At 41.7% G+C, this 72089-nt stretch overlaps 2 protein-coding genes across 2 annotated transcripts; both read right to left on the reverse strand.

Annotated features, from left to right (window-relative positions):
* Nucleotides 1–11752: 11752 nt before the first annotated feature.
* LOC106598527 (chitin synthase chs-2) lies at nt 11753–20448 on the reverse strand. Its single transcript, XM_045694669.1, has 16 exons — nt 19593–20448; nt 19403–19498; nt 19144–19302; nt 18231–18405; nt 17944–18045; nt 17696–17837; nt 17085–17285; nt 16704–16988; nt 16376–16555; nt 15799–16201; nt 15395–15432; nt 14952–15016; nt 14666–14776; nt 12983–13197; nt 12720–12801; nt 11753–12567 (listed from the first exon to the last, which is right to left on the reverse strand). The coding sequence occupies exons 1-16, from the start codon at nt 20369–20371 to the stop codon at nt 12457–12459; spliced, it is 3144 nt and encodes a 1047-aa protein (XP_045550625.1). The 5' UTR covers nt 20372–20448; the 3' UTR covers nt 11753–12456.
* On the reverse strand, nt 20376–51769 carry LOC123726588 (uncharacterized). The gene is made up of 5 exons (XM_045693689.1): nt 51552–51769; nt 49724–49807; nt 27409–27535; nt 26274–26462; nt 20376–20630 (listed from the first exon to the last, which is right to left on the reverse strand). Exons 2-5 carry the CDS (start codon nt 49789–49791, stop codon nt 20376–20378), a joined length of 639 nt encoding a protein of 212 aa, XP_045549645.1. The 5' UTR covers nt 49792–49807; nt 51552–51769.
* Nucleotides 51770–72089: the final 20320 nt, after the last annotated feature.

The raw sequence follows: 72089 nt of genomic DNA on the forward strand, positions 1-72089 counted from the left end.
AGAGCTTTTTCCTGCACATTTCCTTTAATATGAAGCAATCTGCCATTCCACGTTATGCAATTAGTCTTAGTTGAATTCATTCAAATCCACTATTGGAATGTTTACATAGTGTCGTTCCTTTTGCAACCACTGTCTGTAATTGTGGAAGCTGGAAGCATTTGCCTTTGAGGAGAGTTTACTCTGTAGTCAAAATACACTGAGTGTACAAAATATTCCTAATATTGAGTTGCACTCCCTTTTGCCCTCAGAACAGCCCCAATTCGTCAGGGCATGGACTCTACAAGGTGTTGAAAGCGTTCCACAGGGATGCTGGCCCATTTTGACTCATGCTTCCCACAGTTCTGTCAAGTTGACTGGATGTCCTTTGGGTGGTGGACCATTCATGATATACACGGGAAACTGTTGATAGTGAAAAACCCAGCAGCGTTGCAGTTCTTGACACAAACCGATGGACCTGGCACCTACCCCATTCAAAGGCACTTCAATATTTTGTCTTGCCCAGTCACCCTCTAAATGACACACATACACAATCCATGTCTCAATTGTCTCAAGGCTTAACAATCCTTCTTTAACCTGTCTCCTCCCCTTTATCTACACTGAAGTGGATTTAGCAGGTGACATCAATAAAGGATCATGTCTGGGAAAGAGAATGTTTTGTACACTCAGTGTGTTTTTGCTGTTTTAAGAACATTCAGAATTTCTATTCGACGATGGGATCAAGATCTATTGTTTGATATTCCAATTTAGACTTTACTCAATATTTTGGTCTGCCCTGCAATTAAATTTACTGTAGAATCAAAGCGGAGGTTTTTTGCTTGTCACACCATGGATTGTTACAGAGATATATTTGCTGTCACCTACGTTTTAACATATGAATTATATAATATTCTTAGTTTAATCTTTTTCCCATTTTTGTGTTTTCAAAAAAGCAATACTTCATCGAGAAATTAACATCCTCCTAGCTGATTTAGAAGACCCTGAGTGTGCAAATCCTGTTGTGCGCGGTGCATCACACAGTTGGAGTGTGAGGAAGGAACTCTCACAGGATAGGTGGAGGGAGTCCAGGCCTGAGATTGTAGATTCTCTGCTGGGTGCAGAGCATGCTTCTCAGAAGATCTGTCAGTCATGCAATGTGAAAAGGGCTATTCTGCGATGCTGAGACTGTCTGCAGAAACAGCTTTACTATTGCGATGTCTCTACACATGCAAAGTTCCCCCTGCACAACAGAGAGTCCATGACGGAGGGATTCTACACGCCCCTTCCTCCAACTACAGCCATATCTCTCCACAGTGATGTAAAATATGCACTTCATGAACAGGGTGTGTTTTTTATGAATTTTTTGCGGCTGAATGTATTATATCAAAGTTCAAATGTATTCTTGTTTATTGTTGTATATAAATATTGTCCCTAGATTGTTTCTTACTATTGAACGTACCAGAGGTGATATGTGGTTGCCTGACTAGCACCATCCATGTTGGCCCTGGGAAACATATCATCCTCGTAAGAATAAATGGTATGTGCAATATCTACAAGAACCAAACAGTGATGTAGCAATGCAATGTAAAACAACATTAATTCAGACTACATTTTTTTCCCTCAAGGTCGCTACAATGTCACAGTGCCTGTGCTGACCTGCACAACCAGTCTTAGCACCTAGACAGCAAACTTGGCAGATCTGATAAAGAATGGGTACTGGCCTGATACTGTCAACTGTGACACCATATACCAGGTAGATCTATTCAGCTCTTTTGAGGAGCTGATAGTGTCAGCCCCAGGAATGTCCCATCTGGCGTTTATGCAGATTTTTTAGCAGTGAACTGACTTCTTTGGCAGGGTAACAATAAATTATACTCAGCTTTACCAATGTATGACTTCAGGCTAACTATGTTACATTTTGTTACAACACTTTGTGTAACATAACTTTATTTCCAGTACTACAACTATGTTAAAACTTCTGGTCTCTTGTGTTAGCCTCTTGCACCACTGTCCTGCCATGCCCCTTATATGTGCCCCTCTTGCATCCAATATTTCCTGCTCTTTACAACATAAGTACTTGTCCTGCTTTGCATTGGCTTTCACCTGCTTTGCTGTCAACACTATGTACTGGCCCTGCTTTACTCAAATTCAGTCAGCCATAGTGAATTATAGTATGTTTTGTTTATACTATTGTTGTAAGTTATTTCATATGTTCTATATGTATTTTTCCCTTACCAGAACGGAATGATCTGTGGGGACACTTTTCAAAAAAGCTTCTTTGAGTGGACGTACTGCCGCTCTGAAATTGATCAGGTCTGTGATATTTGTTAGCTTTATAGTATGACTTTGCCTAAGATTGGTGAAAATCTTTATATTCTTGAATAGTATGGTCTCAGCCACTATTAGTGAAAATATTCAGATAGATAAAAAGCAGGTTTCAAGAGGTTCCATTTTGAAAAACATTTAACATCCAAAAGTGCCCATATTTGCAAAATCAACCATGAACAAAGACATTCACTGTGAAAGTTGATACAGTACATGTAGGCCATTCATTTTATAGCTTATGCGCACCACTTCGTTCAATTTATCCAGTCGGTTATTGTTTTTCTTGCTCAAACCATGAGCAACACCTGTCAAATTCAGACATTTCTCTCAAAACACAGGAATTTTGATTCTCACAGGACTAGTACTATCAGAGGACCTTGGAGTTCACCAAAAAACAGTAGGTTATTCTGGTTGGAATTGTTACTCAAATGCCATGTATAAATTACTGACATGGAAGATTCGGACGCGACTAAAATTACAGATGTGGTGTTTTGTGCACATAATTTCATTTACCGACCTCCCCAGAAAAACGAATCCCGTCTGAATATAGATGTGTGATCAATTGTTGTAGATTGTATTCTTCAAACCTACACGGATTTTGATACAATTTTAAAATCTATTCTAAATTGACTGGTTGCCAGTTCAGAAAAAGTAATATTGGTGTGATAGTTGTGAGGGAAATTTATTTTGTGAGGGAAACCTTACTGATGCTTATGTACTAAAAAATGTTTCCTTAAGCCTAGTTTCTTAGGCATTAAGGTTGGGATTGTTAAAGAAACTAGATCATATGAGATGGAATTGTGCGTGCATTAGTATAGGCCTGTTGTAACTGTTTTGTGTGTGTAGCATGAGAAGGATGTCCCATTATGTTCTTGGGACACAGCCAAGAGCTGACAGGTGAGACCAACGGTTTCCTGTTAGTCTGAAGGGAAAGAACTGGTTCTTCTTAATTAGGGTTGGGTAGGTCACTTTCTAAATGTAATCTGTTAGTTACTAGTTACCTGTCCAAATTGTAATCAGTAACAGAACTTTTGGATTACCAAAACTGAGTAACGTAATCTGATTACATTCAGTTACTTTTAGATTACTTTCCCCTTAAGAGGCATTTGAAGAAGACAACATGTACATCACCAATTGAACGACATCTACTGCAGGGTAAATCAATGTTAAAGCTTACATAGCTGGCCATATATGGAGGTAACATTTTACTTTATGGGTAGGTTATGTAGGCTTCTTCTAACCCATCGCTTTCTACTACATATAATAATAATAATAATCAGTTATATATTTACGTTAAAAACCAAAGTGTATCAGAATTCCAGTCATTCCAATAAATGTTTTACCCCTTGATCTTCAAGAATAGGACTTTGAAATATGGCAGTATAGATTATCCAAATTGTTTTACCTGAGCATAACCCCAAAACTAAGGATTTATTAGCCAGCCCTACTCTGTTGTTTATGATTTTGTTTTCATGGAGGACTGATTGGGCTCATTGATTCGAGTTGAAAAATAAATAATGCGCTCTTTGAGCACTACTGAAAGTGCTATTTACATGTGATAAAATGAATGCCATATGCTGCATTTTATATAGGCCTATTGTTGACCTTTTAGTTGGTGACACTTTGATATCTTGATAATATGCAGCTGTTTAAAGGGCAAATCCACAGATGAAACAATAACAAAACGGTCACCCTCCTCTGTTTTGGTAAAAAGCTGAGGGATGGGCCTGGATAAATGTAACCACTCTCAGATTAATAGACAGAGCTATGTGTAACAGTGTAGGTTCCGTCCCTCTCTTCGCCCCAACCCGGGCTCGAACCAGGGACCCTTGCACACATCAACAACTGACACCCACGAAGCATCGTTACCCATCGCGCCACAAAAGCCACGGCTCTTGCAACCCAGGGGAAACCCTACTTCAAGTCTCAAAGCGAGTGACGTCACTGATTGCAACGCTATTAGCGCGCACCACCGCTAACTAACTAGCCATTTCACATCGGTTACATATGGATGCAAGGACTGACCATCCATGATATCACAATAATTGTTTTAACCATGTTATGAAGCTATACAGTGTTTGTTTACATTTACAATGTTTAAGAACATTGGGGAAAAACAAGCTTGTATTTTGGGTTCTCACGGAGCGTCACAGTCGAACTTATATATATATATATATATATATTTATTTATTTATTTGGACTATATATATATATATATATATATATACTGCTCAAAAAAATAAAGGGAACACTTAAACAACACAATGTAACTCCAAGTCAATCACACTTCTGTGAAATCAAACTGTCCACTTAGGAAGCAACACTGATTGACAATACATTTCACATGCTGTTGTGCAAATGGAATAGACAACAGGTGGAAATTATAGGCAATTAGCAAGACACCCCCAATAAAGGAGTGGTTCTGCAGGTGGTAACCACAGACCACTTCTCAGTTCCTATGCTTCCTGGTTGATGTTTTGGTCACTTTTGAATGCTGGCGGTGCTTTCACTCTAGTGGTAGCATGAGACGGAGTCTACAACCCACACAAGTGGCTCAGGTAGTGCAGCTCATCCAGGATGGCACATCAATGCGAGCTGTGGACAGAAGGTTTGCTGTGTCTGTCAGTGTAGTGTCCAGAGCATGGAGGCGCTATCAGGAGACAGGCCAGTAGATCAGGAGACGTGGAGGAGACCGTAGGAGGTCAACAACCCAGCAGCAGGACCGCTACCTCTGCCTTTGTGCAAGGAGGAGCAGGAGGAGCACTGCAGAGCCCCTGCAAAATGACCTCCAGCAGGCCACAAATGTGCATGTGTCTGCTCAAACGGTCAGAAACAGAACTCCATGAGGGTGGTATGAGGGCTCGACGTCCACAGGTGTGGGTTGTGCTTACAGCCCAACACCGTGCAGGACGTTTGGCATTTACCAGAGAACACCAAGATTGGCAAATTCGCCACTGGCGCCCTGTGCTCTTCACAGATGAAAGCAGGTTCACACTGAGCACGTGACAGACGTGACAGAGTCTGGAGACGCCGTGGAGAACATTCTGCTGCCTGCAACATCCTCCAGCATGACCGGTTTAGCGGTGGGTCAGTCATGGTGTGGGGTGGCATTTCTTTGGGGGGCCGCACAGCCCTCCATGTGCTCGCCAGAGGTAGCCTGACTGCCATTAGGTACCGAGATGAGATCCTCAGACCCCTTGTGAGACCATATGCTGGTGCGGTTGGCCCTGGGTTCCTCCTAATGCAAGACAATGCTAGACCTCATGTGGCTGGAGTGTGTCAGCAGTTCCTGCAAGAGGAAGGCATTGATGCTACGGACTGGCCCGCCCGTTCCCCATACCTGAATCCAATTGAGCACATCATGTCTCGCTCCATCCACCAACGCCACGTTGCACCACAGACTGTCCAGGAGTTGGCGGATGCTTTAGTCCAGGTCTGGGAGGAGATCCCTCAGGAGACCATCCGCCACCTCATCAGGAGCATGCCCAGGCATTGTAGGGAGGTCATACAGGCACGTGGAGGCCACACACACTACTGAGCCTCATTTTGATGTAATGTCCTTAAAACAAGTCAAAGTTGGATCAGCCTGTAGTGTGGTTTTACACTTTAATTTTGAGTGTGACTCCAAATCCAGACCTCCATGGGTTGATAAATTGGATTTCCATTGATTTTTTTGTGTAATTTTGTTGTCAGCACATTCAACTATGTAAAGAAAAAAGTATTTAATAAGATTATTTCATTCATTCAGATCTAGGATGTGTTATTTTAGTGTTCCCTTTATTTTTTGAGCAGTATATATATATTTTTCAACTATATTTAACCAGGTAGGCTAATTGAGAACAAGTTCTCATTTGCAACTGCGACCTGGCCAAGATAAAGCATAGCAATTTGAGACATACAACACATTTACACATGGAATAAACAAAACATACAGTAGAAAAAAGAAAACAAAAAAGTCTATATACAGTGAGTGCAAATGAGGTAAGATAAGGGAGTTAAGGCAACAAATAGGCCATGATGGCGAAGTAATTACAATATAGCAATTAAACACTGGAATGGCAGATATGCAGAAGATGAATGTGCAAGTAGAGATACTGGGGTGCAAAGGAGCAAGATAAATAAATAAATACAGTATGGGGATGAGGTAGATAGATGGGCTGTTTACAGATGGGCTATGTACAGGTGCAGTGATCTGTGAGCTGCTCTGACAGCTGGTGCTTAAAGCTAGTGAGGGAGACATGAGTCTCCAGCTTCAGAGATTTTTGCAATTCATTCCAGTCATTGGCAGCAGGGAACTGGAAGGAAAGGTGACCAAAGGCGGAATTGGCTTTGGGGGTGACCAGTGAGATATACCTTCTGGAGTGTGTGCTACGAGTGGATGCTGCTATGGTGACCAGTGAGCTGAGATAAGGCAGGGCTTTACCTAGCAGAGACTTGTAGATAACCTGTAGCCAGTGGGTTTGGCGACGAGTATGAAGCGATGGCCAACCAACGAGAGCGTACAGGTCGCAGTGGTGGGAAGTGTATGGGGCTTTGGTGACAAAACGGATGGCACTGTGATAGACTGCATCCAATATGTTAAGTAGAGTGTTGGAGGCTTTTGTATAGATGACATCGCTGAAGTCGAGGATCGGTAGGATGGTCAGTTTTACGAGGGTATGTTTGGTAGCATGAGTGAAGGATGCTTTGTTGTGATATAGGAAGCCGATTCTAGATTTCATTTTGGATTGGAGATGCTTAATGTTAGTCTGGAAGGAGAGTTTACAGTCTAACCAGACACCAAGGTATTTGTAGTTGTCCACATGTTCTAAGTCAGAGCTGTCCAGAGTAGTGATGCTGAACGGGCGGGCAGGTGCGGGCAGTGATCGATTGAATAGCATGCATTTAGTTTTACTTGCATTTAAGAGCAGTTGGAGGCCACGCAAGGAGAGTTGTATGGCATTGAAGCTCGTCTGGAAGTTAGTTAACACAGTGTCCAAAGAGGGGCCAGAAGTATACAGAATGGTGTTGTCTGCGTAGAGGTGGATCAGAGAATCACCAGCAGCAAGAGCGACATCATTGATGTATACAGAGAAGAGAGTCAGCCCGAGAATTGAACCCTGTGGCACCCTCATTGAGACTTGCCAGAGGTCCGGATAACAGGCCCTCCGATTTGACACACTGAACTCTATCAGAGAAGTAGTTGGTAAACCAGGCGAGGTAATCATTTGAGAAACCAAGGCTGCCAGGGTCTGCCAATAAGAATGTGGTAATTGACAGAGTCGAAAGCCTTGGCCAGGTCGATGAATACGCCTGCACAGTAATGTCTCTTATCGATGGCGGTTATGATGTCGTTTAGGACCTTGAGCGTGGCTGAGGTGCACCCATGACCAGCTCTGAAACCAGACTGCATACCGGAGAAGGTACGGTGGGATTCGAAATGGTCGGTAATCTGTTTGTTAACTTGGCTTTCGAAGACCTTAAAAAGACAGGGTAGGATAGATATAGGTCTGTAGCAGTTTGGGTCTAGAGTGTCACCCCCTTTGAAGACGGGGATGACCGCGGCAGCTTTCAATCTATGGGAATCTCAGACGATACGAAAGAGAGGTTGAACAGGCTAGTAATAGGGGTTGCAACGATTTTAGCAGAACATTTTAGAAAGAGAGGGTCCAGATTGTCAAGCCCGGCTGATTTGTAGGGGTCCAGATTTTGCAGCTCTTTCAGAACATCAGCTATCTGGATTTGGGTGAAGGAGAAATGTTGGGGGTTTTGGCGGGTTGCTGTGGAGGCAGTTGACCGGGGTAGGGGTAGCCAGGTGGAAAGCATGGCCAGCCGTAGAGAAATGCTTATTGAAATTCTCAATTATAATGGATTTATCAGTGGTAACAGTGTTTCCTAGCATCAGAGCAGTGGGCAGCTGGGAGGAGGTGCTTTTATTCTCCATGGACTTTACAGTGTCCCAGGACTTTGAGTTTGTACTACAGGATGCACATTTCTGTTTGAAAAAGCTAGCCTTAGCTTTCCTAACTGCCTGTGTATATTTGTTCCTAACCTCCCTGAAAAGTTGCATATCACGGGGGCTATTCGATGCCAATGCAGAACGCCACAGGATGTTTTGTGCTGGTCAAGGGCAGACAGGTCTGGAGTGAACCAAGGACTATATCTATTCCTAGATCTTTTTTTTTAAACAGCAGAGGTGTATTTGGAGGGCGAGTTAGTTAGGATGATATCTATGAGGGTGCCCGTGTTTACGGATTTGGGGTTGTACCTGGTAGGTTCATTGATAATTTGTGTGAGATTGAGGGCATCAAACTTAGATTGTAGGATGGCCGGGGTGTTAAGCATGTCCCAGTTTAGGTCACCTAATAGCACAAGCTCAGAAGATAGATGGGGGCAATCAATTCACATATGGTGTCGAGGGCACAGCTGGGGCAGAGGGTGGTCTATAGCAAGCGGCAACAGTGAGAGACTTGTTTCTGGAAAGGTGAATTTTTAGAGGTAGAAGCTCGAATTGTTTGGGTACAGACCTGCATAGCAAGAAGGAACTCTGCAGGCTATCTTTGCAGTAGATTGCAACACCGCCCCCTTTGGCAGTTCTATCTTGGCAGAAAATGTTATAGTTAGGGATGGAGATTTCAGGGTTTTTGGTGGTTTTTCTAAGCCAGGATTCAGACACAGCTAAGACATCCGGGTTGGCAGAGTGTGCTAAAGCAGTGAGTAAAACAAACTTAGGGAGTAGGCTTCTAATGTTAACATGCATGAAACCAAGGCTTATACGGTTACAGAAGTCAACAAATGAGAGCACCTGGGGAGTGGGAGTAGAGCTAGGCACTGCAGGACCTGGATTAACCTCTACATCACCAGAGGAACAGAGGATAAGTAGGATAAGGAGCAGATTTCTGGGAACGATAGCATAGATTCAAGGCATAGTGTACAGACAAAGGTTAATGTAGGATTGTGAGTACATTGGAGGTAAACCTAGGCATTGAATAATGACGAGAGAGCTATAGTCTCTAGAGACGTTTAAACCAGGTGATGTCATCGCATATGTAGGAGGTGGAACAACATGGTTGGTTAAGGCATATTGAGCAGGGCTAGAGGCACTACAGTGAAATAAGACAGTAATCACTAACCAGGACAGTAATGGACAATGCATATTGATATTAGAGAGAGGCATGCGTAGCCAAGTGAACATATGGGTCCAGTGAGTGGTTGGGCTGGCTGGGGACACGGCGATTCAGACAGTTAGCAGGCCGGTGCTAACAAGCTAGCAGTTAGTAGGCCGGAGCTAACAAGCTAGCAGTTATCATACCGGGGCTTGCAAGTTAGCAGAAGGGCCTTTGGGGGAAGTCGCGATGGAGCTAAGTCTGTTTTTGCCTCTTCGTGCGGTGACGTCAATAGACCATTCATGGATTAGTAGGGTTCCAAGTAGTTTTAGGTAGCTAGCAGGCCGCGGTTAGCAGAATGGGCCTTCAGCGGACGTCACGCCTGAGGGGCCTGTTAGAATCCTCGGGCAGATTATGTCGGTATTCCAGTCGTAGAGGATCGGCGGGGTTCCGTGCCACGTACCGGCAGTAGAAGGGGTCCGGATATTGTAGCCCAGGAGTGGGCTTCGGTGGTAGCCCAGGAGCCCTAGCCGGGCTAGCTTCAGGCTAACTGGTGCTTGCTCCAGCATGGAAACGCTAAACCGGAGTAGTCACACGGGATTGCAGTTAGCTACTGGCGAAGATCCAGATGAGAATGTTCAGAGTTTGCAGTAGGAATCCAGGGATATGGAGAGAAAAAAGATAGGTCCGTTATGCTCTGGTTTGAGTCACGTTGTACGAACTGGCGAGAGCTTTCCGAGCTAAAGGTTAGCTGATGACCGCTAGCAGTGATTTGCTGACTGGTAGCTGGTAGGTAGTTAGCTGATAGCTGGTAGGTAGTCAGTTGAGGGATTCCAGATCCGAAGTAAATAGAAATACTTTAGGAAAAAAAACAGATCCACGCCACATTGGGTGAGGCGGGATGCAGGAATGCAGGAGAGTATTTAGAAGTTGAGGTTTAGGAAAATATTTGTAAAAGATATGCGAAGAAAAAGATATATACAAGGGACACGACAAGACAAAGACGTCTTACTGCTAAGCCATCTTGGATATTTTAGGGAGCAGGGTGTAAAATATTAATAATTTATTCTTAACTGACTTGCCTAGTTAAATAAAGGTTCAATAAAAAAATATAAAATAATGAATCGTGTACAGCCAAAATCTGACTATAGAAATGTATATCCATCTCTGTCACATTATAAAACCGCTCGCATCAGGTGCGCGTTTGAGAATGGTGTTCTCACGTAATAGCATTTTGGAATGTTCACGCATATGGCCGAGACGAGTGAACACATTGTCGAGCTAGGAATGGGAATTATTCATAGTTTATCAAGCTGAATGTTGTGATTTGTTTCATCAGCCTCATCTTTGTGTTTAAACATTTTAGTATGGAACCACTGTTGTATGCATTTGACATTTTTCTGGCCTATTGTCCCAAAGTCTGTTGTGAAGTGTCCCAGACATATTTTTGAACGTCCCCGGGACGATAGAAAATTTGAGCCCTGGTTGTATGTGATCCAGAATTTGATTCCACCAACATGCACAAGGTGAAGGTAAAATGGCCAAAATACACACACCTACAGTATGTATATGTGTATAGTTACTTAGCTAAGTTAGCAAACAGTAAAATTATTTGATTTCCCCCCACTGTAACACAGTAGTATGTTAGCCAGCAGTACACAATATGGGTTTCAGTAGATAAACTAAAGTTAGCTAGGTGGCTTGCACAAAAAATAACTTACTTAGCTAGGCACCGTATATGTCATCTGCCCTCTTGGTGCTGGCATCGGCTGTAGCTGAGCTACTAACGTTAGCTAAATCCAACTCTTTGTTTCGAATCCTCATCGCTATATTCCGGTTGAAACATGGATGTCACCATATAGCTAATAGATGTTCCATCGTCTAATTGGTGTTGATGAGAGGAATCACTTGAAGCCATTGCTTCTGGTCAGTTCTTTCAGTTGTGCCCAAAGGATTGTTATTAGTGTCCACCTCCTTTTCAAAAAAGCCCGCCTTGGGGGGACGGACGGGGGCCAGAGAACAAGGACCATCCCAAGTTGTAGTGTTTCAGGGACTGGAAAAAATGTGTCTGCTTGTATATTTAGCAATGAATCCAGTGATAGGAACATCGTTGAAATGGCTTTATCGAACAAGGACAACCATATCTACACCCGTAAAAACGTATAGTCCGATCAGTTAACATAGAGCCTTCACGAAATGCCACAAAGGACTACATGTATTTTTACATTTCTAAATTCCTCTTTAAGCGACCCTCTTACTCCCCAGCATGCATGCGATTCTATTCGCCCTCATCACAGGTGTTATCTGTCTTCAATCAAAACTTTGATATGTTGAATCAGACGTACACAGAAACTATGAGAGAAATACAGAATGTATATAGTTTTATTACGCATTGATTAGAATACAGATAGCAGAATGAAACAAAGCACAATTTGTTATCGGTGTAGAGGGCATATAAATTGTAAATAAGAATTTGTTCTTAACTGACTTAGCCTAGTTAAAAAAAGAAATGTATTTGTTCTATTCAGTTACATAATAAATACATAGCAAACATAACTCCACTAAAAGTTCATTAAATATCTCCATAAATCAGTGCAATAAACAGATAAAGTTCTTCATTCAAAAGGGAAAAGTATAACTGCTAACCTAAATACTAATCGGAAGTGATTCATAACAAAGCATTTGACAAAAAAGGGAAAGCAATATGATAACATTATATCACATTTCCCTGAGATTTAACTCACAGTCAATTGTTATACTCCGTTATGCTATAATACATGTTGTTGACCGCTGCAATTGTTTTTAATGTTTTGTCCCTGTCTTTGCTCTTGTATTGTATGTTCACACTGCCCTCGCAAAAGAGGTTCATCAAAGGTCTTTTCCTGGTTAAACAAAGGTTAACTATATCAAATAAATACTCTCTATAATCTCTACTACTTGGAACATTCTCCCTCAATACTACTATATCTAACTGTGCAACATCTAACACAAAACTGCAGTGCCCCTATCCGACTCTTACTCCTATTTTAGCTGCAACTGCTACCATTAAGAGACAGTCAGTAGTAAGACCTCACACTGGAGTTTCTTGGTTATGTTGCTGGATTGCTGCTGGATTCTCTATAGACAGAAATGTGTCAAAGAATTTGTCGTATTTGAGCTCTTTCTCCAGCATGTCAGGAATCTGTGAAGTTGGAGTCAGAAGGTACAGAAACACATCTTTAGTTATCCACCAACAGGAATGTCATTGATATGATATAAAATGAAAACAAAGTGTTGGTTCCTTTTGTGCCCTCGATGTTCCTCTTCATCGTCAACAAGATTATGTTAATTTACCTGCATGTCATCGCCTGGTTGTCTTCCCTCAGTCTTGGACTCCGTGTTCACAAATGCCACAAAATGGATCAGAGTGTAAATTCTAAAGGAACAAAATAATAATAATGTAATAGCAATAAAATGGGGACGATTTCATGGGTTAATTTATCATAATATAAAGGCAAACTAAATTACTTTAAGAAAATAGTATTTTGAAAATGTGGTTTAGAATTTGGTGATCCTGCCTATAAATAAATAAATACATAAATAATTGAAATAATCACCTGTGGTAGAACATGGCAAAGAATTGGATCAGCAGTAAGGATGCAAATCCCAAAAGGAACATCAGTCCTATTGGATCGATAAATAGATACTCCCTAGTCTGAGTCAGATTGAGATTGGATTTTGGGATTCTGATGGTGACTGAGGATCCAATGGCCTGAAGAGTGAACGTTGCCACCAGCCACATGGCATTGCAGATGAAAAAGATAAAAGTCACCTGTATGAAGAGGAGATGAGTTTCATTTAAAGGGATATGAACAAAACAGGCAAGCATGCACAAACAGTGGATTTCTCCGACTAGTGATTGATTCAATAGCACTAAACTATCTCTTTAATACCAGAGACAGACATAAAGTTCTACACCTTCTACTTGATGCTAATATCATGTACATTGAAATGAAAAGACAGCATACAGCCATAGCCATAGCCGCAGGGAAGTAGGAGTGTTGCAGCACCCCCTGATAAATTGAAATAATTTTGATAAAATAAAAAAATACATTTTCCAAAAATGTGACTCGTTTCAGGAAACAAGGCGTATGTTGCGCATCATTACTTCACAGGAAGTCATGTTGTGCATCATTACTAAAATGTGTTTTGTGGCAGAAATGCCTTCTGGAATATGAACTGTAATGTGCCTTAATAACAAACTTTTATGCATTCTGTAAATACGAAGAAAGTTGTTAAATTACGAGCCTAGTTGGTTTAGCCACGGAAAAAGCCAGGGAACCTTCCCGCTAGCCGTGATTGGCTGAGATAATGTATGGGCAGGACATGCCGAGAGATGAGTTCAGATTGGTCTGCCATGTAGCAGACCAATCCTCCCTGACCAAGGCCCTTTTCCAACAATTGCTCAGTTTCGCCAGGCAGCCAGCTCCAGGAAGAGTCTTGGTGGTTCCAAACTTCTTCCATTTAAGAAGAATGGAGGCCACTGTGTTCTTGGGGACCTTCAATGCTGCAGACATTTTTTTATACCCTTCCCCAGATCTGTGCCTCGTCACAATCCTGTCTCAGAGCTCTACGGACAATTCCTTCGACCTCATGGCTTAGTTTTTGATCTGACATGCACTGTCAACTGTGGGATCTTATATAGACAGATGTGTGCCTTTCCAAATCATGTCCAATCAATTGAATTTACCACAGGTGGACTCCAATCAAGTTGTAGAAAAATCTCAAGGATGATCAATGGAAACAGGATTCACCTGAGCTCAATTTCGAGTCTCATAGTAAAGGGTCTGAATACTTATTTAAATAAGGTATTTCCATTTTTTATTTGTAATACATTTTTATGTATATTGCTATTAACATTGTACAATCTGTGTGTCTCTTTATTGGCCTGGGCTAATGTTCAAGACCCAGGCCCAGTTTCCCAAAAGCATCTTGCTGTCAGTTTGTCACTGTCAGAGTAGCCACTCATTTCTGTCATTTGTGTGGTATTAAAAAAAGATCATGCTAACATCTTATTTCATGTAAATGTTGAAATGCATTTATAATAGGCCCATTTCTTCCCAGACTTTGCAACAACAAAAAAGCCCATATGTGGAAATCCTAAAAACGTACCTTCTAAACTGTATGCCACAACACAAATGTGATTATAGATGCATGCAATGCTTTATCATAAAGGGGATTCCCCCCCCCCCCCCCCCCAGCACCGCACACTCAAAATAGGGGTTATGCATACAGCATACCTTGTTTCTCAGTTCCTTTAGGTCATTTGTGATTTTCTTCTGTTTTTCTTTATCCTCAGCTAGAGGTTCCAAATAGAGCTTCTGGAGCTCTCTCCAAAAGTCCTCCTCTCCCTGGAGCACACCAAGAGACACTTATTAAATAGTCAAGTCAGATATCTACAGTGTATAGTGAAACATATGTGATTCTGGATATAGTGACATACCAACAACGTGAAGCGGTTAGACAACTTTAAATGTATCTTGTAACTTTTATGTCATTCATAATATTATGTTGGTAATAATATACCTTCCCAAGAAAATCTTCATTTAGAGGGAAATCATAGGACTTATTCTGCAGTTGTGTTACCCAGTCTGTAGATACAAACAATCAAATAAAATATTAGTTATCACATGTGCCAAATACAACTGGTGTAAACTTTACAGAGAAATGTTTGGTTATGAACCTTTCCCAACGATGCAGTTAAAAAAAAAAGATAAAATAAAATAAAATGGTAACTTCCACAAGAGAAACAAAATAAAATACACTAAAACGGCGCTATATACAGGGAGTATCAGTACCAGTACAATGAAGAGGGGACATAGTTAGCACAGTGTGCAGAGTAACGGTTACTAGGTGAAGTCTAAATGTGCGTGTTATTTTCTCACGTTTGTAAGATAATATCATAATGTCTTCATCTTAAAGTCACAAAGTGGAAAGATTGTAATAGATCTATTCAAAAATATACTCACTTTGTTCAGTAGACTGATGAGAACGGAATTCCACATTCCTAGATTGAAATAAATCAAACAATATTTGGTGTGCATTCCACACAACTTTCTCGATACACACATCAAAATAGGAAAAAAATGAAAAATACTAATTAAGAGAAAGATTTAAACTAAGATGTTAGATAGAAATATATTTTATATGCAATGGAACACTCCTGAAACAGATCCTTGTGGAATACCACATATAGCCTTGGAGTATAAGGACTTATCATTGAGGTGCACAAATTGGTACCTGTCAAGTATTTCACTTAGAACGTAGTACAGTATATTGGAGATATGCTTCTGGGAAAAAATACAGATCCAAATACTATGCTTAGTGTTTACACAGATCATATAAACACTCCAGACACTCAAAATGTAAATACCTGTTATTGTCTTCAGAGGTCAGATTAGGGTTCACCTTTGGCTCATTAGCCAACACAACAGTTTCTGGCACCTGACCATTCTGGTCTGCTACTTTGCCACTGTCCCAGCAGAGAAACTTGCAGCACTTGGCCTGTAGGATGCGCTGTGCGATGGCCTTGGTTGGTGGCGCAGCGACTTGGACACCTGTCTCCCGAGTGCCCCAGGACACATTGTTCATGTTGACCATGGAGTAGATGGTCAGCAGGAGGTAGCCACTGGGGATTGAGATGAAGTAGAGGAGGCCGTAGACGACCAGATGGAACTCCTTGGGGTGGAATGCTGCTGTGATGATGTTCATCAGCACCAGGCCTATGATAAACAGGCCGCTAGGAGTCCAAATGGTTTGCTGCTCAACCATAGCACCTGAGATGAACAGAGATAGTTAACATAATGACAAAGAATTGACGTTTTGTATTTAATGAATGTCCAAGTTTGATATTGCCCATTACGTTGACCGGTTAGTCCGTAACTCTGAGGTTTGTATTCTTGAGGTTTTAATTTATGTTGATGGCGATGAAGTCTAGTGTCATCATTTACCTATGATGGACAATGCCGTTCCTATCATGAGGAAAGCGTACAAGACACTCATGACAGCTGCTATGGCGATCTGTGTGTCCGATTTCAGCTTGAAGCAGACAAACAGGTACACCACAGGGGGCACTGTTGCAAGGACCAAAGCAACGTTGGGATTGATGTCTAGGATGAATGACAAGCTTCCTGAAAAAGAGAAAGGACCAGAATTATTAGGAACAATATTCATATTCCTTCAGTTAACAAAATGTTTGTATCCTGTTACATCCCAACAACAAACTACCCCAAAGCTAGAGCGGTATGTGGCCCCTGACAGACAGGTTGCCGTGGATACCTGAGATCATTAGGCAGATTGTAGCCGGGCCTAGAATGGAGGCGGCCATGCTGAGAATCTGGTAGAGGATGAAGGGTTTGGAGATAGAGCTGTTCCTCTGGGAGGTCAGAGACCCTGAGCCCAGCAGATCGATGGTGTTGGCCATGGTGGAGGGCCCCCAGCGCCGCCGCTGGTTATAGAACTCCTTGAAGTCCTGGGGGGCGTTGGTGTAGGCGTCAGACGCAGCATTGTACTCCACCCTCCAGCCCTGCTGCAGAAGGAGAGTGCACAGCCAGCGGTCTTCACCTGTGAGAGCAGAGGGAGGAACTGTAGACGAGAGAGGACTACACAGACAAGCAGCTGTCTTCTTCGAATGAGTGTTGTACAGCAATAAAGATTTACCTTGATCATACTGTATGTAGTGGCTAGCCTCCGTGGCCTTAGTGGTGTATCTCTTCATGACGTTGTCGTCCGCGAGGGCTGCGCCCCTGAACAGACTGAAGCAGCCGGGGCTGCAGAGCACGCTACCAAACACGTGCTCTGCAGTCTTCTGAAGCCAGTGGCCCACCGCGTACTCAAACTTCTGATACCATACCATAGGACCTGGGGTAATATAACAGAATGATCCGATATATTCTTGCCTTTTATCTCTAGTGTTATATTGTAAAAAGTGTTATGAATGTACATTAAACACATTTTATTCCATTTGACCATAGGACCTGAGTAGATATCTGTATAATAGGGGCCATAAATGATGTATATTATACCCTAACTGTACTTATAGTGTTCACATACAATATTGTTTTAGGACCGGGTACATATAGTGAAAAAAAGCAAGTACCATTGCACTCAAACTTGAACTTAAATAGTCTTGGTTGGTGAGTACATCCAATAAACAATTAAACCAAAAAGATGATCCGGGTACGATGTTCAGTTGTGGCTGTCTATCAGATATGACAACTCCCTAACAATCATTTGATCCTTATTACGATTCACACGAAAGCTTTATATACCTGTGCCTGTTGGGTGAATCCTCCCACATGCCGCAGCCACACGTGGATAACGTTTCAGTCGATCTATTAGGAGCATTACAGCAGAGGGCTGGAAGTCGGTGTCCCCATCCAAAGCCAGTAGATAGGTATTGTCCTTCTCTTTCTAACAGAATACAAGAGTATCAGTCCCATTTCCTTTATAAGAGTAATTTAACAATTTATCCAAGTATGATGCTAGAATTATAAAAATGATTGTTTATGCTGTTTACCATCATCTTTTTCTTCAGCTCGCTCTCATCTTCACCCTGATCAAACTTCTTGAAATACTTCCTGGTGAGTCGCCAGCCGAGAATGTAGTACAAGTACATAATCTGAAACAGTGAGTGAACTAATTAAGTCTGTGGTTTCATGTCTAATTCAACTTCATCATCCAACTTCAATTCAAGTATATCACTTTCAATGAAATCATAGCTTCGTGATAGTACAATCAAAATTGAAATAGTGTTAGACCTTTCACAGACACATGGTAAACTGTATATTGACAACATTGTCTCACCTGAGACCATCTCTTCTTGTGGCGGATCAGTAGCTTGTCCTTAAAGTGCACCATCAGCAGGTTGCCCTTAGGGAGGGTGTACTCCAGTCGACCTCCGTAAGGGGTGTGCAGGATCCTCTGGCATGGAAGGGGTGGGCTCTCTTTGAAGATGCATGAATCCTCCTCATTGAAGATACTGAGGTTCAAAGGATGAAATGAGGGAAAGTTTATGTACATTATTATTCTCACCCGTACTGTTAAATCTGCAGTGTACACTGGATTAGCAGTGCTGGGATTGAGTTACATTAGCACACTGAGCACCCCAGCAGTAGGGACCAAACTCACTGCTTTGACACATGCAGGTATTTTTCACTACACCAAATGCCGTTAGGCCTCAATCCAGCACCTGTCTGCTGTCAGAGGAGATGTCAACTGTGCACGTTCCCTGAAGTGACAATTACCCTGATGACATTGTCATGGAAAGTCCCATTAGGTTTTTATGCTTACTTTGACTCAACTTTTAACCCTTTTTTAAACATATTTTTCCCTACTGTCTGAGTTTGTTTTCTACTTGGACAAAAATGACATTCCTGATTGCGTAAGAGTTATTAAAATCATTCATTTGGCCATCATTCTTCAGATTTTTTTTTTTATCAGGCACACACTTCAACAAACAATGACATTGATGGGGATTTGTTACAAATGGTGGAGAATGTGGGTAGAGCATCCCCTGGTGGTTTTCAGAGGAATATGTGGTTTCTTTTTTTAACTTAATCTTGATAAATGTCGCTTGTTTTTTCTAGTACATCGATATTATGATATCATACGTACCATGTATTCATTTCTTTACAGATTAAACATTACATCAAGTATATATGCAGTTCATTTTGTGCATATTGGATCATCATTTGTGAACATTTGTTGCACTGCTTACTTGTAAACAACTCGGATAACGTCCACCAGGTCCTCTGCGTATTCGTTCACATGCCGTTCTTTACTACCTTTCACGTCTTTAAAAGCATCATCAAAGTAAATGTGAGACTCAAAGCTCACATCATCGTTGGAGTTATTCCTTGGCCTGTATTTGTCCAGCCTGGTAAAGAAACAAATAAAAAAGACATCATTTGCGTGAAAAAGCTGCTAACTCTGCCAATTGTGTCGTTTCTCAATCATGTAAAAACATCAGACTGTACCTGAACATTGAGATGATCATTTTCATCATTTCGTCATAGTTCTCATGCCACATTGTTGCACACAGGTACACTGTGACTGGGTCAGTTTGTCTGTGGCTGGAGAAAACGTTACAATCGTAATTTGGCACTCCATCTCATGCACATTCATACAAAACTCTCCCACCCTCCACAGAATTTGCAATAATCTTACCATTCTTTCTTCCTCTGAATCTCAAAACGCGTGTTGAGCAGTATGGACTGTTCCAGAAAGGCCCCCTCGTACATCCTCCGCACAAACAGATTCTGTGTCCTCTCGATGCGCTGAAGCTGGAGGAACCAGATGTACATTGTGCACAGAATCCAACCCAACCACCAGCAGAGTGCAGAGCCTCCCAAGAGGCCCATTTCTGTTAGGTTGGTCATGTCCTGGGGACAGAGGGTATGGGTGATGTCCCTGACTAGCCTCTCAAACCAGACAGTGTCGCTGCTTAGGCCCCTGCCATATGTGATGTCCTGGCAGTACTCTGTAATGGTGTAGTTAGCACCTCTGGGGTCACTTGAATTCTGGAAGAAGATAATGACAGGAGCAACGAACGCTGCCAGAACACCTAACGAGGCCAGGTACATGGGTAACAGGAAGCTTCGCCGCATGGCGTGCATTTTGCAAGCCACCACCACGAACCAATGGCACAGAGCGGAGGACACTATCTGGATGGTCACCAAGATCAGGATCACCAACCCCACATCCCCTGGAACTGATGTCACCGATGACCAGACTCTGCCAGACAGAGGGACGTATGCCCCCACCACGGCTGCAGTGACAAGAATCCGGACCAGACTGGAGAGGATGCTCACCACATTCCTGGATCTCGCTATATCTTCGCATATACTGTCCAGGAAGGAGCTTTTGAAGAGGGTGCTGTAGTTCTCCCACCAGTTCAGCGAGACAAAGATGGTCCCCACTATTGCCAGTCCGATCCAGACATTCATCCCCCTATCTTCCTTCAACAGCAGGTAACTGAGGATGAAGAGCACGTAGCCTGACAGTATGAGGACTAATGAGATGATTGGGGGGCACTATGAATTGCTTCGTCTCCCTCGCAATGCACTGAGCGGCCACCTGGAAGATGGAGGACAGGATGCTGATGCTGTTCAGCATCATCACATTGGTCACGATGCCGAAGAATGGCATGGCAACAATGGTGAGAACCGCTGTCCCCAGCGACACCAGGAATTCGACACACAGCACCTGGAAAATTGTACATTATCAGAATTACAATTGTATCATTAAATGCAAGCAAATGTAATGCTAAAGGATGAAAAACATTCTGAGAGAAGCTAATATAATATAACACATTCTGTTCCGGAAATACAACGATCTGTCCTTAACCCACTAAGGTCGATGTCCACGTCCCGCGGATATCTAATTAGCATAATAAAACAATTCCCATAAAAATCTGTCAGTTTAAACTAGAGATACAGTTCTGTTTTTTTGCATTGTATGCGTCTCAATCCACCGCATCCACCGATATCGCTCTTACGCATCTGCGGTGAAAGGTGGCAGAGCTAGAGCTGTGTTTGTCAGACCATTAGACATCCCAAAAATCTACAGACTCGTGTGAAGGTAACTGGTACTGGATTAAAACATTTATGGAAGTATGGAGGAAGTTTTGTGCCTACCCAAATAAGTAGGTTAAATATGTGTAATATATACAGTTGAAGTCAGAAGTTTACATACACCTAACCTCGCGTGTGCGAGCAAGGAGTCCTACAAACCTGATTCAGTTACACCAGCTCTGTCAGTAGGAATGGGCCAAAATTCACCCAACTTATTGTGGGACGCTTGTGGAAGGCTACCTGAAACATTTGATCCAAGTTCAACAATTTAAAGGAAATGCTACCAAATACTAATTGAGTGTATGTAAACTTCTGACCCACTGGGAATGTGATGAATGAAATAAAAGCTGAAATAAATCCTTCTCTCTACTCTTATTCTGACATTTCACATTCTTAAAATATTGTGGTGATCCTAACTGACCTAAGACAGGGAATTTTTACTAGGATTAAATGTCAGGAATTGTGAAAAACTGAGTTTAAATGTATTTGGCTAAGGTGTATGTAAACTTCCAACTTGAACTGTATATATAGTACCAGTCAAAAGTTTGGACACACCTACTCATTAAAGGGTTTTTCTTAATTTTTTACAATTTTCTACATTGTAGAATAATAGTGAAGATATCAAAACTAGGAAATAACACATGGAGTCATGTAGTAACCCCCCCAGAAATGAACAAATATAAATATATTTTATATTTGAGATTCTTCAAATTAGCCACCCTTTGACTTGATGACAGCTTTGCACAATCTTGGCATTCTCACAACCAGCTTAGTGAGGTAGTCACCTGGAATGCATTTCAATTAACAAGTGTGCCTTGTTAAAAGTTAATTTGTGGAATTTCTTTCCTTCTTAATGCGTTTGAGCCAATCAGTTGTGTTGGGACAAGATTTCAAGATCTTTTAAACTTTTTCAAGTGCAGTCGCAAAAACCATCCAGAGCTTTGATGAAACTGGCTTTCATGAGGACCGCCATGGGAAAGGAAGACTCAGAGTTACCTCTGTTGCAGAGGATTAGTTCATTAGAGTTAACTGCACCTCAGCTTGCAGCCCAAATAAATGCTTCACAGAGTTCAAGTAACAGACAGATCTCAACATCAACTTTTCAGATTAGATTGTGGGAATCAGGCCTTCATGGTCGAATTGCTGCAAAGATACCACTACTAAAGGACACCAATAAGAAGAAGAATCTTGCTTAGGCCAAGAAACACTAGCAATGGACAATCAACTGGTGGAAATCTGTCCTTTGGTGTGATGAGTCCAAATGTAAGATTTTTGGTTCCAACCGCGTGTCTTTGTGAGACGCAGAGTAGGCGAACGGATGATCTCTGCATGTGTGGTTCCCACCATGAAGCATGGAGGAGGAGGTGTACTGATGTGGGGGTTCTTTGCTGGTGGCAGTCTGTGATTTATTTAGAATTCAAGGCACACCAGCATGGCTACCACAGCCTTCTGCAGCAATACGCCATCCGATCTGGTTTGTGCTTAGTGGGTCTATCATTTGTTTTTCAACAGGAAAATGACCCAACACACCTTCAGGCTGCCTAAGGGCTATTTGACCAAGAAGGAGAGTAATGGTGCTGCATCAGATGACCTGGCCTCTACAATCACAGGACATCAAACCAATTGAGATGGTTTGGGATGAGTTGGACCGCAGAGTGGTGGAAAAGCAGCCAACAAGTGCTCAGCATATGTGGGAACTCCATCAAGATTGTTGGAAAAGCATTCCAGGTGAAGCTGATTGAGAGAATGCCAAGAGTGTGCAAAGCTATCATCAAGGCAGAGAGGCTACTTTAAAGAATCTAAAATAAAACATAAGTTTTGATTTGTTTAACACTTTTTTTGTTATTTCATAGTTTTGATGTCTTCAATATTATTCTACAATGTAGGAAATAGTAAAACTAAAGAAAACCACTTGCATAGTAGGTGTGTCCAAACCTTTGACTGGTACTGGAGCTTCTTTTTTTAATTTTCTTTTTTTTGTTAAGGGGTGGATCAGCTTAATATTGCGGAAAGATTGTTGCTTCCATCAATGTAATTGTCTGCATCATTTCCAATCCCCCATATACTTTTTTTGGTAAATATATATCCATATACATACGCATACCTATATAGATATACATACTTTTTTAAAGAATATACCTTTATTATTCCCCACAAACCCTACCACCCTTCCCCCAATTGGAGTAAACTAATAAACACTTATGCTTCTACCTTCAGTTTATACATCTTATACACATTTTACAGACACAATCTATTTTACAATAGTTCTATTTAGTTTGTTTTTAATCTTTCCTCTATTTCTGATGTCCTTCCAGTTTGATTTCTATTTGCAACTGTGCTATTTCACAAAATTTCTGAACCTATATACATTTTACAGACCCTGTATGTTTTACATTGGTTATCTTGTTATTAGTCCCACCCTTCAGCTCCATTCAACCCCTCCCATCTATCTCTCATCATCAGCCATTTTGGATTTCTATTTGCCATATATTTTTCAACTGTGCTGTGATGCTTCACAAAAGTACTGAACCTTTCAATTCTCATAGCTTCTACAGATTGTAAATTAAAAAAAAAAATTTTTTCTAAAATAATTATTATATTATTGATTGACTGACTATGGCTTTTCAAATCACCCAGTACTGCTATCTGAGGCGTTAGTTCTAGGCAAATGTTGCAATTCTTCAGCCATTCCTGGACCTGTGACCATTTACATTTTAGTCATTTAGCAGACGCTCTTATCCAGAGTGACTTACAGTAGTGAATACATTTCATGCATTTTTTTTTTGTATTGGCCCCCCGTGGGAATTGAACCCACAACCATGCTCTTCCAACTGAGCCACAGGGATGACCAAAAACAAGCTACATATGGACAATACCAAAATAAATGATCTAATGACTCTGCCTCCTCACAGCAAAATCTGCAGAGCTGGGAAGATTGTATCCCCCATATATATTACATTCTATTGCTTGCAAGAATTTTCTATAGTAATTTAAATTGAAAAATGTGAAGTTTTGAATCTGGCGTTGTTTTGCGTATCAATTTATAAAACATGTGCCATGGAATGGGTACATCGAAAATCTTTTCCCAACTATTTTGCAATTTATATGGCACAGCTGTCAGTTTTTGGTACTTAAATTAAATTGGTATATGTTTTTATTTATCACACTTTTCTTTAACCATTTATGTTCTTTAATACCCGTGTAGCTCAGTTGGTAGAGCATGGTGTTTGCAACGCCAGGGTTGTGGGTTCGATTTCCCACGGGGGACCAGTATGGAGAAAAAATGTATGAAATGTATGCATTCACTACTGTAAGTCGCTCTGGATAAGAGCGTCTGCTATATGACTAAAATGTAAATACAGGGCCGACATACAAGTTTCTTACTTTTTTCCCCTTCTACTTTTTGTGGTAATGCTGCAATTAATTGGCTGTAATTTTGGGTCAAGCAGACATTTCCATATGTCTGTGTTAGCTGCATGTGTGACATAACTCCATCAGTCCTATTTATGATATCATTCACTAAAGTTATACCTTTTATTTTTTTATTTAGTGTATTATTAGTATATTTGAGTTTAACCACAAGATTTGTTGTATTATTTGTTCTGCCTTTTCAAGTGGATTAAACTGAAATTGCAACCAACTTTCTAAGGCTTGTTTAAAAAATAACGATATTTTGAAGATGATTTCCTTTTCAAACAACCGAAAGTGAGCAGGTGTAATCTGAATAAAGGGAAAAAGACCATTCTTGAACATAGAATGAGATATTCCTACCAATTTACTAGAGAACCAGTTTGGATTTAAGTATAACCTTTGTATGACTGATGTCTTTAGTGAGAGGTCTAATGCTTTAATATTTAATCATTTCTGCCCTCTGAAGAAATATTCGTTATATAAATAGTCCCTTTTAATTTTGTCTGGCTTGCTGTTCCAAATAAAATTGAATATTTTTTGTTCATATAATTTAAAAAGCAGGCCACTAGGTGTAGGCAAAACCATAAGCAAATAGGTAAACTGTGATATGACTTAAAGAGTTAATCAGGGTGATTTTTCCACAAATAGACAGGTATTTTCCTTTCCATGGTAGCAAGATCTTATCTATTTTTGCTAACTTTCTATAAAAATGTATTGGAGTGAGATCATTTATTTATTTTGGGATTTGTATACCGAGTATGTCCACATCTCGTCAGACCATTTAATTGGTAAACTACATGGTCATGTAAAATGTGAATTTTTTGTGATCCAATACTTATCATAATTTGGTTTTAATCCAGAGAGGATAGCAAAAGTATCTAGATCCTCTATGAGGCCGTGGAGAGATTCTAATTGTGGTTTTAAAAGAAAACATGAGTCATCAGTGTACAATGACACCTTCGTTTTTAAGCCACGATTTGTAATTATTTACTATTTTACACCTAGGGTTACTATACATAACTTTAACCCATTTTATAAGAGATTCCCCAAAATTGAAATATTCTAGGCATTTATATATAAACTCCAGTTGTACTTTATCAAAAGCCTTTTCAAAATAAGCTATGAAAACCAGGCCTGGTGTCCCGATATTTGAGATACTGGAGCTTATATGTTTCTCCTAGATATAGGTCAGACACTTCAAAACCTTGTTCCTTGTGATTCATTTTTGTTGTTGTTGCCATTTATGAATATGTTATTCAATGTATTTATATTGGCTATTGTAGTAAAGGCCAAATTCAATATTTTATCAAATATTTTTTTATATATATATATATATATTTATGCCTAAAGGGGTCCTAAAAATCTAAATCAAATAGCTAAATGATCCATGGTATGACCATCTTAAAACAGCTTAGACTCTTACATTTGTTTATGACAGGGCTGGAGATGTTATCCCTCCGATGCTGTTCCCTTTTCATAACATACTATGAATTGTCATTTTAAGCTGAAACTTCATTGACGACAGTGTTTTCACTAATTATCAGTATTTTAACATACAAATGTAATCCTAAAGCCATTTACAAAAGCACACGGACAAACAAAACTTCTCTCAAGGTAAGAAAATGATTAAGATAGCGGTAAAAACCCAGCACACTATCCCTTTAGCTTTAAAAGAGCAACGTTTTCCTACGCTCCCCACTCCCCTGAAGCATCTAATCCTCATTCCCAAGCTAAATGACGTGAACCTGGCTCAATCTACGTTCCCACTGCTCACCTAGACAAAACAAGTTAGCAGATCTGTCCCTGATACGTCATCTAGGGGAACAATAATAAATCATGTCATTTTTGAACACCTGGTGCTTACCCACACAATCGTCTTCATTGATGGTTTCTCTGAGTCTTTGAAGAATATTTTCCACAGGCTTTTAATGAGGAGCAAGACACTTGGTCCAATCACAGCACAGCTGACACTGAGGAGGGCGCATGGCTTTTGGTCAGCTGGGACTGTATTGGTGGCGTTACTTGACAGTGTTATCAGGAGCAGAAAGGATCCCTGCAAAAAATAATAGAGATGTGAAATTGGGATAATATCGGTAAGTCTTCAAGACTTGATATTTACGACTCAAATTAGTTGTTAAAAAAACATGTACAAAGATAATAAATACACAGTTTTGTAATCTGTAATGTAATCTGACAAGATTGCGTGAAGCAGGGCTCCACTGCAAAAGAGACATGGTCTCAATGGGGACTTCCCTGTGAAAATAAAGGTTAAATAAAATAAGGTGGATAGATTCCGTGTGCGTGTGTGTGTGTGGTGTGTAGACATATCTGTGAGACCGCTTTATAAGTATAGCCAGTTATTATTTAGTTAATACGTAGTTTATGAATAATTTACAAAAAGTTATGCTTTAGCACATCACAGCTCACTCTTGACAAACACCCCAAATGACAATTCCATCATCAGCAGGTCAAGCGTTTTAATCATCTAGGCTGGCTGGCTGTCGGTAGAGATAAGGGATGTATTAATCCAACTTGGTATGGTACACAATTATTACTGACTCAGCGCCCACGTACTTATCCAATTACTTTTATTAGAGATGTCCACCAGTTCAACACCAGAGCCAGAGACTGATAATGACTGAGGTAAAAACACATTTTTTATATACTGGTGCTTTTGAGTGGCACAAACTACCACAGCAATGTAAAGTTTTTCTGACCATAACTTCATTTTTTTTAAATGTCAAAAGCTGTCTATGATTGAACAATTGAACCCTTTTCATATCTGTATCTATGTAATGTATCTATTTAAAGTATGTATGTAATACATTTTGTAACAAGCACTGTGGTATCACTGTCATGTTTTTAAAATGCTTTTTCTGTGTGTAAATGTATTTTTTTTACTGGCAAATAAAATCAATCAGTGGCTCCTTAAACGTAAAGTTTTACGAATAGTTTTGTAGTTGCAAACAAATATCCTTCCTTAAACCAAAACATCTTACCTTACTAAATATGCCAAGAGCAAATACAAGAAGGGCAACAATAAAGAAGAAAAGCCATTGCAGAAGTTTTTGGGATGTCTGTTCATTCTGGATGACAGGGACATCTTTTCCCACGTCCCAAGATCTCCTAAAAGGCAGAGAGAAAAGTGAATGTTGAAAATTAACTGTGGTGATGGAATAATTATTTAACTCAAAATTTAGCCTACTTAAACTTGATACTTTCTTAAAATCACAAATTACATTTAGATAGAGCATCAATTTAGCAGAGTAAAACAATTGGTACTATGGTGAATTACCTGATAACATGCTCTTTGTCTATATTCATCCTATCCGTATTTGAGCTGTTTGTATGTATGCGTACATTATAACCCTCCTGGCTTATATTTATAGTGCAGTCAGGGTGTGGGTAGAAATGTGCATATAATCAGGTAGGTTGAAGGAAGATTCAGCTGAACTTTGCCAACTTCCTTGTTAATTACTGAGGGGAGAGGTTTAGGTGAGGTTAGGATATGAGTCAGGTGCATGGAGTTAAGTGGTAGGGTTAGCCACCATTTAAAACAAAAGGGATGATGGCCAACATTGAAAACAAAAGGGATGATAGGCACCATTTGTCTATCGAAACAAGTAGAACAATTTATCCTGGGGCTTATTTTTCATATCAATGCAATCTTGAAGAAAATGGAGGGATCAACTTGTTGATTTATTAAGTCTTTATTGTCCTGGCATTTCAGTAGAAATCTAAACAACATGGATAACAAACACCAACATGTTTTGGCTTGGTATCTGCCTACACCAGGTATTCAAACCTTTCCCCCCTGGTGAAGTCAGCCGAAATGCATTGGTGTTTGTTTGGTAGTCATTTGTCTGTTTTCTGACAGTCATAGCCTACCCTTTTCAAAGAGTTACCATGTCTCCATGGCCTCACAGTTTTTACCCATTGGAGTGCACCACCACAATTGCTTATTGTAAAGATGTGATGCTATCTTGTCACGTCTCCCATAAATAGAGTTTTTAATCTCAATGGGATGATTTAGGATAAATAAACCAAATTAGTATTTCTTGATAACAGATGAAGCAGCTTCTCTATGAACCCTGATCAGTATCATCATCATACCTGCTCATAATCTTCCTTGACAATCAAAGCATTCCACTGAGTAGAATGTTAGTGCGTGAGTAACGACACGTGCGGTCCGTTTCCCAGTACTTAAGACAGAAGAGTGGAATGAGTGGAATGTCTCATCAACAATTCCTAGAAGTGTATATGTGGCAGAAAACAACGTTCACATTGTGGTTTCCCCATTATGGTACAGTAAGGGAAAAAGTTTTTGATCCCCTGCTGATTTTTTACGTTTGCCCACTGACAAAGAAATGATCAGTCTATCATTTTAATGGTAGGTTTATTTCAACAGTGAGAGACAGAATAACAACAAAAAAATCGAGAAAAACGCATGTCAAAAATGTTATCAATTAATATGCTTCACCTTGGTGACGTCATCCGCAATCATAACTTTCAGGTTCACTGCTATGCGGATAACACAGCTCTGTTTCCCAATCAGACCCAGTGACCAAGCTAGCGTAGCTGCCCTTCACAAGTGTCTTTCTGACATCAAATGTTGGATGTCTGACTATTTTCTTTTGCTCAATGATAAAAATCTGGTGTTGTTGCATTTGGCCCCCACCTTGCTAAAACTCAGATTGTAGATAACCTTGGTAATTTCTCCACAAATGTAAAGCCTATGAGCAGAAACCGTATTGTCTTCTTTGACCCTGAGCAAAAGCTGCATATAAAAAAGGTTTTCCAGTCCTGCTTTAATTATCCAAGAAATATAGCTAAAGTCAAGTCTTTTATCTCAGTCACTGATCTGGAGAAACTTCTAAACTCAGCAAAAAAAGACACGTCCCTTTTTCAGGACCCTGTCTTTCAAAGAAATTTCATAAAAGTCCAAATAACTTCACAGATCTTCATTGTAAAAGGTTTAAACACTGTTCCCCATGCTTGTTCAATGAACCATAAACAATTAATGAACATGCACCTGTGGAACGGTCGTTAAGATACTAACAGGTTACATACGGTATGCAAATAAGGTCACAGTTATAAAATTTAGGACACTAAAGAAACCTTTCTACTGACTCTGAAAACACCCCAAAAAAAGATGCACAGGGTCCCTGCTCATCTGAGTAAAAGTGCTTTATGCATTCTGCAAGGAGGCATGAGGACTGCAGATGTGGCCAGGGCAATAAATTGCAATGTCCGTAATGTCAGACGCCTAAGACTGCGCTACAGGGAGACAGGACAGACAGCTAATTGTCCTCGCAGTGGCAGACCACGTGTAACAACACCTGCACAGGATCGGTACATCCGAACATCACACCTGCGGGACAGGTACAGGACGGCAACAACAACTGCCCGAGTTACACCAGGAACGCACAATCCCTTCACCAGTGCTCAGACTGTCCGCAATAGGCTGAGAGAGGCTGGACTGAGGGCTTGTAGGCCTGTTGTAAGGCAGGTCCTCACCAGACATCACCGGCAGCAACGTCACCTATGGGCACAACCCCACAGTCGCTGGACCAGACAAGACTGCAAAAAGTGCTCTTCACTGACGAGTCGCGGTTTTGTCTCACCAGGGGTGATGGTTGGATTCACGTTTATCGTCAAAGGAATGAGCGTTACACCGAGACCTGTACTCTGGAGCGAGATCGATTTGGAGGTGGAGGGTCCATCATGGTGTGAGGCGGTGTGTCACAGCATCATCGGACTGAGCTTGTTGTCACTGCAGGCAATCTCAACACTGTGCGTTACAGGAAGACATCCTCCTCCCTCATGTGGTACCCTTCCTGCAGGCTCATCCTGACATGACCCTCTAGCATGACAATGCAACCAGCCATACTGCTCATTCTATACATGATTTCCTGCAAGACAGGAATGTTAGTGTTCTGCAATGGCCAGCGAAGAGCCCGGATCTCAATCCCATTGAGCACGTCTGGGACCTGTTGGATCGGAGGGTGAGGGCTAGGGCCATTCCCCCCGAAATGCCCGGGAACTTGCAGGTGCCTTGGTGGAAGAGTGGGGTAACATCTCACAGCAAGAACTGGCAAATCTGGTGCAGTCCATGAGGAGGATGCAGCTGGTGGCCACACCAGATACTGACTGATACTTTTGACTGATCCCCCCTGTGTTCAGGGACGCATTATTCCATTTCACATGTCTGTGGAACTTGTTCAGATTATGTCTCAGTTGCTGAATCTTGTTATGTTCATACAAATATTTGCACATGTTAAGTTTGCTGAAAATAAACGCAGTTGACAGTATGAGGACTTTTCTTTTTTTGCTGAGTTTACATGTTTTTATTTCCTCACGCCTAGATTACTGTAACTCGTTATATACACCTATCTCAGTAAGAAATCACTCCATTGTCTAATAAAGTTATTTTTATTACTACTATACCCACCCGCATCAAAAGGTAGCAGTGATAAATAATAAGGAAATAAAGAGAGGTAAGGATTTCCCCCAGAAACCCTCCCATGGCATGACATTACATCCCCATTAGTTACAAATAAATTATTGGCATGCTCACCTCTAAGGTATGCAGCAGTGTGACAAGCCCTAGATGAACTCCAGAGGCGAACTGGCTGAAGCAGCCAAAGAAGTCCAAGGCTCCATCTAAGAGTGAATTGATTCTCGATTGCTATACGGTTTTGGAAATATTAGGCTGTATACTTTCATAATGTCACATCTGCTCCTGCCACGCCCTCTAATGCTCATCCAGTGTCTCCTTGACTTGCCGCCACTTCCCAGCGGTCTCTCCCTCTCTTTGTGTGTGTGTGTGTGTGTGTGTGTGTGTGGTCGGAGACAGGTGTGCTGGAGTCAGAGCACATCCCCACCAGCTGCAACCTGTTCCATAATCAAGACCTCTACAAATACTCAGTCCTGCCACTTCCACACTGCCAGATTGTAATCTCTGCTCAGTCAGTCCATGTTTCTAGCCGTTTGTTCCTGTTGTCCTATCGTGCCTGTTTCCCCTAATAACGCTGTTTTCCTCTCCGCTATAGTTCTGCCCGCTCTGACTCTGGTCCCTGTCTCCAGTCCGACATCTCGTCAGTCCTGGATTCCACACTCTACGCTCTCTTGGATTCCCCTCCAGACCTGCTTACCCTGTCCTCACACCTCTCGCTCCAGCCTCAGCTTTCGCACCTGGTTTCCAGCATCCCGCCCGAGCTTCCCCTGGCCTGCACTCAATCTCCCCCAGTGTTTCAATAAATACCTCGGTTACCTCATCCCAGTCTCCTCGTCTGAGACTGCTCTTGGGTTCACCTGTTCCACTCCGCATGACAGATAAAGCATCAAATATCAGTTTATATTTGTCTAAAATAGCACTCAGGTTAAGAATATGGCCACACGTAGCCTGTGTCTTATATGGTTTGTAATCAATTGTTCATTTTCCCCACAATATCTAGCCTAGGTTGGATTTCAGGCTACTCAAGTATTGGATTGCTTGTATTTTTCCATCTTCTTTTGCCTCAATTAACTGATTAGAAAATGGTACCATGTAAAAGATAGTTTGAAACTTTGTGAGAGAATCTTAATTGTTTAATGAAAAGTCAAGAAAACACAAAATAACAACAATTCCAACACATGTCAACAAGGTCCTATGGATAGTGGCATGGAATTGGTTTGGGATCAGACCAGAGACACAGTCTTGTACATACAGAAGGGTCCAGGGTGAGGGAGTTATTTCAATACACACAACAGCTACAGCTTTGATTGTCTTAATGACACATAAGGCCTTCTGTATTCTTCAAGAGCGGAGGGAGAACAGACACACTCAGAGCAGGTTTGAGTACTGTACATGTGTGAGTCCCAAAAAAGAATAAATGTTACAATCCAACAAAACCTGCTGCAGCAGTGGCTTATAAACACTAAACGAAAGTGAAAGAGCGTTCATTATTCAGTTGTTCAAAAGAAGGGCAAACATCACATAGTACAGTCACATTATTATGAAGTAGACCGTGTCTATTGCCTGATTCCTGTCACTCTGGATAATCCTTTCAGTTTCCACATGGATTCCACATGGATTGGGGGGGGCACATTTAATGCAATGTATTCACTACTTTACAGCAATTCATGGTCCTCCAGGCATAGCTTACACCACTTTGATTGCACAACTCATGATTTACATATAAATTGAAAGCTGCCACATTTATGAAAACCTTTTAACAAGTATATCTCCCTAGCTCCCTAGTTAGCTTGGTCAGTAACTGCTGTGTACTGTAGACTAAAACAACTTATTCATCTTTATCAATAAGCCCCATTCCGGAAGCTGATGACATTTCAGGACACTCTTGGGCTCATAGCCACTATTTGGGGACCTGGTGTCACGTCCTGACCAGTATAACGGTTATTTGTTATTGTAGTTTGGTCAGGACGTGGCAGAGGGTATTTGTTTTTTTGTGGTTCGGGGTGGTGGTTTATTTAGTAGGGCATTTGATTTATTATTTCCGGGTTATGTTCTTTCTGGTTTGTTGTATGTCTATGTTTAGGTTGATGGGGGGTTGGACTCTCAATTGGATTCAGGTGCTTTCTCGTTGCCTCTGATTGAGAGTCCTATATATGGGTAATTGTTTGGTTTAGTGTTGTGGGAGATTGTCTCTTGTTTTGTGTGTCTATACATGACAAGACTGTTTTGGTGATAGTCTGTTTGTTATTTTGGTGTTCTTTTTTAGTTAAAATAAACTACAAGATGAGCATCCACATTCCTGCTGCGTTTTGGTCCTCCATTCCAGATGACAACCGTGACACCTGGTTTATGGACTATATGTTACAATTTAATGCCCTTTTAATTTAATTGGAATGTTCCGCTTCCTGGCAGCCATGTTGGACGACCAACGCTTTAATTCTCCCGACGACAACAGCCATGTGGCTACCTCAAACTGCATGACAACTGTGCCTAAAACTAGTTGATTCATCACCACAGTTATTTTCTGTGGAGGAAACGGAGTATCTGGGATACACAGTGGGAAGAGGATTAATCAAACCCTAACGTAAGAAGGTGGAGGCACTTAGAGAATGGCCGAAACCAGTAAATAAGAAGAAGGTTCGAGCCTTCCTAGGGCTGACCGGGTACTACCGGAAGTTCATCCCAAGTTATGCGACAGTGGCCGCCCCACTCACCGACATGACTAGAGCCAGAGGGCCAAACATGGTCAAGTGGGATGAAAGGGCAACCAAAGCATTTAGGACATTACAGGAGGCCATCTGCTGTAATCCAGTGCTGGTGGTACCAGACTTTGAGAGAGAGTTTGTGGTTCAGACGGATGCCTCAGAGGTCGGCTTGGGAGCAGTGCTGTCCCAAGAGGTAGAAGGGGTGGAACACCCCATCCTGTTTTTATGCAGGAAGCTGGAACCACGGGAAACCAACTACTCAGTTGTTGAGGAAGAGGCGCTGGCAGTAAAGTGGGCTCTGGAAAGCCTGAAATACTACCTGCTGGGGCGCCACTTCACCCTCATCAGTGACCATGCACCACTCACCTGGATGCATAGGGCTAAAGGGAAGAATGCTCGGGTGATGCGGTGGTTTTTGAGTCTCCAACCGTTTCACTTTGACTTGAAACACAGAGCAGGAAAGGAAATGGGAAATGTGGATGGGTTATCCCGCATGCACACATATTTTGCTGCGGTAGCCCGACCTAGGGGGTCAGATCTAGGGGGGAGATGTGTGGCAAAGAAGGGGGTCGAGTGATAAATGGCAGATATGTGAGGGCAGAACTAATAAACGGGCTCTGCCCGATCACTAAAATGGCCACCCCGATCAGAACTACAGATCACCAAATGGCCGACTGCCAAATCTACAATTCCCAGAAGCAAGGGGAACCCTCAGAAGGTGGAGCCGACCCACAGATAAAGGGTCAAGAAAAACCAGGAAGAGAGAGAGAGGGCGGGAAGGATCTATGAACCATAGAGAAAGAGACAATCTACATTGGCTGGATTTACCGTGTACGAGCTGGACTGTTTTGGACTTACCTGTTGGCGTTTAGACCTGGACCTACCGAGAACCAGATTTGTGTACCGAACCCTGCTATCCTTGACCTTACCTGCGGCCTGGGTGGACCAGGACAGATTAACAAACCCACAGGTACTGTCATGTTCGAAATAACTTTCATTCTGTGCTGACTTTGGTGACAGTTTCCCACTTAATTTGTGACAAACGCTCCTAACTTTGAAGAGGTTTGCCACATATAATAAACACAGAAATTCGAGCCGTTGGTCATTAATATGGTCAAATCCGGACACTGTCATTTCGAAAACAAAACGTTTATTCTTTCAGTGAAAGACGGAACTGTTCCGAATTTTATCGAACGGGCGGCAACCCTAAGTCTAAATATTGCTGTAACATTGCACAAGCTTCAATGTTATGTCATAATTATGTAAAATGCTGGCAAATTAGTTCGCAACGAGCCAGGCTGCCCAAACTGTTGCATATACCCTGACTCTGCAAGCAATGAACGCAAGTGACACAATTTCCCTAGTTTAATATTGCCTGCTAACATGAATTTCATTTAACTAAATATGCAGATTTAAAAAAATATACTTCTGTGTATTGATTTTAAGAAAGGCATTGATGTTTATGGTTAGGTACATTCATACAATGATTGTGCTTTTTTCGCGAATGCGCTTTTGTTAAATCATCCCCCATTTGGCAAAGTTAGGCTGGCGAAGTAGGATTCGATAAAAAATGAACAGGCACCGCAGTGACTATATGCAATGCAGGACAAGCTAGTTAACCTAGTAATATCATCAACCATGTGTAGTTAACTAGTGATTATGTGAAGATTGATTGTTTTTTATAAGATAAGTTTAAATGCTAGCTAGCAACTTACCTTGGCTCCTTGCTGCACTTGCGTAACATCTGGTCAGCCTGCCACGCAGTTTCCTCATGGAATGCAATGTAATCGGCCATAATCGGCGTCCAAAAATGCATATTACCGATTGTTATGAAATCTTGAAATCGGCCCTGCCGATTAATCGGTCGATCTCTACTGAGAGATATAGGATCAGTCATGATGTATCGTATGCAAAGACCGTAAAGCAAATTGGTAGAACTACAGTTTGGACTGATGGAGCTTACATGGATGTACATGTAGTAAGTGGACCTACTGTCTGGGCTGGTGCTTCTGATGGACCTGGCGTGGTTTCGAGGCCTGTTAAGAAATCTTGTTATGAATGTGTGGTGTCAAAGGACACTTTGATAATGAATAAAGTTGACTATATAGCTTTTATTGGTAAGGTTATCAATACGACTCGGGTTGTGGAAAGCAGAAATGCCAGGATAAAGGTTATTGTGGAGACAGCAAAAGAGATATTGGGGGTAACAGATGTTACTATTGAAATGTTGTTGACATGCTGAACAATCCTAAGGGAGAGTATTTCAGCATGATATAAAGTTTAATGGGGTTGGGGAGGGGTTTTGGGGGGAGGGTGTAGTAGAAGTTAGGGATTTAATTGGTTTAGAATTTCATGGTAGTACAGAATTATCATACATTCCAGCACAGTAGGTAGCAGCATGCACTTAAACAATTGTCTGCGGACCGCCATGATATCATAGAAGAAGATGAAAAACACCATTGGTGACACCAATGAGATGAGACTGGAGAGCTGTAAGAAAGGCGAAGAAACATTTCTGCCCGTAAAGACCAGAACCCAGACAGCTGTCAGTACAAGGTCTGCTACGATCATTACATCACTGGTAAATCAAGACTAATCGATTTAGAGTTTAGTTTAGCTTTTCTACTAACCAGGTGTTAACAACACTAAATTAGCTAGATAGCTTGTAGTCTATACAATTCGCATGTGTCGCGTGAGTTTTAAGTTTTGGGGAAGCTATATTTCACCATAAAAATCCACATTTATAACAGGATGATTGCATGCCTCTGTCATACCATTTGCAGACTAATGTAAGCCTACTATTCCTAATGTGGTGAGTAGATTGGATAAATTTTGGTTATTAATGAGCACATAGTGGCATAGGTTTATAGGCTATATCAGAGACGTTTCTTTCCTTTGCACAGGAAAAATGTGGCCTTTGATAAACGTGACATACAATTCTACTACACTTTATATGACTGGAGACATTAGCAGAATCTTCTTTAATACGATGGTAGCCTAGGCTGACAACAATAAAAACAACATTGTCTTGAACGCAACCATGTAGTCTAGGCCTATGTAAATGAGCCTTGGCAAAAAGGGCTCCACATTTTGTCAAATTAATATCAAAAGTTTTTTTTTTTCTTTGCATTTTAGCTAAGACTTACCCTTTTCCTATCCTTAACCTAATTCTACTAACATGTAGCTTAAATTCTCATCTGCTACTAAATGTCAAATATGATGTTAATTTGACAAAAGCTGGATCCCTTCTATCTATGACCATGAAAAGGGGAGATGCAAATTGTACAAATTGTACGTCCATATAGCCTGGAGGACATTATTGTCCAAAAAACCTCCAATGATTATCATTCATTCATAAGATAACCCAATGATAATTTGTTGAGAACTTTATTCATGAGAGGATGGAAAATGTATGGAGATTACAGCATAAGACAAAGACCTTAATGGGATAGTTAACAGAGCAGGTTGTCTAATTAGTTGTTCCAGCCCAACCATAGATGTAATATTTATATGACACTAAAACACCTGAATTAAACACAACCAAACAATTAAGAGCCCTGATGGAATAGGTGACCCGAAAAGTGCTATTCTAACATCGGGTGTGCTTTTCATTTGTTTATGCACTACTGTAGGTTCACCAGCTGCCAAGACCCATGTCGACTGGATTCCCACTGAGAAGATGAGCAAAGCTGCAGCAGCATTAGTTTCTACTCCTACTACTTTGTCCGTTTTCAGATATGAAAGGAGACATCCCTCAGTTATATGAGATGGTTGTCATATGCTGTGCTTTGATCAATCTGAATAATTCTGTTGTGCCATTTGAGTAGAGCGCCTTCAGACCGCTTGACTTTTTCCACATTTTGTTATGTTAATATAGATTTTTTTTGAATGCATCTATCTACACACAATACACCATAATGACAAAGTGAAAACAGGTTTAGCCATTTTTGTACATTTATTTAAAACAGAAATACCTTATTTACATAAGTATTCAGACCTTTTGCTATGAGACTCGTAATTGAGCTCAGGTGCATCCTGTTTCCATTGATCATCCTTGATGTTTCTACAACTTGATTGGAGTCCACCTGTGGTAAATTCAAATGATTGGACATGATTTGGTAAGGCATACACCTGTCTATATAAGGTTCCACACTTGACAGTGCATGTCAGAGCAAAAACCAAGCCATGTGGTCGAAGGAATTGTCCGTAGAGCTCCGAGACAGGATTGTGTCAAGGTGCAGATCTGAGGAAGGGTACCAAAACATTTCTGCAGCATTGAAGGTTTGCAAGAGAAATGTGGCCTACATCATTCTTAAATGGAAGAAGTTTGGAACCACCAAGACTCTTCCTAGAGCTGGCCACCCGGCCAAGCTGAGCAATCGGGGGAGAAGGACCTTGGTCAGGGAGATGCCCAAGAACCCAATGGTCACTCTGACAAGAGCTTCAGAGTTCCTCTGTGGAGATGGGAGAACCTTCCAGAAGGACTACCATCTCTGCAGCACTCCACCAATCACGCCATTATGGTAGAGTGGCCAGACGGAAGCCACTCCTCAGTAAAAGGCATATGACAGCTCGCTTTGACTTTGACAAAAGGCACCTAAAAGACTCTCAGACCATGAGAAACAAGGTCCTCTGGTCTGATGAAACAAAGATTTAACACTTTGGCCTGAATGCCAAGCTTAACGTCTAGAGGAAACCTGGCACCATCTCTACGGTGAAGCATGGTGGTGGCAGCATCATGCTGTGGGGATGTTTTTCAGCAGCAGGGACTGGGAGACTAGTCAGGATCGAGGGAAAGATAAATGGAGCAAAGTACAGTGAGATCCTTGATGAAAACCTGCTCCAGAGCGCTCAGGACCTCAGACTGGAGCGAAGGTTCACCTTCAAACGGGACAACGACTTTAAGCACACAGCCAAGACAATGCAGGAGTGGCTTCGGTTCAAGTCTCTGTATGGCCTTGAGTTGCCCAGCCAGAGCCCGGAATTGAACCCAATCGAACATCTCTGGAGAGACCTGAAAATTGCTGTGCAGCAACGCTCACCATCCAACCTGACAGCTTGAGAGCATCTGCAGAGAAGAATGGGAGAAACTCCCCAAATACAGGTGTGCCAAGCTTGTAGCATCATACCCAAGAAGACTCGAGGCTGTAATCGCTGCCAAAGGTGCTTCAACAAAGTACTGAGTAAAGGGTCTGAATACTTATGTAAATGTAATATTTCAGTTTTTTACATTTTTAAAACATTTGCAAAAATGTCTAAAAACCTGTATTTGTTTTGACATTCTGGGGTATTGGGTGTAGATTAATGAGAATACAAAACAATTTAATACATTTTAGAATAAGGCTGTAATGGAACAAAATGTGGAAAAGTGAAGGGATCTGAATACTTTCCGAATGCACTGTAAGTTGAATCAGCTATGTTTGTCCGGGGCTACAACAAAAATGTATGCCTGCGTGGGGGGACTCAAGGACTGGAGTTGGGAACCACTGCTGTAGGCCTATGGCTGCATTGGCATTACATGCCATACACTGAACAAAAATATAAAACGCAACATACAACAATTTCAAAGACGTTACTGAATTACAGTTCATATAAGAAAATCAGTCAGCTGAAGTAAATTCATTAGGACCTAATCTATGGATTTCACATGACTGGGAATACATTTACATTTTACATTTACATTTAAGTCATTTAGCAGACGCTCTTATCCAGAGCGACTTACAAATTGGTGCATTCACCTTATGATATCCAGTGGAACAACCACTTTACAATAGTGCATCTGAATCTTTTAAGGGGGGGGGTTAGAAGGATTACTTTATCCTATCCCAGGTATTCCTTAAAGAGGTGGGGTTTCAGGTGTCTCCGGAAGGTGGTGATTCACTCCGCTGTCCTGGCGTCGTGAGGGAGCTTGTTCCACCATTGGGGTGCCAGAGCGGCGAACAGTTTTGACTGGGCAGAGCGGGAACTGTGCTTCCTCAGAGGTAGGGAGGCGAGCAGGCCAGAGGTGGATGAACGCAGTGCCCTTGTTTGGGTGTAGGGCCTGATCAGAGCCTGAAGGTACGGAGGTGCCGTTCCCCTCACAGCTCCGTAGGCAAGCACCATGGTCTTGTAGCGGATGCGAGCTTCGACTGGAAGCCAGTGGAGAGAGCGGAGGAGCGGGGTGACGTGAGAGAACTTGGGAAGGTTGAACACCAGACGGGCTGCGGCGTTCTGGATGAGTTGTAGGGTTTAATGGCACAGGCAGGGAGCCCAGCCAACAACGAGTTGCAGTAATCCAGACGGGAGATGACAAGTGCCTGGATTAGGACCTGCGCCGCTTCCTGTGTGAGGCAGGGTCGTACTCTGCGAATGTTGTAGAGCATGAACCTACAGGATCGGGTCACCGCCATGATGTTAGTGGAGAACGACAGGGTGTTGTCCAGGGTCACGCCGAGGCTCTTAGCACTCTGGGAGGAGGACACAAGGGAGTTGTCAACCGTGATGGCGAGATCATGGAACGGGCAGTCCTTCCCCGGGAGGAAGAGCAGCTCCGTCTTGCCGAGGTTCAGCTTGAGGTGGTGATCCGTCATCCACACTGATATGTCTGCCAGACATGCAGAGATGCGATTTGCCACCTGGTTGTCAGAAGGGGGAAAGGAGAAGATTAATTGTGTGTCATCTGCATAGCAATGATATGAGAGACCATGTGAGGATATGACAGAGCCAAGTGACTTGGTGTATAGCGAGAATAGGAGAGGGCCTAGAACAGAGCCCTGGGGGACACCAGTGGTGCGAGCACATGGTGCGGAGACAGATTCTCGCCACGCCACCTGGTAGGAGCGACCTGTCAGGTAGGATGCAATCCAGGCGTGGGCCACGCCGGAGATGCCCAGCTCGGAGAGGGTGGAGAGGAGGATCTGATGGTTCACAGTATCAAAGGCAGCAGATAGGTCTAGAAGGATGAGAGCAGAGGAGAGAGAGTTAGCTTTAGCAGTGCGGAGAGCCTCCGTGACACAGAGAAGAGCAGTCTCAGTTGAATGCCAAGTCTTGAAACCTGACTGATTAGGATCAAGAAGGTCATTCTGAGAGAGATAGCAAGAGAGCTGGCCAAGGACGCACGTTCAAGAGTTTGAGAGAAAGGAAAGAAGGGATACTGGTCTGTAGTTGTTGACATCGGAGGGATCGAGTGTAGGTTTTTTCAGAAGGGGTGCAACTCTCGTTCTCTTGAAGACGGAAGGGACGTAGCCAGCAGTCAAGGATGAGTTGATGAGCGAGGTGAGAAGGTCTCCGGAAATGGTCTGGAGAAGAGAGGAGGGGATAGGGTCAAGTGGGCAGGTTGTTGGGCGGCCGGCCGTCACAAGACGCAAGATTTCATCTGGAGAGAGAGGGGAGAAAGAGGTCAAAGCACAGGGTAGGGCAGTGTGAGCAGGACCAGCGGTGTCGTTTGACTTAGCAAACGAGGATCGGATGTCGTCAACCTTCTTTTCAAAATGGTTGACAAAGTCATCCGCAGAGAGGGAGGGGGGGGGGAGGAGAAGGTAGCAAAGAGCTTCCTAGGGTTAGAGGCAGATGCTTGGAGTTTAGAGTGGTAGAAAGTGGCTTTAGCAGCAGAGACAGAAGAGGAAAATGTAGAGAGGAGGGAGTGAAAGGATGCCAGGTCCGCAGGTAGGCGAGTTTTCCTCCATTTCCGCTCGGCTGCCCGGAGCCCTGTTCTGTGAGCTCGCAGTGAGTCGTCGAGCCACGGAGCAGGAGGGGAGGACCGAGCCGGCCTGGAGGATAGGGGACAGAGGAAATCAAAGGATGCAGAGAGGGAAGAGAGGAGGGTTGAGGAGGCAGAATCAGGAGATAGGTTGGAGAAGGTTTGAGCAGAGGGAAGAGATGATAGGATGGAAGAGGAGAGAGTAGCGGGAGAGAGAGAGCGAAGGTTGGGACGGCGCATTACCATCCGAGTAGGGGCAGAGTGAGAAGTGTTGGATGAGAGCGAGAGGGAAAAGGATACAAGGTAGTGGTCGGAGACTTGGAGGGGAGTTGCAATGAGATTAGTGGAAGATGAGGTCTAGTAATCTAGTAAAGATGAGGTCAAGCGTATTGCCTGCCTTGTGAGTAGGGGGGAAGGTGAGAGGGTGAGGTCAAAAGAGGAGAGGAGTGGAAAGAAGGAGGCAGAGAGGAATGAGTCAAAGGTAGACGTGGGGAGGTTAAAGTCACCCAGAACTGTGAGAGGTGAGCCATCCTCAGGAAAGGAACTTATCAAGACGTCAAGCTCATTGATGAACTCTCCAAGGGAACCTGGAGGGCGATAAATGATAAGGATGTTAAGCTTGAAAGGGCTGGTAACTGTGACAGCATGGAATTCAAATGAGGAGATAGACAGATGGGTCAGGGAAGAAAGAGAGAATGTCCACTTGGGAGAGATGAGGATTCCAGTGCCACCACCCCGCTGGCTCGATGCTCTAGGGGTATGCGAGAACACGTAGGCAGACGAGGAGAGAGCAGTAGGAGTAGCAGTGTTATCTGTGGTAATCCATGTTTCCGTCAGCGCCAGGAAGTCTAGGGACTGGAGGGTAGCATAGGCTGAGATGAACTCAGCCTTGTTGGCCGCAGACCGGCAGTTCCAGAGGCTGCCGGAGACCTGGAACTCCACGTGGGTCGTGCGCGCTGGGACCACCAGGTTAGAGTGGCAGCGGCCACGCGGTGTGGAGCGTTTGTATGGCCTGAAGAATACAGATACAGTTGAAGTCAGAAGTTTACATAGACTTAGGTTGGAGTCATTTAAACTCGTTTTTCAACCACTCCACAATTTATTGTTAACAAACTATAGTTTTGGCAAGTCGGTTAGGACATCTACTTTGTGCATGACACAAGTCATTTTTCCAATTATTTCACTGTATCACATTTCCAGTGGGTCAGAAGTTTACATAAACTAAGTTGACTGTGCATTTAAACAGCTTGGAAAATTCCAGAAAATGTTATGGCTTTAGAAGCTTCCGATAGGCTAATTGACATAATTTGAATCAATGGAGGTGTACCTGTGGATGTATTTCAAGGCCTACCTTCAAACTCAGTGCCTCTTTGCTTGACATCACAGGAAAATCAAAAGAAATCAGCCAAGACCTCAGAAAATGATTGTAGACCTCCACAAGTCTGGTTCATCCTTGGGAGCAATTTCCAAATGCCTGAAGGTACCACGTTCATCTGTACAAACAATAGAATGCAAGTATAAACACCATGGGACCACGCAGCCGTCATACTGTTCAGGAAGGAGACGCGTTCTGTCTCCTAGAGATGAACATACTTTGAGGCGAAAGTGCAAATCAATCCCAGAACAACAGCAAAGGATCTTGTGAAGATGCTGGAGGAAACAGGTACAAAAGTATCTATATCCACAGTAAACGAGTCCTATATCGACATAAACTGAAAGGCTGCTCAGCAAGGAAGAAGCCACTGCTCCAAAACCGCCATACAAAAGCAAGACTACGGTTTGCAACTGCACATGGGGACAAAGATGGCACTTTTTGGAGAAATGTCCTCTGGTCTGATGAAACAAAAATAGAACTGTTTGGCCATAATGAACATCGTTATGTTTGGAGGAAAATGGGGGAGGCTTGCAAGCCGAAGAACACCATCCCAACCGTGAAGCACGAGGGGTGGAAGCATCATGTTGTGGGGGTGCTTTGCTGCAGGAGGGACTGGTGCACTTCACAAAATAGATGGCATCATGAGGGATGAAAATGATGTGGATATATTGAAGCAACATCTCAAGACATCAGTCAGGAAGTTAAAGCTTGGTCACAAATGGGTCTTCCAAATGGACAATGACCCCAAGCATACTTCCAAAGTTGTGGCAAAATACCTTAAGGACAACAAAGTCAAGGTATTGGAGTGGCCATCACAAAGCCCTGACCTCAATCCCATAGAAAATGTGTGGGCAGAACTAAAAAAGTGTGTGCGAGCAAGGAGGCCTACAAACCTGACTCAGTGACACCAGCTCTGTCAGGAGGAATGGGACAAAATTTACCCAACTTATTGTGGAAGGCTACCCGAAACGTTGGACCCAAGTTAAACAATTTAAAGGCAAAGCTACCAAATACTAATTGAGTGTATGTAAACTTCTGACCCACTGGGAATGTGATGAAAGAAATAAAAGCTGAAATAAATCATTCTCTCTACTATTATTCTGACATTTCACATTCTTAAAATAAAGTGGTGATCCTAATTGACCTAAAACAGGGAATATTTACTTGGATTAAATGTCAGGAATTGTGAAAAACGGAGTTTAAATGTATTTGTCTAAGGTGTATGTAAACTTCCGACTTCAACTGTATGCATCTGTTGGCAACAGATACCTTTTTTTAAGTTAAGGGTGTGGATCAGAAAACCAGTCAGTATCTGGTGTGACCACCATTTGCCTCATGCAGCTCGACATCTCTTAAGCATAGAGTTGATCAGGCTGTTGATTGTGGAATGTTGTTCCACTCCTCTTCAATGGCTCTGCGAAGCTGCTGGATATTGGCGGGAGCAGGAAGCATCCCAAACATTCTCAATGGGTGACATGTCTGGTGAGTTTTGTGGTGGATGAATCAGAATTAGTTGGGTAACATAGATGATTAAGATGTTTTATTTGCATAATATGCTTATGTGAGGTACTTGTCATTAGAAAGTGTCCTTTGGACTCTGGTGTCTTTCAGTTGCACGTTTCCCTTAGCTGGGGCTCAGTCACCTGGGGTCCAGAGAGGGGAGAGGTCAGACTTGTTTTTTACATGTCTCTGTTGCTATGCAGAATATCAGCAAGAGAGGATGACAGACTGAAACTGTCTTCATATGTGAATATGTCTTTACCTATTCTTAAACCATGTGAAGGGATGGCGTGATTAATGGGGAACCAATTATTTGTCTCCACAATGTCTGTGCGCAGGTCACTCCCCTCAGTGAGCTTGTCCAGGAGTAGGGTCAAGAAGGGGTTTTGCTTGAGATGGGAGTATCTAGAGTTGACAATTGATATATGCCATTGGATTAAATGGTGTTTTTGTTCTATGAAGTACCAGGGACGAGATTAGAACCTCGTCATTAGGGACCAAACTGAACGATAATTTATAGTGAATGCTATCTGGCTGTAGATACTCCTCTCTAAATTAAACAGTCTTTCTTTGTGAACCGTTCCTAAATGTCTGTGGTTTGTCATGTCAAAGGGGGTGGATATTTGCTATAAAATATCTCAGTAGCCATTGTGTTGAAACCTTCCTGGTTCATTCCAGAGAGTGCATTATTGAAGGTCAAGTGCTTTTGTAAAAGTATCTTAAGTATTAAAGATGTAGTTTAACTCGGACTGGTGTGTTTGTAACTCTCCTCATTTGGTAATGCAGAAATTGGCCACCACAGTATGCAGGCCATGGAAGAACTGGGACATTTTCAACTTCCAGGAATTGTGTACAGATCCTCGCTACATTGGGCTGTGCATTATCATGCGGAAACATGAGGTGATGGCAGCAGAGGAATGGCACAACAATGGACCTCAGGATCCCGTCACTGTGTCTCTGTGCATTCAATTTGCCATTGATAAAATGCAATTGTGTTTGTTGTCCATAGCTTATGCCTGCCCATACCATAACCCCACCGCCACCATGGGGCACTCTGTTGACAACGTTGACATCTGCCCAGTACAGTAGAAACCGGGATTCATCCGTGAAGAGCACATTTCTCCAGTGTGCCAGTAGCCAGCGAAAGTGAGCATTTGGGGTTTTTCTTTATTTTTACTATTTTCTACATTATAGAATAAAAGTGAAGACATCAAAACTATGAATTAACACATATGGAATCATGTATTAACCAAAAAAGTGTTAATCAAATAAAAATACATTTTATTTTTGAGATTCTTCAAAGTAGCCACCCTTTGCCTTGATGACAAGGGGTATAACATTTATTGGAATGACTGGAATTCTGATAGACTTTGGTTTTTAATGTAAATATATAACTGAATATTATTATTATTATTATTATATGTAGTAGAAAGCGATGGGTTAGAAGAAGCCTACATAACCTACCCATAAAGTAAAATGTTACCTCCATATATGGCCAGCTATGTAAACTTTAACATTGATTTACCCTGCAGTAGATGTCGTTCAATTGGTGATGTACATGTTGTTGTAATCTAAAAGTAACTGAATGTAATCAGATTACGTTACTCAGTTTGGGTAATCCAAAAGTTCTGTTACTGATTACAATTTGGACAGGTAACTAGTAACTAACAGATTACATTTAGAAAGTAACCTACCCAACCCTAATTAAGAAGAACCAGTTCTTTCCCTTCAGACTAACAGGAAACCGTTGGTCTCACCTGTCAGCTCTTGGCTGTGTCCCAAGAACATAATGGGACATCCTTCTCATGCAACACACACAAAACAGTTACAACAGGCCTATACTAATGCACGCACAATTCCATCTCATATGATCTAGTTTCTTTAACAATCCCAACCTTAATGCCTAAGAAACTAGGCTTAAGGAAACATTTTTTAGTACACAAGCATCAGTAAGGTTTAACAGAAAGTTCCCTCACAACTATCACACCAATATTACTTTTTCTGAACTGGCAACCAGTCAATTTAGAATAGATTTTAAAATTGTATCAAAATCCGTGTTGGTTTGAAGAATACAAGCTACAACAATTGATTACACATGTATATTCAGACAGGATTCGTTTTTCTGGGTCGGTAAATGTAATTATGTGCACAAAACACCACATCTGTAATTTTAGTCGCGTCCGAATCTTCCATGTCAGTAATTTATACATGGCATTTGAGTAACAATTCCAACCAGAATAACCTACTGTTTTTTGGTGAACTCCAAGGTCTTCTGATAGTACTAGTCCCGTGAGAATCAAAATTCCTGTGTTTTGAGAGAAATGTCTGAATTTGACAGGTGTTGCTCGCGGTTTGAGCAAAAAAAAACAATAACCGATTGGATAAATTGAACGAAGTGGTGCGCATAAGCTATAAACGAATGGCCTACATGTACTGTATCAACTTTCACGGTGAATGTCTTTGTTCATGGTTGATTTTGCAAATATGGATGTTAAATGTTTTTCAAAATGGAACCTCTTGAAACTGCTTTTTATCTATCTGAATATTTTCACTAATAGTGGCTGAGACCATACTATTCAAGAATAAAGATTTTTATCGGTTTCCCCAAATACCTGTAGGCCGTCATTGTAAATAAGAATTTGTTCTTAACTGGCTTGCCTTATTTAAATAAAGGTTAAATAAAAAATATATAATAATTACCCGAGGGGAAATGTCATTACCACCACATCATAAAATATGCTATTTTAGTTGAAAAGAAAATTACAGAAATTGTGCCTAGGGTATTTTATAGAACATTTCACATTAAAAAAAAATGTTTTATCATGTTTGTTTTTTTACTCTTTGGAAGTTTATTATATGTAATTATATGTATTCATCATTGTCATGTCTAAATGTCCATATATGCCTTGATGAAACATGTATTGTGTCACGTCCTGACCACAGAGAGCTCTTATTTTCTATGGTAGAGTAGGTCAGGGTGTGACTGGGGGGTTTATTCTAGTTTCATTTTTCTATGTTGTTTGGTTCTAGTTTCTGTTTCACTATGTTGTTTTTTTTGTATGATCCCCAATTAGTGGCAGTTGGTCATCGTTGTCTCTAAATGGGATCATATTTAAGTTGTTTTTCCCACCTTTGTTTTGGGGGAGATTATTTTGAGTTAGTGCATGTAGCACCTCTTCGTCACGGTTTGTTGTTTATTGTATGCATTGTGGAACGATACCACGCTGCGCTTTGGTCTCATTCCGACGACAGTCGTGACATATTGGCTGCAACACAGTCTCACATTCAATTCTTGCATACATGTACATAATGCAATTTGTGAGAAAACACACGAATTCATGTGCTTCTTAATTCGTGCGAAAAGACACACATTTAACCAGTAGGCTACACACAAGCCTTTGCAGCAACCATATAGACGCGATAGTCTATATTTCATTTTGGTTCTGCTTTATGGCTAATTAAACGTTATGAATATACAGAAATGTTGTCTTTGTTTAACCATGTTTTAAAATGTGTCATTGTATGCCTGTATGTACTGTTTTAGACTTGAGAACAGAATTTTTGAGAAAAGACACATTTATGTGAGACTTAATTTGTGTGAAAAAATTGTTTTATTAATGCCAATGCTGTTTTCTGTGCTTGATTTCGCTTAATACTTTGGGATACTGGTGCACTTGTAATCAGAAAGGCCTTTTTGTCGTGTAGGCAACAGTACACGATTTTCTTCATAACACATTTCATATTTTGTGTAGCCTAAATTACACAATTTTCAACATAATGCATTTATTCCATGTTAAACAGGTTAATGTAAAATAATGATTTATGTTGGCTTACACTTATGGCACTTCCAAAGCCTTTCCATTATGATTATTACGGTCCTGTCAATCATGTTATATACTTAGGCTACTGTAACGCGTTCGACCAGTTAGCAAGTCAGAAATGTCAGTTTCCTAGTATCGACTAGCACTTGAATGCAGTGTTATGCTGGCTTCACATTCTCGTGGGAAATGGGAAAATGGGAAGTTTGTCACGTCCTGACCAGTAAAAGGGGTTATTTGTTATTGTAGTTTGGTCAGGGCGTGGCAGGGGGTGTTTGGTTTGTGTGTTTCGGGGTTTTTGGGTTATGTTCTATGTTAGTCTATTTCTATGTTTATTCTAGGTTGTCTAGGTTGGAAGTGTTTGGGATTGGTCTCTAATTGGAGGCAGCTGTATCTCGTTGCCTCTGATTAGAGACTATATTTAAGTAGGTTTTTTTTTTTTTCCTCATTGTGTTTGTGAGTGGTTATTTTCTGTTCAGTGTTTCGTGTACCTGACAGTACTGTTTGGCTGTCTTGTTTTTCTTGTTTTGTTTAGTGTTCTAAATAAAGTTAATTATGAGCACTCAACCCGCTGCGCCTTGGTCTACTCCCTTCGACGGCTGTTACAAAGTTGTAATTCCGACATGATTGTGTTAAAGTGCTTTTGAAGTCGGAACAATTCTTAAACCAATAAGATAGGCAACATCATTTTCTAATTTCCCACTTGTAATTCCTATTTGAAGGGTCATTCAAGTGAAATTTCCCAGTCGGAACTATGAATTTCCGAGAACTCTGATAGCACCTGAACGAGGCATTAGTATGTGTAATAGACAACAGTAGGGTCTGGGTCGAGGCGTGTCCAGCCCTCATACCCATTCACGACCACCGTGGAGTGAGAGTCAGTATCCTACTATGTGTCAACTAGTGTAAATATTGTTTGTGACGTAAGTATGGGGATTGTTATTAAGGTTCTGGTCGTCTGAGATACAGGCTATACAACAAACAATATAACTATAGAATTAAGAAACTAAATTCTATAAAGTAATAATGAAATAAATACAAGAAATAAAATAACATTAACAAATGTTTGGTTACTTTAAGACTAAGTCATGTCTACACAATAATATTGGCGAGGTTCCAATGTTCAGCCCACATACATTGTCTTCAGATGTATTTTATGGGTGATTTTTCCATTGAAAGAAATGTATTTAATCTTCAGCTCCACTCATCCGATACATTTATTTGCTGCAGACAAGAGGATATTCAACAGGTAGGCATTTTGAAACCGTTCAGAGATTACTTGGAGTAATGGCACTGTTTGGGTTCTTTGCCAGAGAAAATGTAAATACATTGTCAATGGCAAGTACTGTTTTCTATGCGTGATTTCACTTAATATTTTGGGGTGTTGTTGAGCTCATTGCAGTCAGAAAACATATGTTGGCCGCAGGGGCGAAAATCTGATATCAACTTTGGGGGGGACAATTACATGAAATTTTCTCAAGAGCAATTCCTGAGGGGGACACCAAAAGTAGTGCTGTAACACATAGCCTACATTGTAATATGGTAAATGTATATTGAGGAACCAAAGAAATAAGGTGTTTGCCGTACTCCTAACTACCGGTACCCAAAACTACACAACTACTCACAACAGCAATACCATTGCCTTTAACAAATCTTAGTTCAGTCACCAGTTTAAGTTGAGATTGGGGGTATCCATGGCATTTTCCAATTATGTTCCTATTTTACAAGTTAAAAAAATGGAGAACCTTTCATAATGTTGCCAAACAAAGACTCAAACTTACCTGAGACTCCCTGTCTCTGCCAGTCTGTCCCTGCATATCTGTCCCCAACTCTGCTGTCTGTGTGCCATCTGTTGCCTGCTCTGCCTAATGACATCATTGTGAAACATTTCCATTAGAATTTCATTTCTTTCTTATGAACATTTTATCAACTAGTCTTTGAGATATTAGGCTACTAGGGTTCTTACTTTGCGTTTTGGTGTACTGAAAAATATTCTGATGTCCGTCTTTTATTTTTCTGCCATTTTTCTACCTGGCTACACACACACAGTGTGTAGGTTATTTACAGTAGGAGATGGGCTTCTATCATCTTATCTTTTATCATTCTATTTGGGCTTCGATCTAAAAGGTAGCTAGCAAATGTGAAACGGATTAAAATGACAAGAGTTGACAGCTGTATGAGTTCACCATTTACACAACATATGCTGCAACCTTTTGTAATTTTAATAGTTTGTTTCATATTGGCTGGCTTCCAACAATAGCTGAATTTGCAAAGCTAGCGAGCACCAATTCATTTTCAGTGGAGTTTGCTATAATCTTTGCTACCCGGGTTAAATAAAATAAATAAATAAAAGTTCCCTTGCGACAATTTAGCTTTTGCAACGAGTCCATTAAATATATTTAAGACAATGGTAGAAGAGAGTGTAGTTCTGTTCAGTTTGGATTTCAGTTTATCGCTAACCTTATCACAGGGACTTTGAAGCACTAACTTACATCATCTGCATGCTGATCTCGGAATAAATTGACGATAGCAAAGATTCCATCTTTGACGAGGCCACATAAATGGAATAGGTACTAGCTAGCTTAATAGTTCATATTTGCGCGCTAGCTCTGCATATTCAGCTAGTGTGTGTGCGCGATTGACTGGATTAACCTCACGTCAGTTATGTTCATTGAGTGCCTTTCAGACAGTGGCTACGACCCCTCTGTTACCTTGCCAGTGGATCAAACCATTGTGAGGAAAAGGGTGGGGGGGGGGGTCGCAATCTTTTGAAACTTAAAAACGCGCTATTAAGTGTCTATAATCAGCACAATTGCTTTCATTGCGTATTATTAATATTATTTAAATGACAGTTATGTTTCAGTGATATATTGGGGGGGACTTTTCATATTTTTCCCAGGATGGGGGGGGGGGTGTCCCCCCCGCGATTTCCGCCCCTGGTTGGCCGATCAAAACCGTTGCGGGTGATGTTGCTTTCTCTCCCCAAGTCGTACGAGAAAATAACGAAAAAAACTGACCCAAGATCGGTACTGTAGATGGGCAACTTCAACCCAACGTAATGCGGAGCGCGTTCCAGCTCGTCAACACAATCGGCTGCAGGGGAGGTTACTTTCTGTGTTGTTCGGTTTATATAAGAATATCAAATTAAATGAATCTAAGAAACGCTCTTCCAGGCAGTTTGAATGTATATTCTTATTCTGTGCAGAATCTGTGTATGTTGACCTACAACACAAATGCGCATCATGACTTCGACAAAAAAGACAACTTGGAACGTACCCGTCATTCCATGCGATCATTCTCTTTCCCGGTAAGTGAAGTATGGAATAAAACAACGTGGTTGTAATCGCTAGTATGTAATGTTATGGAGATTGATTTATATCTTTTTACGACATTTTTCAAACCACTATACATTTTCACTGATCTGTCAAGGTTTTCAATGAAAATATTAGCTATAGAGGTGGGTATAATTTGTGGAACGTTCCAACAGGAATCCGTTCGAAAAACTTCGTAAATATCAAGGTTGTCAACAAACAACGCATACAAAGTCGTATAACGGTAGAATGAGATACCGGGTAGAGAGTGAGCTATGTAATTACGTTTTTCACTCACCACGTTTATTCGGAAAAATGTCTCTTCGTTCTGGTAGCCTCCACCATTCCTCGTTCGTTGGTTTAGTTATTATTTCCGGTGTACCTGCATTCGCCGGTGAACTCTGTTGCGCCTCAATTAGGGAATCGCTATGGTTGAAATGTAACTAATGACTGCCAGCCCCAGTATTTTATTAGCTAGGTGGATTGTACACAATTGTTACCGATGATACTGTATACACCAGCCTACTCGTACTACAGAAACACACATTGTAATTTTGCCAAGTTCTCTCTGTGTTAATCCTGTTTCCCAAATATATCAGCTAACTTGTGTCTGTGTCGATGTTGAGTTCAACTTGCCTAGTTAAAGATTAAAGAAATTAGAACATTTAAATTTCAGGTAACCTCAAGATGCTTGATTCACTACAGCTGCTTTTGAAGAACTTTCCAGTCGTTTGTGCTTTACATTCCGATTTTTGAACGTCTGTTTATTGGACATATATATTAGTAACTAATAAAAAAGAGCAACGTATGTAAAGCATCCCATCTGTTTTAAGGTTTGTGTGGTGTGTAGTTCCTGTTGATGTCCACTAGGTGTCAGCACAGCTTCGTTAATGTCACACCAGGTTCACAACATGTTTTCATGTGTAACAAATCATATTGTATTTGTCACATGCGCCGAAATGTTTTATTTTTATAATCCAATTTACCTTGCTGTCTAACGTCCTTCCGGAACCCCACCTCAACATTGTTCTGTCAAGGCAACAAAAGCAAGTTGGCATGCTCTTGCAAGGATTTTAACTCACAACCTCTCCTTTGGGAATTCACCACCATAACTAATACTACTATTTCTAAACTATCTTAACATGTGACTTTCTTCATGGGGACCAGGTATCGGGAACGCCTTTGAAGGGTCTACAAAGCATGCCCCCAGGTAAAAGTTGGCTTTTGCAGACAAGGATTATATTGTTACTCCACAACATATGTTATAACTATTAAGGACATTCTACACAAGGTGTCACTTCATTCCTTCTATTTGATGGGAACTAGCCCCTACCACCCCACACACCTCAAGTTAGCTCTTGAGCTACAAATATACTACTAATGCATCCAGTCTCTGGTTATTGGTGATACTTCCCATTCTGCCCGATTGTGACCTTTGACCCCTTGCACATGGCTTTAAATTTCAACATTCTGGATGACATCCTGCCAAACTTTGATGTTTAATCTAGCATGTCACTGTTTTTTCCCCAGCACTTGTCCCATGTTGGCTGGCCTACTATGCAGTTAAATGGAAAGGTTCTACACAATGTAGACGTGACATGTGAATTGGGATGAGGGGAAATGCCAGTCAATGACAACTGAAATAGCAAACAATCAGTATTTTGCTATATTTGTTCTTGTAGACATACTTTGAATGTGGGTGAAGCGTTTCATTTGTAGTCTTTCTTAATTTGTCGTTTTGAGTGGCCTGTAAATATTTTAACATAATTTGGTCAGATGTCTGTGTAACAAATAACTAATGATGATCATGATTTCAATTCAGTTTAATGACAAACACTCACTTCTCCTGAAGGGCGCACATAATATTATTCACTAGTCGCCATAAATTTAAAAGCATATGCATGGGCTAAAATGAGTTTGCGCCATATTTCCTCTACATGCCGAGAATTGAATAGGTGCACTTTGGGAGAACTGAGATGTTTGGTACTACTTACTCCCCTCAATGAAGCAATCACTGTAACGATTGTCGTGTGTGGAGGACCAAGACGCAACAGGGAAGTGTATACTCATCTTCTCTTTTTAATATATAAGAAGGAGAAACAAAATAAACACGTATACAATTACCAGAAACAACACTCAGTTCTGTCAGGTGACAAGCACAAAACAGAATACAACTACACCCCTAATTATAGGACCTTCAATCAGAGGCAACGATAGACAGCTGCCTCCAACTGAAGGCCCCAACACCAATTAACTAAACATACAAATGACTAGACAGAACATTGTTCTGTGAGAAATAAACTATAACCAAAACCCTGGACTAATAAATCAAATACCCCTCTCCATGGACACACACACACAACCACCCTGAACCACATAAAACAAATACCCCCTGCCACGTCGGGACCAAACTAAACACTAACAAATAAAACCTTTACAGGTCAGAACGTGACAGTGCACCCCCCAAAGGTGAAAACCCCGGATGCAAATAACAAAAATAAAATACAAAAATAAACCCCAAAACAAAAATAGGCTCACATACCTCAGGGCTAGTGCTAGGGGAAAGAGTAGGACGAGTTGGGCTGGGCTGCCGCACTGGGAGCCTGGTGCTGGTGTCGGGGGAGTCAGACTAGAGACACGCACCTGTAGGCTTGTGCGTAGCGCAGGAATAGGTCGAGCTTGACTGAGCTGCCGCTCGGAAAGCCTGGTGCGCGGTGCTGGCGTCGGTGGAGCCAGTCTGGAGACACGCACCTGTGGGCTTCTATGAGCAGCAGGAGTAGGATACACCGGGCCTTGGGTAAGTACTGGAAGTCTCGAGCTCACCTCCTGCACAACCCGTCCTGGCTGGATGGCAGTTGTAGCCCTGTACGTTCAGGGTGCTGGTACAGTGTGGACCGGGCTATGCAGCGGCCTGATGGTCGCCGTTCGTAGAGGAAGTGTCCTGTAGCCTGGACTTCGGAGGCGTACCGGTGGCCAGACGTATTGGGCTGGCATTCTCCTTCCAGGCTGGATGCCCACTCTAGCACGGCCTTTGCTTGGGGCTGAGATCACACGCACCGGACTGTGCATGCGCATGGGCGAGATCTTGCGTACCTCTTCGTACGCTCTCCACTCCACGTGCTCCCCATAATAAGCACGAGGTGTTGGCTTCAGGGGCATCCTTTGCCCAGCCACCCACCCCGTGTGCCCCCCCCAAAAATGTATTGGGGCTGCCTCTCAGGCCTCCTTGCTAGCCTCGTCCCAACGAACTTCTCCCGGTCCTCACCGTTCCTTTGCCACAGACCTTTTCCCGCCAGGATTTCCTCCCATGACCACGATTCCCTGTAGTCCTCCTGCTTCCTTGGCTGCTCCCTCTTCTGTTGCTTGGTCCGGTTGTGGTGGGTAGTTCTGTCACGGTAGTCGAAGGGATTAGACCAAGGCGCAGCAGGTTGCGTGCTCATCATTATTTTATATTTGAACACGAAAAAAACAAGAACCGACAGTTTCGCAGGCTATACACAGCAGTGCAAAAACAATTACCACAAAGGGACAGGTGGCAAACAAGCTCCCTAAGTATGACTCTCAATCAGAAACAACGATGTACAGCTGTTCCTGATTGAGAGCCACACCAGGCCAACAAAGAAATACACAACATAGAAACCCTAGAATACAAAACAAGAACATAAACCAAAAACCCCGGAACACATAAATCCAACACCCCTCTACATACACACACACCCTGAACCATATAAAACAAATACTCCCTGCCACGTCCTGACCAAACTACAATAAACTGGTCAGGACGTGACACACTGCTTAGACAGGATTGGGCAGTTCAAACCAAGTGCTCCACTACATGGGTTTAACCCTTCTAGTTATTTATAATCAGTGATTACTTTTAGGGAGGAAGAAAGGAGGGATATATGTAAAGATGGAGCGAGCCACTACTGTCAGCTCGACAACCCAATCGTGTTATTTGCATATAATAGACTTTTGACCTCTGACCTGTATACTGTACCATTCCACAGATATCTCGTACAGTGGAAACACTTGAGCCTCTGCGTCAGCAATAACTCATCACTCCTACTCCAGGTAAATTCATTAGCATGAAGTTTGATACCCATATGACCCCACTCAACCCCAGGGGCCAAGTGTCAACATTCAATGAATCAGAATTAGTTGGGTAACATAGGTAATTAAGATGTCTTATCTGCATAATATGCTTATGTGATATACTTGTTATTATAATGTATCCCTTTGGACTCTGGTGTTGGCAGTTTCACTTCTTCCCTCAGCTGGGGCTCAGTCACTTGGGGCCCAGAGAGGGGAGAGGTCAGGCTTGTCTTTCACATATCCCTGGTGCTATGCAGAATATCAGAAAGGGAAGAGGACAGGATGGAATATTGTCTTCATATGTGAATGTATCTGTTACATTTACGTTTAAGTCATTTAGCAGACGCTCTTATCCAGAGCGACTTACCATGTGAAGGGATGGCGTGATTAATGGGGAACCAATTACTTGTCTCCACAATGTCTGTGTGCAAGTCACTCCCTCCTTTGGCATTGGGGGGAGGTGTATGGCAGTGTCTGGAACCATTGTATGTCCTCTCTGATATTGCACGTATCCTGGGATAGTGTATGACCTAGAGGCTCACTCTCCTCAGTGAGCTTGTCCAGGAGTGGGGTCAAGAAGGGGTTTCACTTGAGATGGGAGTATCTAGAGTTGACAATTGAGTTATGCCATTGGATGAGTTGGTGTTTTTGTGCTATGAAGTACCAGGAATGAGATTAGAACCTCGTCTTAGGGACCAAACTGAACGATAATTTATAGCGAATGCTATCTGCCTACGGGATACTCCTTTCTCATTATAAAGTCTTCCTTTGTGAACTGTTCCTAATATCTGTGGTTTTTCATGTTGACTAGGGGGTGGATCTTTGCTATAAAAGATCTCAGTAGCCGTTGTGTTGTCACTCTCAACGGTTCATTAGAAATAGGGAATCGTTGAAAGTCATTGCTATTGCAAAGCTCTTATTATTAAAGATGTAGTTTAAGTATAACTCTGACTGGTGTGTGAAGTTTGTTTCTCCTCATTTGGTAATACAGAAATGAACCACCACATGTCTCAGAGTAGAAGTGTTCCTCTCGGATCAGTTTTGCAGTTTACAACAAGAATGAGATTATAGACACATCCTAGATCAGCAATTACTCTGAGATGATTTGTGGATGAAGTCCCAAGTCCCCCTCTGTCCATGTTCTGATGTTCATTTGGATCTTAACATGCCTTTTGGGGGCCTTTTGGGATTTACCCCCCGACGGTGGAGCGAAATAGACATGTATAATACATTTTATGCAATTAGACTCATTTTGCCATGGAGCAGTATTGCAGGGAATTTCCTGCAATTCTACACATTTTGCTAAGACTTATGTTTGTTAACCATATCTGAGTGAGAGTGACTTAACAAAATTGGTATTGGGGCATTATTACTAGAAGTTTAGACAACTGGCTAGACTAACTTACCAATCTAAATGTTTGTAGCTGACATGTGACTCAGTGACTTACACAACCTTTTCTGATATTTATTATATACATTTTTAAGATTGTGTTTTCTATTGTTAGGTATTACTGCATTGTGGGAGCTACAAGCAAACCTTTTGTTAGGTATTACTGTGTATGTGACAAACTTTTATTTGATAACCAACTGCTGATTCATAACCAAATCTCAATTTCACCTTGTGTATTTTACTATTCTAATACAATAGTAAGTGACTGAATTCTTTAATAAATGAATCCTAATAATAATGGCATGTGGCCCTCTAGCTACTGCTTATGTCCCTTATACCTGCAGCCCACTGGTTATGAATGATGGCGTAATTCCATTCTCCCTGGAAGTAATCATTGCTTAGACATGATTTGGCAAGTCATGTATTTAGAAATGATCACTGATTACATGCGGGATATGGTTGATTTTGTTTCAAATAATAGAATTCACTTTAAATCCATTTCCTATACCTTAAATGTCAAACTCTGCATGCAGATTGTTATTCAAAATGATGTAATTTATGTAGAATGTAACAGGCACACTCCGATGTCCCCCACCCCCACGGCAACAGCCAACAGCAGCAAGCAAGGGATTTCATCCGATCGGCTACCTCAATTATAGATGAAATGTCCCGGCGAAAGACTGAAACACCTGGCAAAGTATACTCAGACATGACCAATAACGCACCACCACCCCCAAATGCATCATTCATGCCAGTTTACCAACCTCGCAACTTGGCACAAGTGAAGAACACAATTCGTCGAGCAAGGGACGTCACTGTTTTGGACCGGGACGAGTTGGTGGCAACACATATGATGGGTGACATTCTCCCCGGATTTGTCACCCATATGGAGTCTCGACCCGCAACCCTTCTGGTAGTGGCAGCACCAGAAACGGTTGAAGAAGCCAAGGCAGTTATTAAAAGCGAACACATTTTTCACTATGACACCACATTTGACCTCGCAATTTTTATGTTTCCACCCTTGTTTTTCGTCATGTTGCATTTCAAGAGGCACCTGTCCTTCCCCTTGCATTCCTTATTCACACCACCCGGCACATGGAAAACCACAAACAGTTCTTTCGCACCATCCTTTCATTCCTTCCCCAACTATCAACAGCAATCTTCTGCACAGACCGTGAGGCGGCTATTGAGGGAGCAATCCAGTCTCTGCTGCCGCAAGCCAGGATTGTCAATTGCTGGAACCACATCTCCAACAATGTGAAGCACAAGATGGGGTCAGAGGGTGCCGAAGCTATGGCCGATTACCAGCAGGCCATCAAAGAGCTCTTGACCACAAAATCAAGGAGTGACTACAAATGCACACTGGAGAGTGTGCGCCTTCACTGGAGCCCTGATTTCATGGCTTATTTCCATCAGTCGCTCTCTGACGCCATGGACAAGAGCGCACAATATGTGCTCAACAGCTTGGGCATCCAATCATGGATGGAATTACCAACAACTCCTCAGAGAGCTTCAATGCTGTCCTCAAGGCATTGGTTGGATGGAAGAAGGTCAGAGTAGATCAATTGGTGTATCTACTCTACCAACTCCAAACCAATGCCTTGAGGGAAGTGCTGCGGGGCTACTGTAACCTAGGGAATTTCCACCTGACCCCTGAGTGCCATGAGCAATTTTCCAGGCAAATTCTCACCACCAGTTTCCCCTACCACATGTCAGAGGAAGACATGGAGTCTTTTACTGAAGGCATCCAGTCCTGTGTGGCACAAGAAGAGGTTGTCATGGCAGAAACTGGAGCAGAGGCCTTAGCCAGGATGATTGTGGCAAAAGGACGAATCTTCCTGGTGCCAAGCACCAAATCGTTCCTCTACCAGGGCTTCTCAGACAACCAGCATGTCGTTACTCTGTTGCCAACGGAGACGTGCTCCTGCTCTGCTTCTGACAGTGCCCAGAGGTGTGTCCACCGACTGGCAGCTGTACTAGCCATTGGCGGAAGTGTACAGTCCTATGCCAATAAAGCTGAGGACAAGGCATCTGGCTGCAAAACGGCCATAAGTGTGCCACCAAGGAGCATGTCCAGACGGGCGCCAAACACCAGGAAGAACAATCGGCCCGTTCATCAACAGGTTGGTCTTATGTGTTGCTATTTAGTTACATTTCTTATTTGGGTATGTTAAAATGGTAACCATTTTACTAAGCCATGTAGTCCTCATGGGTTTTATGTATATCCGTAAACACAAAATGCAGATCTGTCACCATTTATTCAATAGGGTGACCTGTCTCTGTCTGACAAACACCTCAGCAGGGATGAAGAATTGGAGAATAGAGTAAGTGGAATATGACTGTTTTGGTTACATTCTGCATGTTGATCACATCTGTACAGTCAGGCAGTTTTTTGATGCCCGAATTCTGTTTGTAAAGGTGAAGCAACTGTGGGCAATGTCGTCAAATGGAGTGGACAGGGCAACCGTTGCCATCCTGCACCTCCATGACTTCCTTACGTTGAAGCCCAATGAGTGGCTTAGCGGGAAGGTATGTTATGGTTGAATTGTATGAAATTTCCATGCGTGCAGTTGGTATAAAGTACAATTAGAGTTGTTGCCTGAGCTGACAGTATTGCCTGAGCATCATGTGAACTTTGACCAACCATATGCCATTCTGCTTTAGGTAATTGACTTCTACCTCCAACTGAAGAGGATTGACCTTCAAGTGGAGGGGGATGTTTTTATTGTGGATCACTTTGTGGCAGGGATTATCCTGCATGGGGATAAGGTGGCGATGCGCAAGAACACCTTGTCAAAGGTAAAGGCATGTCCGCAGAGTTGCTTTTGTGTCATGTTTCTAAATAAGAGGCTAGAGGGGTCAATGTAGGGAGAGCTGCTACCTTCCTGACAAAAGATTGCCTGCCACACCGTATAAATGTATCTTCACTCCTATTCCTGTAGACCAATCTGGAGCAGCACAGTTGCTTGATTGGAGTTTGCAATGTGGGAAACTACCACTGGATTCTCTTGGTAAGCTCCACAAGAATGAGCATTTTAGTGAGAGATTAGACAATACTATTCTTGAATATGTTATGTTTGAGGCCATTTTGATATACTGAGTTGGAATTACCGCTTGTGTTTAGTATGTCAATCGCAGGACCCACTCTGCCATTGTCTTGGACCCAACTGGTTACCCTAACGCGGAGAGCCATATGAGCAAGAACCTGGTGAAGCACATCAGGTATGGTCAATCCAGTGGTGTAAAAATACTTGTAGTTTTTGGGGGTATCTGTACTTTACATTACTATTTATATTTTTTGACCACTTTTACTTTACTACATTCCTAAAGATATGTCGTTTTTACTCCATACATTTTCCCTGACACCGAAACTACTCGTTACATTTTGAATGCTTAGCAGGATAGAAAATGGTCCCATTCAGGCACTTGTCAAAAACATCCCTGGTCATCCCTAATGCCTCTGATCTGGCAGACTCACTACACACATGCTTTGTTTGTAAAATATGTCTGAGTGTTGGCGTGTGCTTCTTGCTCTGTAAATTCAAAAACACTAGAAAATCATGCCTTCCGGCTTGCTTACATAAGGAAATCGAAATGATTTATCCTTGTACTTTTACGTTTGTTTTTAAGTATATTTTACCTATTAAATGTGCCTTTGGTACTGAAGTATATTTAAAACCAAACACTTTTAGACTTTTAATCAAGTAGTATTTTACTGGGTGACTTTCACTTTTACTTCAGTCATTTTTTATGAAGGTACCTTTACTTTTACTCAAATATGACAATTGGATACTGTGGTGGAAATTCTAAATGCTATCAAATGAGGAGAGACACACTTATCACACAAGTCTGAGTTATACTTAAACTACACTACCGTTCCAACGTTTGGGGTCACTTAAAAATGTCCTTGTTTTTTAAATAAAATAATTGTCCATTTAAAGTAACATCAAATTGATCAGAAATACAGTGTAGACATTGTTAATGTTGTAAATGACTTTTGTTGCTGGAAACCCTTTATCAGCAACCATCACTCCTGTGTTCCAATGGCACGTTGTGTTAGCTAATCCAAGTTGATCATTTTAAAAGGCTAATTGATCATTAGAAAACCCTTTTGGAATTATGTTAGCACAGCTGAAAATTGTTGTCCTGATTAGAGAAGCAATAAAACGGTCTTCCTTTAGACTAGTTGAGTATCTGGAGCATCAGTCTTTGTGGGTTCGATTACAGGTACGGTAGTGTAAATCTTTATTCAAATAACTTATTGACAAGGGAGCTTGTCGCCATACCCACAACGTGGATGTAGTGAGAACACACTGAGTGGAGTTAGTATATAATCCAGAAGCAATCTCAGCATAGGTCAGGATAGGTGCAACCTCAGATGACGTACAATGGTTCCAAACACTAACCCCACACATCCTGTGCCAGACCTAAGGCCCCAAATACCAATAACTTGTTGTTTCGTTCTGTACTAAGAACTTAGGACATTTGTTGTTACTTAGTTTTCACCTTGAAATAGGGGAGAGAAAACTATCTCCCCTAGGAGGTGACTGACTCACACACTGTGGAGACAAGTGATTGGTTCCCCATTACTTAGGCCATCCCTTTACATGGTTTGCTATTATTATTTTATTTATTTCACCTTTATTTAACCAGGTAGGCTAGTTGAGAACAAGTTCTCATTTACAACTGCGACCTGGCCAAGATAAAGCAAAGCAGTTCAACACATACAACAACACAGAGTTACACATGGAATAAACAAACATACAGCAGAAAAAGTCTATATACAGCATGTGCAAATGAGGTAGGATAAGGGAGGTAAGGCAATAAATAAGCCATGCTGGCGAAGTAATTACAATATAGCAATTAAACACTGGAATGGTAGATGTGCAGAAGATGAATGTGCAAGTAGAGATACTGGGGTGCAAAGGAGCAAGATAAACAAATACAGTATGGGGATGAGGTAGTTGGATGGGCTATTTACAGATGTGCTATGTGCAGTGATCTGCTCTGACAGCTGGTGCATAAAGCTAGTGAGGGAGATGAGTCTCCAGATTCAGTGATTTTTGCAGTTCGTTCCAGTCATTCGCAGCAGAGAACTGGAAGGAATGGCGGCCAAAGGAATAATTGGCTTTGGGCGTGACCAGTGAGATATACCTGCTGGAGCGCGTGCTACAGGTGGGTGCTGCTATGGTCACCAGTGAGCTGAGATAAGGCGGGCTTTACCTAGCAGAGACTTGTAGATGACCTGAAGCCAGTGGGTTTGGCGACGAGTATGAAGCGAGGGCCAGCCAACGACGGTGTACAGGTCGCAGTGGTGGGTAGTATATGGGGCTTTGGTGATAAAACTGATGGCACTGTGATAGACTGCATCCAGTTTGCTGAGTAGAGTGTTGGAGGCTATTTTATAGATGACATCGCCAAAGTCGGATCTGTAGGATGGTCAGTTTTACAAAGGTATGTTTGGCAGCATGAGTGAAGGATGCAATAAAGACAGTTCAGATATGGAAGCAATGTTTCCTTCTTACCTCCTTTGCCATATTCCTTGCTGATATTCTGCATAGCAATGGGGACATGTGAAAGACAAGCCTGACTTCTCCCCTCTCTGGGCCCCAGGTGACTAAGGCCCATATGTTGGAGGCAGTGCAGCTGCCTACACCAGAGTCGGAAAGGAGATATTCTAATGACGAGTTCAACAGTTAAATTATATAAGCATGTTCTGCAGATAATTAAGATGTCTAATCTATGTTACTTAGCTAATTTCTCCACCCCAGTACTTTTTCACCACTGAGTACATCTATTGTATGGTCAGGCAAAAATATTGTTTGACCATTTCTCCAATATCTGGCATACAAGTTAAATTGACCTGTCAATGTTGAGACTACCTTTACATTTATGGTCCGGTTGCATATTGACTTAATTAGCCTGTGTTCATTTTATGAATGTTGTATGCTATAAAGAGAATTATAAAGCATTATTGATTTATGTTCAGGCATGCCGTTTTCGATCATGAGCAGCCATTCATGTGTTATGCAGGTATATGAGTGTTGGAAGTATAACAGTGAGGAGAGAATGTCATGGGGATGAGGTAGTTGGATGGGCTATTTACAGATGTGCTATGTGCAGTGATCTGCTCTGACAGCTGGTGCATAAAGCTAGTGAGGGAGATGAGTCTCCAGATTCAGTGATTTTTGCAGTTCGTTCCAGTCATTCGCAGCAGAGAACTGGAAGGAATGGCGGCCAAAGGAATAATTGGCTTTGGGCGTGACCAGTGAGATATACCTGCTGGAGCGCGTGCTACAGGTGGGTGCTGCTATGGTCACCAGTGAGCTGAGATAAGGCGGGCTTTACCTAGCAGAGACTTGTAGATGACCTGAAGCCAGTGGGTTTGGCGACGAGTATGAAGCGAGGGCCAGCCAACGACGGTGTACAGGTCGCAGTGGTGGGTAGTATATGGGGCTTTGGTGATAAAACTGATGGCACTGTGATAGACTGCATCCAGTTTGCTGAGTAGAGTGTTGGAGGCTATTTTATAGATGACATCGCCAAAGTCGGATCTGTAGGATGGTCAGTTTTACAAAGGTATGTTTGGCAGCATGAGTGAAGGATGCAATAAAGACAGTTCAGATATGGAAGCAATGTTTCCTTCTTACCTCCTTTGCCATATTCCTTGCTGATATTCTGCATAGCAATGGGGACATGTGAAAGACAAGCCTGACTTCTCCCCTCTCTGGGCCCCAGGTGACTAAGGCCCATATGTTGGAGGCAGTGCAGCTGCCTACACCAGAGTCGGAAAGGAGATATTCTAATGACGAGTTCAACAGTTAAATTATATAAGCATGTTCTGCAGATAATTAAGATGTCTAATCTATGTTACTTAGCTAATTTCTCCACCCCAGTACTTTTTCACCACTGAGTACATCTATTGTATGGTCAGGCAAAAATATTGTTTGACCATTTCTCCAATATCTGGCATACAAGTTAAATTGACCTGTCAATGTTGAGACTACCTTTACATTTATGGTCCGGTTGCATATTGACTTAATTAGCCTGTGTTCATTTTATGAATGTTGTATGCTATAAAGAGAATTATAAAGCATTATTGATTTATGTTCAGGCATGCCGTTTTCGATCATGAGCAGCCATTCATGTGTTATGCAGGTATATGAGTGTTGGAAGTATAACAGTGAGGAGAGAATGTCATGGCCTATGTACAAACAATTAATGTTTTCCTCCCCAAACAGATACTGGTTTGAGGAACGAACCTGCAGAACTGGGACAGAATCTATTTTCAGCAATGTTCCCTGGCAGGCGACAACAATACCGCACACCAAGCAAAGCGACGGCTACAATTGTGGAGTTTATGTGCTGCTGGTGAGTTCATATGCTAATTAGTTCCCAGGATAATTCAGGAGGCAAATTTGTTATGTTAGAAATCTGTGTGTAACCCTTAATGGTAGGCCACCCAAAAGTGGGTCAAAAGCAAATGCACCCAATGTTCACATTAAGAGATCTTTGAGGGTTTAGCCAAAGTCATTCCATTGAAAGGATTAGATTAGCATAACAAATTAGTATACATTTCACACCTGTCATGTGCACGCCTAAGAAAATGGTCTGAAACAGGAAGGGACCCATGTGTATGTGTTCAAGAAGAAACCATTTATTTCTATTGCTAATCGATGTGCTATGGTGTCCACTAATGAATATGACCCAGGTCAATATGGAACTTGGTTGCTATGTGACAAACTCTAAATGAAATGTTGGTGTAACATCAGTGGAGCTTCAACATCAGTGTGCTGCCTTGTTTTCATGATTACAGCCAAGCAACAAAGGTTTTCCAAAGTGTAAGATTATCACAATGAATCAGATGATTATTGTTAGGATGACAAGGCAGTTGGAGGCCTGCTTGCACACGATCTTATATTTCCCAATGGCCCTAAAGATGGTAGACATATTTATCCCATTGTCTGTCCTTTATGTACTACCTAGATGGCCAGAGAGTTAATGCAGAGAGAGAAGGCACTAAGTGACCCAACTGTCCCAATGCATGTTAACATCGGTGGTGCCAGAATGGAGGTGGCCAAAGAGATCCTGGACAAAGGTAAGATTGTCTATCACTTAAAAAATCTGACAATGTAAAGCTGAAGACTTGTAGCCTAGTCTACATCATACACTGCTCCTTGTGTCATTACCGTGTGATGGGAAATAAGGTGATACAGCCCAGCAGCCAAGGCCAAGTCACTGCTGCCTTCTCATTTACTGTTGCTACATTGTCCTGGCCCCACTTTAATAGACTATTAATAATGTTCGATAGCACTATTGTTTTACCTGACATGTTTGAGCTTGGCAACATTTTGTTGTAGTTTTAGCCTACATGGATGTCAAAGTAGCTGACAGGCTACATTCTAATTCCTCAGTAGGCTATGACCTAACATAACCTCCCCATGTTTGATTGTAGAGAGGTTGCCATTTTCTTTTAATTATTCATTTGGTTGTTGGTAAACATAGAAAGACCCAAAGCCCGACTAAACTTCTCAAATCCACCTAAACATTTTTTTATCTTTTAGAAGAAATGAATAATTATTTAAGAAAATTGTAAGAGTGAGCATATATTTGGCAATAACTGTATATAGTATATCATCCTAAGGCATTATGTGATATAGCTGATATGTTTCCACTGCTGAAAGACCCAAAGCCCGACTAAACTTCTCAAATCCACCTAAACCTTTTTTTTTTTGTAACAGTATTTTTATTGGAGTTTCACAATTTTCACCCATATTAAGAGATACAACAACAAAGACAAGGCAAAAAAAAACAGCACTCACTTACACATATCCGTATGTATGCACGCACGTACACACACACACACACACACACACACACACACACACACACACACACACACACACACACACACCATTTTCCTCTCCCCGCTCAGCGCTTCTCTCACCCCATTCCCCTCATTGCGTCTCTCAATACATACATTTTAAACAAACATAAAACAGAAAAAAATAACAAAAATAAAAATAAAAACATAATAAATAAATAAAATAAAATAAAAAGCTCAGTTTAAACCAAGAAGTTGAGTTCCCCACATGGACCGTACAGTGTAATTCTGAAATACATAGATCACCATTCTAAGAGAATCCTTGCAGCATAATAGCTGATACTTCAGGTTCTAGGTAATTTAGGTAAGGTTCCCATACTTTGTAGAACTGATCTGTCTTAGAATGCAATGTACATGTCAGATATTCCAGCGGCACCCATTCAAATAGTATCTTATGCCAATCTTTAATAGAGGGAACCTTATCACTAATCCACTGTAAAAGTATGTTTTTCCTCGCTGCGAAGGTGAGGATGTTGTAAAGCCTCCTCTTACCCACAGAAGTTACATGCCTACTAGGGAGACCTAACAGTAGAGAAACTGAGTCCAATTCTAGATCGACCCCTAGGATCTTTTCAATTTCTTGCAGAACACCAGACCAATATCTTTGTATTTTGGTACATGACCATAAACAATGTGTTAGGGTGCCTGTATCAGTTTTACATTTGAGACACTGAGGAGAGGAGGAAGAGGGGCTAAAAGCATGTCTGCGATTTGGGGATATATGCAATCTGTGTATTATTCTTAATTGAATTGCTCTAGTACGATTACATATACAGTGGGGCAAAAAAGTATTTAGTCAGCCACCAATTGTGCAAGTTCTCCCACTTAAAAAGATGAGAGAGGCCTGTAATTTTCATCATAGGTACACGTCAACTATGACAGACAAAATGAGAAAAAAAATCCAGAAAATCACATTGTAGGATTTTTATGAATTTATTTGCAAATTATGGTGGAAAATAAGTATTTGGTCACCTACAAACAAGCAAGATTTCTGGCTCTCACAGCCCTGTAACTTCTTCTTTAAGAGGCTCCTCTGTCCTCCACTTGTTACCTGTATTAATGGCACCTGTTTGAACTTGTTATCAGTATAAAAGACACCTGTCCACAACCTCAAACAGTCACACTCCAAACTCCACTATGGCCAAGACCAAAGAGCTGTCAAAGGACACCAGAAACAAAATTGTAGACCTGCACCAGGCTGGGAAGACTGAATCTGCAATAGGTAAGCAGCTTGGTTTGAAGAAATCAACTGTGGGAGCAATAATTAGGAAATGGAAGACATACAAGACCACTGATAATCTCCCTCGATCTGGGGCTCCACGCAAGATCTCACCCCGTGGGGTCAAAATGATCACAAGAACGGCGAGCAAAAATCCCAGAAGCACACGGGGGACCTAGTGAATGACCTGCAGAGAGCTGGGACCAAAGTAACAAAGCCTACCATCAGTAACACACTACGCCGCCAGGAACTCAAATCCTGCAGTGCCAGACGTGTCCCCCTGCTTAAGCCAGTACATGTCCAGGCCCGTCTGAAGTATGCTAGAGAGCATTTGGATGATCCAGAAGAGGATTGGGAGAATGTCAGATGAAAGCAAAATATAACTTTTTGGTAAAAACTCAACTCGTCGTGTTTGGAGGACAAAGAATGCTGAGTTGCATCCAAAGAACACCATACCTACTGTGAAGCATGGGGGTGGAAACATCATGCTTTGGGGCTGTTTTTCTGCAAAGGGACCAGGACGACTGATCCGTGTAAAGGAAAGAATGAATGGAGCCATGTATCGTGAGATTTTGAGTGAAAACCTCCTTCCATCAGCAAGGGCATTGAAGATGAAACGTGGCTGGGTCTTTCAGCATGACAATGATCCCAAACACACCGCCCGGGCAACGAAGGAGTGGCTTCGTAAGAAGTATTTCAAGGTCCTGGAGTGGCCTAGCCAGTCTCCAGATCTCAACCCCATAGAAAACCTTTGGAGGGGAGTTGAAAGTCCGTGTTGCCCAGCGATAGCCCCAAAACATCACTGCTCTAGAGGAGATCTGCATGGAGGAATGGGCCAAAATACCAGCAACAGTGTGTGAAAACCTTGTGAAGACTTACAGAAAACATTTGACCTGTGTCATTGCCAACAAAGGGTATATAACAAAGTATTGAGATAAACTTTTGTTATTGACCAAATACTTATTTTCCACCATAATTTGCAAATAAATTCATAAAAAATCCTACAATGTGATTTTCTGGATTTTTTTTCTCATTTTGTCTGTCATAGTTGAAGTGTACCTATGATGAAAATTACAGGCCTCTCTCATCTTTTTAAGTGAGAGAACTTGCACAATTGGTGGCTGACTAAATACTTTTTTGCCCCACTGTAGATATTGTTTTTGCATATTTCCAAATGTCCTCCCACATCTCTTCGTCAATGGTAACCGACAGTTCTTTCTCCCACACTTGTTTCACCCTCTGTGTGTCGACAGCGGAAAAGGACCTTAAAGCATCATAAAACAGACTTAGACATTTTCCTTTGTGGGGAAAAAAGCATTCTTTCAATGACAGACATATCAGGGTTGCCAATTAAGGTGGTGCTCTTCAGAATATAATGTCTTACTTGTAGGAAACGGAAAAAGTCCTGCTTTGGGAGTTGATATTTCTCGACCATCTGCTCAAATGACAATAAAATCTTATCCGCAAATAAGTCATTTAGTCTGCGTATGCCCTTATTAAGCCAAACGTTAAAGCCAGCATCCAGAAATCCTGGGACAAAATCTGGGTTGTTAAGAATTGGGGTAAGAGCAGAGGTTAGTTTGGACGTTCCCAGGAAATGTTGAACTGACCTCCATACTTTGAGTGTGTTTAAGTGTAATGGGGTTGTTACAGTGATCTTTTACAGACTTGAAACTTGTGAAAAACAAAAGGTCCTGTAAAGGGTATTTTGAAAGAGAAGTCTCAATGTCTAACCAAATAGAGGAGTCATCGTTTGTGATCCAGTCTGAAATATAACATAGGTGGGCACACCACTGATAGAACCTGATATTGGGCAGATCCAAGCCACCCATAGAACTTGGCAGCTGCAATATTGCCATCTTAAGTCTTGGCTTGCGTTTACTCCATATAAAGGAACTTAGCCATCCATTTACATCCTTTATTACCTTATTGGAGAGTAATACTGGGATCATTTGGATTGGGTAAAGTAGCCTAGGTAAAATGTTCATTTTCAAGAGGGATATTCTACCCAACCATGAAATCGGAAGAGAGTTCCAGCGCTCCAGATCCTGTCTTATTGTGTCAAACAAGGGAACAAAATTGGCTTTGTACATTTGTTGGAATTTAGGAGTTAAATATACCCAGATACGTAAAACCTGAGGGAGACCATTTAAAAGGGAAGGTTACCAAGTGGCATAGCCTCTGATTTAGTTAGGTTAATCTTGTAGCCTGAGAATTCGCTGAATAACTCAATAATATTAATAAGAGATGTGATTGAAGTCTCGGGATTAGAAATGAATATCAGGACATCATCAGCATACAAGCTTATTTTATGGTGAACATCACCAATGAGCAGCCCCTGTATAGCAGGCGTTACCCTGATGGCCTCGGCCAGTGGTTCCATAACAAGTGCAAATAGGAGGGGGGACAAAGGACAGCCCTGTCTGGTACCTCTGTGTATAGAGAAGCTATTTGACCGTAGTCCATTAGTAAGGACAGCAGCCTGAGGATCATCATATAAAACTTTCACCCATTTTATAAAGTTGTCCCCCAGACCAAATTTATTTAGAGCAAAGAATAGGTAAGACCACTCCACACGATCAAATGCTTTCTCAGCATCTAGGGAGAGCACAAGACCATCCATAGCACTTCGTTGGTAGACTTCAATTACATTAAGGAGCCGTCTGACATTGTTACATGACCTACGTCCCTTAATGAAGCCAGTTTGGTCTCCTTTCACAATTAGTGGCAGTGAGTCCTCTAATCTTGTGGCTAGAATTTTAGAAAGCAATTTTCTATCCACATTCAGAAGTGAAATTGGTCTGTACGAGGAACAAGACTCGGACATTTTCCCTTTTTGAGAATAAGTGATATGTTGGCTTCTCGCAGCGTTTGGGGGAGCTGGTCATTTGAAAATGAGTGGTTAAACATATCACGCAATGGCTCAAGGATCAGGCCATGGAACTCTTTATAGAACTCACTACAAAACCCGTACGGTCCTGGGGCCTTACCATTTTGCAGATTCTTAATTGCGGACATTATCTCTTCCTCAGTAATAGGGGCATTAAGGAGAGACTTCTGTTCTTCGGAAATAGTAGGGAGCTCAATCTTAGAAAATAAGTTCTCCATTAACTTGGGTGCGTCATTTGGCAGTTCTGAGACGTAAAGATTTGCATAAAATTTCTTAAATGAGTCATTTGTCAATTTATTTTCATATAAATGATTGCCATCAGAATCAGTAATAGCCGCAATTGACTGTGAGTCAGCTCTCTTTTTAGCTAGGTACGCCAAGTACTTTCCTGGCTTATCGCCATGTTCATATAGCTTTTGCTTGACAAATCTCATTTTCTTTTCAGCGTCCTGTGTTAGGAGGGAGTCCAGTGTTGATCTAATGACTGATATTTCCTTTAATAGGGCAGGAGTGGGAGTTTTAATGTAGTCCTTCTCTTTAGTTCCCAATTCACCCTCTAGTGTTTTTTGCTTTTCACGCTTTTTCCGCCTCTTAGTGGCTGCGTATGACATAATCAGACCCCTGGCGTACGCCTTACAGGTTTCCCAAAGGAGTGAGGGGTTATCTGTTGATTGAGAGTTAATAGAGAAAAATGCTTTAAACTCTGTAATAAAATATGATGTGAATGAATGGTCTTTAAGAATGGTTGTATTCAACCTCCAATGTCTTGACTGATTGAATGCCCCGTTGAGTTTTATGTCCAGGATCACCTCCGCATGATCAGATATTACTATACTTCCTATCCTAGCGGATAAAACAGACTGCAGCGACGTCCTGGGCATAAAAAAGTAATCTATTATAGTCTGACATCCATGAGGTGCAGAGAAAAAAGTGAACTCTGTTGGAGGGATGAAAAGCTCTCCAAACATCAGCATACCCCAGATCATCACAAATAGCTGTAAGTGACTTAGCTTGAGGAGAGAGTGAGGCTATACCACTGGGAAGCTTATCAATAAGGGGGGTTCAACAAACAATTTAAATCTCCTCCAACCACTGCAGTGTCTGAGTTTAATTCTGAAAAGTCTAGAAATACCTTAGTGAGGAAGTCAGGGGGTGGGCAGGGGGGAAGTAAATATTCATTATGGAAATGCTCTGCCCTTGTAAAGTACCATTAATTATAACAAAGCGACCCAATTTATCTTTCACACACTTCAAGACCTTAAGTGGTAGGTTCTTTTTCACAAGAATTGCTACACCTCTACTTCTGGATGTAAATGATGAGAAAAACACTTGACCAAACCCCCCTTGTTGTAATTTCAGATGCTCCTTATCATTCAAATGAGTTTCTTGTAACAGGGCAATATCAATATTTTCTTTTTTCAAAAAGGATAGTACCTTCTTCCTTTTAATGGGGTTATGGCTCCCTCTAATGTTCCATGTACATACACGTAGTCTGTTACCTGCCATTGCGCTTTGACCATTCAATATCCAGACTGAATCCTACTGTAAAAATGGGGTGGTACCTTTTTCCATGTGTTGAACTCTCCTCTATCTCACTGAGCGTAAACAAACGATATGAACCCTGAACTCGAACTATACTAAACCCAAAAATTAAACATGTATAGATCCAAAAGGGGGTTTTCCCACTAGTTAACATGCAGGGGATTTCAACTTTCCAATGTAGACTCTTAAGTCCGCATTGCCACTCAATAGCCTCATCCTTTATATATATGTGGAAATTAAAATCAATAGAAGAAGATTGAGGCTCTTCCACCTAAAACCAAGCCTGGGCACCAATATAGGTTCACACATATCTCAGTCTGAGCTACGGCGGCAGTTACTTTAGCAAGAAAAATAATACCGATACGAATATTACTGAACAGGAGCACATGAGAACTTACACCACTGTTTCATGATCAGATTCAAAATAAAATAAGACGTTATCCAATGCTGCGGAGGTGCAGCTTAAGGTTATTTACCCGAGAGAGTCAATAAACGCAGCAGCCTCTTCAGATGTGTAGAGTTTTTAGGCGATCCGTTGACCATAATCTTCAATGTGGCCGGGTACAGCAGTGCGTAGTCGATCTTCATTCTCTTGAGTCGAGCCTTCACCTCATCAAACGCTTTGCGCCTTCGTACAACCGCTGTGGAATAATCATTGAAGAATGAGACCTTTGGACCTTTACGTTGACTACCGTCAGAACCGATGTTTCTAGCCGCATCCATGACGCGCTGCTTGTCGGTAAAGTTGTGGAACTTTATAACCACTGGTCGTGGGCGCTGATTGGGACCGGGTATCGGTGCTTGAGAGCAATGTGCTCT

The sequence above is a fragment of the Salmo salar genome, chromosome ssa14 (genome assembly GCF_905237065.1).
Source record: "Salmo salar chromosome ssa14, Ssal_v3.1, whole genome shotgun sequence".
NCBI classification, from domain to species: Eukaryota; Metazoa; Chordata; class Actinopteri; order Salmoniformes; family Salmonidae; genus Salmo; species Salmo salar.

Excerpts from the sequence above, each read along its gene's own strand:
- LOC106598527 (XM_045694669.1), bottom strand. The coding sequence starts at position 20,371 with ATGAATGTCTGGATCGGACTGGCAATAGTGGGGACCATCTTTGTCTCG. Across the intron at positions 15,433-15,798 it reads ACCTCTGAAGACAATAACAG|GAATGTGGAATTCCGTTCTC; the intron begins GTATTTACATTT and ends ATTTCAATCTAG. Across the intron at positions 12,568-12,719 it reads AACCAGGCGATGACATGCAG|ATTCCTGACATGCTGGAGAA; the intron begins GTAAATTAACAT and ends CCAACTTCACAG.
- LOC123726588 (XM_045693689.1), bottom strand. The coding sequence starts at position 49,791 with ATGGCACACAGACAGCAGAGTTGGGGACAGATATGCAGGGACAGACTG. Across the intron at positions 26,463-27,408 it reads CTCTTGGCATATTTAGTAAG|GGATCCTTTCTGCTCCTGAT; the intron begins GTAAGATGTTTT and ends TATTTTTTGCAG. Across the intron at positions 20,631-26,273 it reads CAATGAAGACGATTGTGTGG|GTGCTGTGTGTCGAATTCCT; the intron begins GTAAGCACCAGG and ends ACAATTTTCCAG.